This window comes from Cricetulus griseus, assembly GCF_003668045.3.
Source record: "Cricetulus griseus strain 17A/GY chromosome 1 unlocalized genomic scaffold, alternate assembly CriGri-PICRH-1.0 chr1_1, whole genome shotgun sequence".
NCBI lineage: Eukaryota > Metazoa > Chordata > Mammalia > Rodentia > Cricetidae > Cricetulus > Cricetulus griseus.
In genome coordinates, this window is record NW_023276807.1 from 50,801,796 (window position 1) to 50,873,884 (window position 72,089).

A 72,089-nucleotide genomic window follows, 5' to 3' on the forward strand; every position below is an offset into this window, starting at 1 on the left:
CTAACTAAATGACTGGTCAAAAATTACACAGTTAAGAGACAATGCGGGACTGGGAAGATGGCCCAGTGGTTAAGATCACTTGCTGATCTTACAGGGACCCAGGTTCAGTTCTTAGCAACATGTGGTGGCTCATAACAGTTTGTGACTACAGTTCCACTGGATGCATTGCCCTCTTCTGGTCTCTGAGGGTGCTGCATGAATGCAGACAAAACACCTATACATATAAAATTGATATATATTTAAGGGGAGAGAGAGAAAGGAGCTGGGACACTGCTGCACTGTGCTTCTCCCTGTTGTTGGACTTTCTTTTGACTGCCAGCTCCCAAAGAATGACATGGAGACTTATTAATTACAAAAGCTTGGCCTTAAGTTTAAGTTAGTTCCCAGCTAGCTTTAACTTTAACCTGATTCTATTAATCTACTTTCTGCTGTGTGGCTTTTTATCTCTTCTCCATTCTGTACATCAGACTTCTCTTGTAGACCAGGCTTTTGGCACCCGCACCACGAGTAAGTCTAATGTATCGGGCAAAAGCCTGGAGATTTAAATGAAAGACAAGACATCTGGTCGTTTGTGCTAAGAGAATGTGCGTGTGTCTCTCTCCATCTCTCTGTCTCTTTATTGCAGGGAGAGAGCAGCCTTATATACACTTACAGCACAGTGGAGAAACCCCATGTGTAAGAGCTGGTGTTTTCCTCCTACTAGATGTTGATGCCAGTGGGGCAAGGCAGGGCCTGTAAGACAGGACTAGAGAACAGGATGTGTACCTGTCAGTTCACAGAGACCCCGTGGGGGCTGGGCTCAACATCAGCTGGTCTCGAACGGAATTCTCAGCGTCTCCTCTGGCACCAGATAACCCTTAGTTCTCTCTCTCTCTCTCTCTCTCTCTCTCTCTCTCTCTCTCTCTCTCTCTCTCTCCCCCCTCTGTGTGTGTGTGTGTGTGTGCCCGAAAGTTCCACCTATTCTCTCCTGCCTAGCTATTAGCTGTTCGGCTCTTTATTAAACCAATCACAGTGACACATCTTCACATGGGTGTGAACAAACTTTCTGCAGCACCTCCCCCATCAGGGGACAGCAAATTACAGGAGGACTCTGAAGAGTAGCTGGCCTCATGGACTCCAGGCACAGCCTTGGGGCCATGTCTGGTTCTGCCTTACACAGGAGCTAACCCCTAGCCAACCTGCCAGCACCAGGAGTGAGAATGAGTGGAGCGGGATTGTCTCACACCTTGCTGCAGGAGAACTAAGGGGTGATCTTCCCTCACAAGGCTTTCTGGAGAGAGCCTGGGGGAGGGACTTATCTCAGACCCTCAGATAACCTTTGCCCTACTCTTGGCTCGCACCCAGCCCTGCCATTCTTTTGCTTCTCCCCCTTCCCTCCTCCAATAAACTTAGTAAGAAATCCAAGAAGGCATTTATTTACTTAGTAATCTTTAATTGCATTTTTAATAATCAACTGTCTGATTTAGTGACTGAAAATGTACAGCTCATTGTCACCAAATGTAGAAATATGAAAAGATCAGGTAAGCTGGGAAGCGCGCGCGCGCGCACACACACACACACACACACACACACACACACACACACACACACACACACACCTAATAACTTCTTTTTTAAAAGGAATCTTAGGCCAGGTGGTGGTGGCACATGCCTTTAATTCCAGCACTCGGGAGACAGAGACAGGCATATCACTGTGAGTTCCAGGTCAGCCTGGTCTGAAGTTCCAGGACAGCCAAGGTTATTATACAGAGAAACCATGTCTCAAAAAGTCAAACAAACAAAAAAGGAATTTTCAATAAGACATCAGTTTTCTCATTACTGTGTTATGGAATTGATGTGGTTTACACAGCAAAGGAGTAAGTCTGACTTCAGTCAATGTGGGTGTAGAGTAAGAGCCAAGACCCACAACAGGAGGCCCACCCCTCTAAATGCCTTTTCTGGAATCTTAGCCGGGTGTGGTGGCACACTCCTTTAATCTCAGCACTTGAGAGGCAGAGGCAGGAGGATCTCTGTGAGTCTGAGGTCAGCCTGGTCTACAGAGAGTTCCAGGACAGCCAGACATATGTGGAGAGACCCAGTCTCAAACAAAACAAAAACCAGCAAAACAAAACACAACATCATTCGAGAATCTTCACCTCTGTGTTTGACCCGAGGCAGAGTCTGGTTGAACTTCGACCTAATGCTGCTAGGCAGATGATTCAGACTCCACAGTAAATATCTGGATTTTTGTATGATAGTGAAAATACTCATTGTGTGGGCTGCAATAGTATTTGGAATCAGTTAAGTTGTCTCATTTCAAGCAAACTAAAGGTAACTGAGCAAGCCAGCTAGAAGACAGTTGGGGAAGCACTGGTAGTAGAATGTCTTAGGAGTGCATGGGGGAAGTCACAGACATAAAGGAAATGCTGAACACCAGGCCTTGGGAGGGATGGGGACACAGAAGCCAGGGCTTCTTCGAGGCTTTTGCACATTTTTTCTGGGGTGCTACTACCACATTTCAAACCCACTTATCTCTGTCTATGTCTTAATTTCTATGAGAAATATCAGTAAAGCTTGAGGAAAAGGAATCTCTACCTTGTAAGGGTACTATCTAAAAGGATTAGAAGGATTAAGAGGTGTGACCTATGGCTCTGGGGCTGGGCTTTGAGGGTTCAGAGTCTTTCTGCCTATGGATCAGGTTGTAGCTCTAATGCCACGTGTGCCACTATGCTCCCTGCTGTGATGATAATGGACCAAACCTCTGAAACTGTAAGCAAGCCCCCAATTAAGTGTTTTCTTTCATAGCAGTTGCCATGGTCATGGTGACTCTTCACAGCAATAGATCAGTGACTAAAACATTCCCCATTCTGGATGTGGAGTGAACCTTTTCAGAACTGTTCATACATCTATATAAAAGAGTAAAAAATTACCAGTAGCTCAAACACTGGCATCAACAATTAATAAATGGGACCTCCTGAAACTGAGAAGCTTCTGTAAAGCAAAGGACACACTCCGCAAGACAAAACGCCAGCCCACAGAAACCCCAACCCCAAATCTGACAGAGGGCTGATCACCAAAATATACAATGAACTCAAGAAGCTACCACCCAAAACACCAAACAATGCAATTAAAAGATGGAGTGCAGAACTAAAAGAGAATTCTCAACAGAGGAATCCAAAATGGCTGAAAGACACTTGAGAAAGTGCTCAACACCATTAGCCATCAGGGAAATGCAACTCAAAACCACCCTGAGATACCATCTTACTCCTGTCAGAATGGCTAAAATCAATAACACCAATCACAATCTATGCTGGAGAGGATGTGGAGAAAGAGGAACTCTCCTCCATTGCTGGTGGGAGTGCCAACTTGTACAATCACTTTGGAAAGCAGTATGGCGGTTTCTCAGGAAAATGGGAATCAGTCTACCTCAAGATCCAGCAATTCCTCTCTTGGGCATATACCCAAAGAATGCACACTCATACAATAAGGACATATGTTCAACTATGTTTATAGCAGCATTATTTCTAATAGCCAGAACCTGGAAACAACCTAGATGCCCCTCAACTGAAGAATGGATAGAGAAAATGTGGTATATTTGCACAATGGAATACTACTCAGTGGAAAAAAGAACAATGGAATCTTGAAATTCGCAGGCAAATGGATGGAACTAGAAGAAACCATCCTCAGTGAGGTAACCCAATCACAAAAAGATAAACATGGTATGTACTCACTCATTTTTTATTTTTAGACATAAAGCAAAGGATCACTAGCCTACAATCAACACTGCCAGAGGAGCTAGGAAACAAGGAGGACCCCAAGAGAAGATTTCATAGTCCCTCAAAGAAGGAGATGGAGACAAGAACCCCTGACCAAATTGGAGCCCCGGGGGCTGGGGGGCAGCAGGGAGAGGAAGGAGAGTCTTCATCTAGTTGCTGTTCGAAGCAGAAACAGACACCAATAGCTAAACACTGAACTACTGGAATTCAGTTGTGAAGAGGGAGGAGGGTTGAGTAAAGGAGCCAAGACAGGGATGGAGAGACCTGCAGAAACAGTGGACCTGACCTACTGATAGGATGGAGATCCTAGTCATAAAGCTGGGGAAACAGCATTGGACCAAACCAACCCCTCTGAATGTGGGTACCAGCTAGGAGTCCAAGACAGTCTGTGGGTCCTCTAACAACAGAGCCAGTCTTTATCCCTAGAACACAAATGGACTTTGAGAGCCCACTCCCTATGGAGGGATACTATTGCAGCTGAGATACAGCAAGGAGGGCCTAGGCCTTCCCTCAAACAATATGACAGACTTTGAAGGTCCTTGGTGGAGGGCCTCACTATCCCTGGGGAGGAGTTGGGGGGTGGGTTGGATAGGGAACATGGGAGGATAGGAGGGTGGGAGGGTGAGGGAATAGGGAGGATAGATATGTAAATATGAGTAATTAAAAATAAATAAATAAAAACAAAAAACAAAAAACACTTATTTTATGTTTTTTTAAAAAAAGTAAAAATTATGGCTAACCTCTAAAGATCACTAAACACTTGATTGACACCAGAAAGGACAAGGGTGCCATGTTAACGTCCAAAGGAAAAGATGAAACCCAATGAAGGGGCTGTGGGCACACACACTCTGATGGGGCCAGACATGTTCTGTTTTTGCCATTCTGCCTGGGAGGAGAGAGACTGTTAAAACAGTTTTAATCTGGATTCTCCTGGTGTCGGAAGATGTTGAGTACTTTTCATGATGCTTTCTTTAGAGAACTGTTTGTTCAGTTAATCGCCACTTCCTAATCGGATGATTTGGTTTGGGGATGTTCAGGTTTTATAGTTCTTTCTGTATTTTAGATATTACCCTTGTAACTGAAGTATAACCAACAGGGGTGTTCTCTCATTCTGTAGTCTGCCTCTTCACTTTGTAGGGAGTTTCCTTTGCTGTGTGGAAGCTTACCAATTTCACTAATTTCCCATTTGTCCATTCGTGGGGTCTTTTCCTGAGCTATTGGAGTCCTTTACGGAAAGTTCTTGCTTATGCCCATACCTTGAAGTGTTTCTACCTCTGTTTTCCTCTCATGCATTCAGCTCATCAGCTTTATACTAAATTTTAAAATATGTTTTGAATAGATTCTGGTGCAGGATGGGTCTAGTCTCATTCTTCTGCATGTGAACATTCTGTTTCCCCAGCACCACGTGTTGAAGAGGCTGCCCTTTTATTTCCCAGTGTTAAGTTTTTGACATCTTTGTCAAAGAATTGATGACTATAGCTATGGGGGTTTATTTCTGGGTCCTCTGTTATTTTTTCCCCCATTGGTCTTTTAGGTCTGTTGTTGTGACATTATTTTGCTATCTTTGTCTTTGTTAGGTCTCAAAGAAACCTGGGACAAATGGCTGAGGGGCCTATTTAACATTTCAAAGTGGACACTGGCCACCAGTCTCTCTCAGCATTGCCAAGAACTATTACAGAGTCCTGGCTCCTCTCAGCCCTTCTCACCCACCCCCTACACTGAACATCTCCAGCCCCTGAGCTTCCCTTCCCTCCCCCAGTTTCTCTGATTCCTATACAATCTCAGCCATTTTGGCTATGCAGTCTGTTGGTTTCTCAGTCCTTGGCTCCTCTCTTGCTTCTTTCTCTTTCCCTCCCAGTGGGCCCCTGCATGGCCTGGTTCAGTATGGAGCCTTCCAGATGCCTCTGACTGGAGAATGAGATTGTTTCTATTCTTGGTGTTCAAGCGTTCTTCTCATCATTCCATAAAAAGTTCAGTAAGTTAGCCACTTGCACTGTTGTGTGGAATTGTCTGGGGCAGATGCAAAAGTGTGTGTGAGTGTGTGTGTGTGTATTGTGTGTGTGTGTGTGTGTGTGTGTGTGTGTGTGTGTGTGTGTGTGTAGGCTGGCAACATCTCTCAGCAGCTCAGCAGTACATAAAAGCATTTTCCAAGCAAGCCTGAAGACTTAAATCTGAGCTCTGGATCCCACGATGAAAGAAGAAAACAGACTCCCAAAAGTTGTCTTCTGATCTCCAAACATGCACCCCCACACATACACACATACTTTTAAAAAATATATGTCAAGATTGATATGGCTGGGTGGTGGTGGCGCACATCTTTGATCTCAGCACTCAGGAGCATAGGCAGATGGATTCCTATGAGTTCGAGGCCAGCCTGGTCTACAGAGAGAGTTCCAGGACAGCTAGGGCTGCTACACAGAGGAACCCTTTCTCAAAAACAAAACAAGATTGATATGGATCTATGAACATCCTACTATATGCTTTTCAAAAGCTGCTTGCCCTGCACCTGTCCAAGCTTGCAATCCTGTTTTTGCTTTTGTTTATTTTTGAGGCAGGGTCTCACAGTGCAGTTTTGGCAGACCTGGAACTCAATGGGTAGACCAGGTTGACCTTGAACTCACAGAGATCTGTCTGCTTTTGCCTTTTTAGAGCTGGAATCAAAAATGGGCACCACCACACCTGGCCAAAGCTTGCAATCTTTGATCAGTATGTTAGGTACCCAAAGGGGAGATGATAACTTCTATTTAAATAGATTAATGAAATCTTGGGTCAAGGATAATCTGAAGTTAGATGTTGCCTAATTAGGATCTCTAAAGGGAAAACAAGCATGACAACCCTCTCTAGCTGTGGGTCCAAGTTCATCTAGCATTCGTCATGGACCAACATTGCAGTAGGCTCTAACTAGGCATTTTAAAAAAAGCATAACCCATTAAATTCAGAGCAAAAGAATTAAGGTTCTTCCTTTGTGTTATGCTGGGAAACATGGAAAAGGGAAGCTATTTTAGGACTAAGGAAGGGAGAAACTGCCTCCGTCATCCCATGTAGGGTAAATATTTCTGGATATGTCCTGGAGGCTCAAGGGTACGTTTGGAAAGTAGGGTTACCATAATAAACCACTCAGTTAATCCTTTGAAGAATGTGGTAAAAGTATTGGACACAAAAGTTTCATTTTCTCTATATTAGTTCATCTTACATGGTGACGGAATGAAAAATTGGGTAACGTGGTAGAGTGTCTCAGAAACCTGCCACCCACAAGGGGAGGATTCTCAGCACACAGTCCAATAGTTACTGTTCAGATCAGTTAAGGAAGAAAGTGCCTTGTGCACCCATGGAGAGGGTTTTCTATGTGCCGTCTTCCACTCTGGCTGTGCATGTCTCCTATCTTATACTCTCTGGTTTCATGGGATCAAGGATATTAGTTACCAAAGCACTTAGCACAGTGCGTTGCCTATGATGGGCCATTAATAAGAGGCTGTGTTGAGTGCAGAGACGAAGCTCTAGACCTTAAGTGTAGCAGATGCGGTTCTTTATCTCCAGCCAGCAATTCCTCCTTTCTCAGTGTCCTGCTCTCCATCCTGTGTCCCTTCCTTTCACGTGTAGTCCGTGTGCACTGGGGAAACCTGACCCACTCTTAGCTCCGGTGCTTTGATTGCATCCTGTTATCCTCTTACCCAGGGCAATTTGGTAAAAGACAAACCCTACCCCAGATCAGTGGAATGCAAGATACAGTGATATTTGCTGGAGATTCCAAAGAAAGAAAGAAACTTTCTTATTCTATGGGAGCTACCTAGAGTTAAACTCTCTTCACCCAGGGAATGAATGAAAAAAACCTACGTCTGTGAGAGATTTAGACAGTGGTACCTTGTAACCACAATGAAGGCAGACTTGTGGTACTGAGGCAATGCCAAAGACTAAGAAAGCCAAGGGAATAACCAACATTTCTAACATTCGGAGGCTGGGATCAAGGCTTCCCTGAAAACTACTGTTTATCTGCATAGCCTTTTCTGTTGTCTCAACCAGTGATTTTCCTCTAAAATGGTTGGAGAGGGATTAGTTTTGTTGTTTTTACTTATAATGAAAATACTCCTAACTAAGAGCCGGGCAGTGGTGGTGCACGCCTTTCGTCCCGGGAGGCAGAGGCAGGCAGATCTCTGTGAGTTTGAGACCAGCCTGGTCTGTAAGAGCTAGTTCCAGGACAGCCTCCAAAGCCACAGAGAAACCCTTTCTTGAAAAACCAAAAAAAGAAAAAAAATACTCCTAGCTAATATAATGAGCACTTAGACATGATAACTCCTTTCAGGTTAATATTTAATGATTCCATTAAGAACTCTACTAAGAGCAAAGCATTTTTATTATTGTCTTCGTGTTACTATTGCTGTGATGAGACACCATGGCCAAAGCAAGTTGGGGAGGAAAGAGTTTATTTGGCTCACATTTCCACACAGTGGTCATCATTGTAAAGGAAGTCAGGGCAGGAACTCAAGCAGGGCAAGAACCTAGAGGCAGGAGCTAATGCAGAGGCCATTGATGGGTGCTGCTTATTGGCTTGCTCCTCATGGCTTGCTCAGCCTCCTTTGTTTGTTTGTTTGTTTTAGGGTTTCTTTTTGGTTTTTCAAGACAGGGTTTCTCTGTGGCTTTGGAGCCTGTCCTGGAACTAGCTCTTGTTTGAGACCAGGCTGGTTCTCAAACTCACAGAGATCCGACTGCCTCTGCCTCCCAAGTGCTGGGATTAAAGGCATGAGCCACCACCACCAGGCTCAGCCTGCTTTCTTATAGAACCCAGAACCACCAGCCCAGGGAAGGCACCACCCACAATGGACTGGGCCCTCTCCCATCAACCATGAATTAAGAAAATTCCCTACGGGCTTGCCTACAGCCCCGTCTTATGGAAGCATTTTGTTAATTGAGGTTCCCTTCTCTCAGATGGCGTTAGCTTGTGCCAAGTTGACATAAACTATCCAGCAGTTATAAAGGTGAGAAGTCAGTAACTATTATACAGATTGGCAGCTGACCACATATCCAAATCTTGAGATATCAGAAAAGTTCCCCAGACCCGCAAACCACATTCCTGCCCTCAGTCTGACTGCAGACACCTGGCAGATCAGACTTCTCCACAGGACTCCAGCTTTGCTTGTTCCTGATATCTGAGGACCTCCAACTCAGAAGTTTCACTTGACCAACTTAGAAGAGTCTTACAAAAAGGAATATCTTATTTTTCCCGCACTCTGAATGGTGTCAAGCATTGAATAGGCACTCAACAAATATAAATAAATTGGTTGATTCAACAATTATTAAATAATGACTGTATGCCTGTTATTGAATTAGGTGCACAAGGTGACACCATTGTCATGTTTTGCCTGCATGTATGTCTGTGTGCTAAGTGCATGCCTGGTACCTGTAAAAGCCAGAAGAGTGCATCGAATCCTCTGAAACTGGAGCTATAGACAGTTGTGAGCCACCATGTGGGTGCTGGAAGTCAAACCCAGCTCTGCTGGAAGAGCAGCTGGTGCTTTTAACTGCTGGGCCATCTATATATTTTTTTTAAATTCCCATCCTTATGCCTCTACACCTCAAGTGCTGAAATCAGACATGGGTCACCAAATCTACTTTTATATGGTACTGGGGACTGAACTCAATGCATGCTAGGCAGACATAAAGATGTAAAGCAAATATAGAGTAATAAAGAAATACAAAATACCAAGCACTGCATGTTTGCATGATAACATGTGCCTTTCCTTTATTGCATTTGTCACATTTCAATTGTGATTTTGTACTTGTTTGTTCTTTGTTGCCGGGAGTTGAACCCAAGGCCTCATTCGTGCAAAGCATGTACCCTCTTGACACTCTCAGATATGATTTTGTTTGTTCTCCTAACTAGCCTATAATTTCTATGGGTCTATTTTTGTTTAACATTGAAAACTCAGAATGTATTTGAGTACCCAGTGCCAAGCAGACATTTGACATTTGTTTGTGAGATGAAATAATTGGATGTTGTGATGATATCTTGCTTGTACACATAAAGCCTGTCTGGGGGTCAGAGAATGGAGCTTGCCACTAGCTCACCATAGAGCTCTGAAAGTCTGTATAGACAGACAGGAAGTGAGATAGCTGGGCAGAAACAGGATATAAGCAGGGAGAAACAGGAACTCTCTCTTGTCTGCTGAAATGCTAAGGAGGTAAGGTGTGGCCATGGCTTGTTCCTTCTCTCTGATCTCTCAACACTTTCCTGTATATCTGACTCTGAGTTTTTAATATTTAGACCAATTAAGAAATCCATTTACCCCCCCCCAAAAAAAAGCCGGGTGTTGGTGGCACATGCCTTTAATCCCAGCACTCAGGAGGCAGAGGCAGGCGGATCTCTGTGAGTTCAAGACCAGCCTGGTCTATAAGAGCTAGTTCCAGGATAGCCTCCAAAACCCACAGAGAAACCCTGTCTCGAAAAACCAAAAAAAAAAAAAAATCCATTTACAGGATGTAAAAATAAAACCACACACCCAAGGCAGAGTAATTTGGACACCATAGAACACTCTGTGCTTCCAACCAGCCCTGCAACTTTCTGGTTGATTGCTTGTAATTTTCCAGGTGAGATCCTTAAAGGCTCCAAGTTTTCATTTTCTTGTCATTAAATTGGGAGAATGAGTCTCCCTGTAAGACTCCATTTTGAGGAAGGGAAGACAAGAGTGAAATGTCCAGTGCATCTTCACTGTTCGGTCGGTGATGTTAATCTCTATTCCAAATGGTTTTTAATGCAGTTTGGCTGCAAAAAGAAAATATTAAAAAATTGGGCTGGAGAGATGGCTCAGAGGTTAAGAGCATTGGCTGCTCTTCCAGAGGTCCTGAGTTCAATTCCCAGCAACCATATGGTGGCTCACAACCATCCATTATAAGATCTGGTGCCCTCTTCTGGTGTGCAGATATACATGGAAGCAGAATGTTGTATACATAATAAATAAATAAGATCTTAAAAAATATTAAAAACTTATTACCTGGCAGGCAATGGTGGTACATGCCTAAAATCTCAGCATTTGTGAGATTGGGTCAGGAGGGTCGGAAGATGAAGGCTAGTCTAGGCTATATGAGGAGCTTGAGGCCAACCTGGACAGCATGAGACCTTTTCAAAAGGAAAGAAGGGGGAAAAGGAAAGGAGGGAGGGAGGAAGGAGGGAGGGCCGGATGGAGGGAGGTATTGAGGGAGGTCGGGAGGGAGGAGAGAAAAAGAAGGATGGGTGAGTCAACAAGATGTCTCCGAAGGTAAAAGTTCTTTGTTGCCAAGGCCTGATGAGTTTTATCCCAGGAGCCCACAGTGGAAGGACAGTACCAGAAATTGTTTTCATCTAATATCCACACTTGTGCTGTGAGATGTGCGCCATGTGCTCAAACACACACACACACACACACACACACACACACACACACACACACACACCACGGTGATAAATATTTATATTTAAGGAAGGAAAAAATACAGCTTTACTCACGACTTCTAAAAGAAGAAAGAATGTGTGTATATCTTGTGTGCACAGGTGTCTGTCCTTCACACTCATTCCACTCCATGACCCCCACCCCTGGGCCACTGAGCCAGCACTTCCACGTTCATGCTGGAAAGCTAGCTGGCCTGGCTGGTTAATGTTCCTCCAGACCACATTGTTGCAAGGACTGCAAAACACCAAGCTCCCATGCAGCAGAAGCAGGGACACCGGGGCTATCTCTATCACCGAGCTCTCAGGGACAGTAAAGCCACTGCTTTCCTGGCTCTGCAGAAGCCACAGCATGTCTGCAGAGTGGTCTGGTCCAGACTCTTCTTCCTGTGAAATATGGGAGGATGCCCTTCCATCAGGGAGCTGTGATCAGTGGTTAGCATGAACGCCTTGAATTCTCACCCCACTGTAGCATGTCACACTTCCTGTTAAACAAACTTTGAGTTCCTTTCCTTTTTTTTTAATGTGTAAATGTCTTAGTTAGGTTTCTATTGCTGTGATAGAAGCAAATTACAAAATTAAGTGTTACAATGGGCTTAGACTTTCAAAGGGTCAGAATCCATAATGGCAGAATGAAGTCACGGTACAGGGTGTTGCAACAGCAGCTGAAAGCTCAGATCTCAAGCAGAAGGCAGAGAAGACATACTGGGACTAACTTGAATCTTTTGAAACCTCACAGCCTGCCCCCAGTGACACACCTCCTCCAACGAGGCCATGTGTCCTAATCCTTGGTCAACAGTTTCACCATCTGAGGACCAAGTAGTCATAAGCATATGGGGCCATTCTCATTCAAACCACCACGATGGCTGATAAAATTGTCTGCACTTACAGTGTGCAGCATAAATACTTTGAAATATGTATGTATCATGGAATGGCTGAGTTAAGCTAATTTATATGTACAAATCTCACATACCATTACAAAATCTACTGTCTTAGTAATTTTTGAGTATGCACTATACCACGATTAACTATATTCAGCATTTTGCATAAGAGCTCTCTTGTAGACACTGAATGAAAATGAAATAAGGGAAAAATTAAATGTGTTACTTCTCTAAGAACCCAATAATTTTCTTAGCTTCATAAAATCCTTTAGTGCATTTAAATGCAGGTTCACTCAACTATAGACTGAAAAACCTAGGAAATTAGAAAAGAGTGTGCAGGGCATTAACATCTTGTTAGATGTTACAGGTATGTAGAAGGGTGTGATAGTTTGAATATAATTGACCCCCATAAGATAGTAGGGAGTGGCACTATTAGGAGGTGCTTTGCTGCAGTAGGTTTGGCCTTGTTGGAGGAAGCATGTCACTGTGATGACAGGCTTTGAGGTTTCCTATGCTCAAGATACCACCCAGTGTCTGAAACCATGCTCTGTTTTCCGAAAGATGTAGAACTCCTTCTCCAGCACCATGTCTGCCTGCCATGATGAGAATGGCTAAACCTCTGAAACTATAAGCCAGACCCAATTAAATGTTTTCCTTTATACAAGTTGCCATGGTCATGGTGTCTCTTCATGGCAATAGAAACCCTCCCTAAGACAAAGGGTATAGTGAGAATACATCCAAATGTAGGTAGTAGATGTGTAGGTAATATGCAAATACTACACCATTTTAAACGAAGCACTTGAATGTCTCTTGATTTTGCTGCCCTGACACCAGTGCCCCTTGGATACTGAAGGGCGATTGCATTCTAGAGAAAAGAAGAGAAATGAAATGCACAACTTTGAATAGTTGTGGGCCAAAGAAAATAGAGTTGATCTGTGGACTGCTGTAAGCAAGTACCATAAAGTAGATGGCTCAAATGACAGAAATGTATGGTGTCACAGAAGTCCAAAATCAAGGTGACAGTGGGGTTTGTTCCAACTGAAGATTAAAGAAAAATGGTCCCATGTCTCTTTCTATACTGGGGTAGCCTCAAGCTCTCCTTGGATTAGAGATAGCAGACATAGTACCCGTATCTCACAACCTTTCTCTTTGCCTCCATATTTACATTCTCTCACATTCTTTTCTTTTTCTTTTTTTTTTTTTTTTTTTTTGGTTTTTCAAGACAGGTTTCTCTGTGTAGCTTTGGAGCCTATCCTGGCACTCCCTCTGGAGACCAGGCTGGCCTCGAACTCACAGAGATCCGCCTGCCTCTGCCTCCCGAGTGCCACCAACGCCTGGCTCTCACATTCTTAAGAACTCTAGCCATCACAGATTAGAGTCTACTCTATTGATTTCATTTTAACGTGATGATCTGCAAAGACCTGACTTCCAAACAGGGTCAAATTTGAGCCAAAACTTAAAAGCATCTTTTGGCCGGGCCTTTAATCCCAGCACTCAGGAGGCAGAGGCAGATGGATCTCTGTGAGTTCGAGGCCAGCCTGGTCTCCAGAGCAAGTGCCAGGATAGGCTCCAAAGCTACACAGAGAAACACTGTCTCGCAAAACCAAAAAAAAAAGGGCTGAAGAGATGGCTCAGAGGATAAGAGCCCTGACTGCTCTTCCAGAGGTCCTGAGTTCGGTTCCCAGCAACCATATGGTGGCTCACAAGCATCCGTTATGAGATCTGGTGCCCTCTTCTGATGTGCAGATATACATGGAAGCAGAATGTTGTATACATAGTAAATAAATAAAAATCTAAAAAAAAAAAAAAAGTATCTTTTGAGGGCTTAAGGATTCTTACAAGATAGTGTCTGTTAGCTATGACAGATACTGTACCCATAGTTGCTCGAAGAAAATGAACATAATGACAACACACACCAATTGACATGCCAACATGGACAGGACAAATTTCACAAGATTCCACCCTAAAATGAAGAGCTATACGCAATCAATTGCTATGGAGGGTGAATCAGTTTTCTACAGGGACCAGCTCCCATATAGGCTATCCAATCCCCAGGGGTCAGCCCTAAGAGTGTGTGTGTGTGTGTGTGTGTGTGTGTGTGTGTGTGTGTGTGTGTGTGCAACCCTAAGCTTCCCCAGTTGTGTGTTTGTATGCACAAATAGTTACACAGTTACCTATGTATGTATGTAATAATAATAATTAAAGAAGAAATGCTCATAAATTTGAGAAGTTGTCAGGGGACACAGGAGGAGTTAGAGGGATAGAAAAGGGTTAAAAATGATGTAAATACAGTATTCATGCATGAAATCCCCAAAAATAAAAATTGTAATTAAAAGGCATTACTGTGAATATGGCATTTGAGCAAAATCCTTACCACAGGGCAAGAGCCTTCTAGCAAAGGGGGAAAAAAGTAAGGTCCATTCTTGCACCTTCACAACATAGTGATGACTTTAAGATGGCCTGGGTAGGAGGAATAATTTGTAATTTGTAATATCCTATAGGATGGGAGTATAACTATATAAGACAGCAATCCTGTAGGAGATAACACAGTCATGACCTGGCAGCCAGCCTGATGCTAAATAAGCATAGCACACCATGCTCCTGAAGTCAGAAACACTGAATCCTGAAGTAGCTTGAATAACCAGTAGTTGGCCTGCAGACTGCCATGTCTCCTTTAGTGTGCCAGCTCCACATAGAGATCCTGGTATGTTAACTGTATACTGGCCATTATACAAAAGGAAGGAAGGAAGATGAAAAAGAAAAGAGACCGTAAAATAATCCCAGCACTGAACTTCTTACCAGGGACTCAAACACGATTGAGGATTCCAGTCCTACTTGAGGAGGGGCCATTACGGAGAGCATTCTACCCCCAGCTCCCACCCTTGAGAAATTCAATTAAAGCTGAATCTTTTTATATTCTGACTGAGAACTAATGTCCAATAAAAAAAAAAAAGGGTGACAGTCATATGTAGTTAAGCACACAAACTTAAAAACCTACCTGCCATTGGAAATAAGAGAAATCCAAAAATCAAAACCAAAAAAAAGTCCCAGTAAACTGGCTATGGTGGCTTATACCTTTAATTCCAGTACTCGGGGAGCAGAGGCAGGTGGATCCCTGTGAGGTCAAGATTAAATCTGACCCTGTCTCAACAATAGTAAACAAGTAAAATAATTAATTTCTGTAATTCTATTTATTTATTTATTGGTTTGTTTTTTTTTTTTTTGGTTTTGTTTTTTGTTTTTTGGGTTTTTTTTTTGAGACAGTGTTTCTCTGTATTGCTTTGGAGGCTGTCCTGGAATTCGTTCTGTAGACCATGCTGGCTTTGGACTCACAGAGATCTGCCTGTCTCTGCCTCTCGAGTGCTGGGATTAAAGGCGTGCACCACCACCACCCAGCTCTGTAATTCAATTTTAACGTTTGAATTTAGAGGAGCTGAGGCAGAGAGGCCTTGTCTCAAGGGATGGGGCAGCAAAGAACTAGGCATGGTAGCCCACACCTTTAACCCCAGCATTTGAGAGGAGGAGGATCTCTGTGAGCTCGAGAATGGCCCAGTCTACATTCAGTTCTAGGACAGCCAGGGCTTTATATTGAGACCTTGTCTCAAAACCAAAACAGACAAAATAAACTTCTATATGGATAGGACTAGGAGTGTAGGCCATGGTCCATCACACATGTGTACAAGACCCTGAGTTCATCTAAGTACCACATAAGTGGGGTGGGTGGGGGCAAGGGTTTGGGGAGCGGGAGCTGCTCTCTGTGCTTTATTTTAACTGACACTAGGATTAAAGTCACAGACTCCCTCTGAATCTTGCCTGGCCTTTCTGATTCAACTTATCTGCCAACTGGAATGTGCTCTGGGCCATCAGCCGTCACCCACACCAAACACCTCCCTCCACGTACTCCACCCGGCTGACCTCAGATAACAGCCCTTCCACACTGGCTTTGGTCCCACCGTGTTTGGACTACTTCAGAGTAAACACTGGAGTCCCTTCGTTACATTCCATTCACCTGACACATTCCACACCTTGCTCTTAGCTGCTGGGGCCTGTTGTTTGCGCTCACAACTCAACAAATTCTGCTGGCTTTGTTCCAGGCTTGTTGGGAGACTATGCCCTCCATTCCTAGCCTGGATGTCTCTTGCTATGCCAAGTCTGCAACAATCCCTTCCTCACCTGTGAAAGGCCTGTATCTTATCCAAATCCTCCAGTAAGACTTGAGGAAGTGACTCTGGACTTCCCCTTCAGTGTGGAGTTGAGGCCCCGGGGTGGTGGACAGATCTCCAAGGGCAGGTAGATAGGGAGAACAGTCACAGATAGATAAGCAAGACTGCCAACTCCTGGCTTCTTCCTCATACTCCTAACATAAAGGGCAGCTGGCTTTTGCCCTGCCCCCCACCAGTAAGGCTCACAAACAGTTAACCATCTGACAGGTTCAAGACTGGATCTGGCACATGTTTACCCCCAAAGGTGTGGGCCTGCCAGCCTCCTTGTCTTTGTGCAAACTGAACCTAAATTAGAGGCTGAAGGTTCCCTAAAGACCCTTTAAGGTCCCAGCCCTCAAGGAGGGACCAGTTTTAGGTTCCCAAGTCCCCTCTCTTGTTCTGCAGAGGGTCTTTCTGTGTGCTTGCTTGTGTGTGTTTCCTTATCTCTAACCATGCCAGTCATCACCCCTCCACCCGCCATTCTGTCTGCTCCGGCTGAGATGTTCCCCCTGTGGCTGGAATTTTCCCAGTTTTTTTTTAATTCTTTAAGTGGCAGAGAAAATAAACCCGGCCAAGACCCCTCTGTGGTAAAAGGAGCAGACATACAAGCACGAGAAATGGCTGGGAGAGAAGAGCAAAATACAGGCAACTCCAGAGCCTTGCCCTTATGGAGATTCTCAGGTGCTAACAAGGTTTCCTTAATGACTCCCATTTTCTTCTCCAAAATGGAGGTGACGGGTGGTGGGGGTAGGGGATGGACTGTCCTGGTCCTGCATGCTTCTCTTCACAAGATGAGAAAGGAAAAAGGAAGAGCCCGGAAAAGAGTGTAAGAACTCTGGAGTGGGAGTTCCAGGGGATTGGCTACATGAGTGACCATACTCTGGGCCTCTGCACGCACTGCACAGTCTCTCAACCACTAAGCCAGTATTTCTCAACCCTTGGGATTGCGTATCAGACTGTCTTAGTTAAGGTTTCTATTGCTGGGAAGAGACACCATAACAGCTGTTATGATAAAGCATGAGGGAAACCGTGGAATCTGGCAGGCGAGGGTGCTGAGGCAGAGGACAAACATGCCAGGCAGACAGAGCTTAGTTTTATTACAAAGGGGAAAGGAGGGAAGGAAAGAGAAAAGAGGTAAAGAGACACAGAGACAGGACAGAAGAGAAGAGGGGGACAGGAAAAGTTCTGCCTGGCCCAGGTAAACAGCAGGAAAGAGAGCGTAAGCGGGCAGGAGTCTTTTTTAAAAGGGGTCCTATGCACCTGGGCTAACCAGGCTACTGCCTGAGTGCATTCTGCCAGGTGGCAGGGGCAGGCCAGCATAATGCCTGAATCGTTACAACAACTCTTACAGAGGAAAATATTTCATTGGGGCTGGCTTACAGTTCAGAGATTCAGTCCATTATCTTCATGATGGGTGGCATGCAGGCAAACAGGTGCTGGAGAGGTAGCTGAGAGTTTTACATCTTTATCTGTAGGCAGCAGATGGAGACTAGGCATAGCTTGAGGGTATGACATCTCAAAGTCAGCCTCCACTCTGACACACTCCTCCAACAAGATGACACACACCAATAGTGCCACTCCCTGTGGGCCAAACATTCAAACTCATGGGTCTACGGGGGCCATACCTATTCAAATCACCACACAGATATTTATATTACTATTTATAATAGTAGTGTATTTATAGTTATGAAGTCTCAAGAAAATACTTAACATGGTTGGGGGGGGGGTCACCACAACATGAGGAGCTGTATTAAAGTGTTCCAGCATTAGCAAAGTTGAGAACCACAACTCTAAACCATCTCTCCAGGCCCTCCGTAGCTTTTTTTTAATGGCTTGATTTTGTTGTTGATAATTCCTTTAAAATAGGACCTCAATCTGTAGCCCAGGGTGGCCTCACACTCATTATCTTTCTACCACCACCCAAAGGCTGGGATCATAGGTCACCACGCCCAGCAATTCATTTCTTTCTATTACTGAATAATACCCTGTTGTTAGTAAGTACTGAAGATGACTTCTCCATGCACAACTTGCCAACTTGAAAGGACACCAGGTGTCACTTCCAGGTTTTGTAAACGAGGAGCGAAGCTGCAGTGACTATCCATGTGCAATTTTCTGAATGAACAAAAGTTTGCCTCTCATTTGAGTGAACACAAGAGTACTGCAATTGGTACCTCTCTGATGCAGTGATTAACACCCAGGACCAAAAGCAGCTTCTGGAAGAAAGCCCTTAGTGGAGAGGAAGGCATGGCAACAAGCAGCAAGCTTAGAGACAGGAGCAGGAAGCAGAGAGGTCATGTCTTTAAGGACAAACACTAAGCAGAGAGAGTAAACTAGAAGTGGGTTAAGGTTATAACTCTGAAATCCTGCCCCTCCCCCACCCACCCAAGGCATCCTCCAGCTATGCCTCCCTAGAACTTCTCCAACAGTGCCAACTAGGGACCAAGTGTTCAAATACATGAGCCCACGGGGACATTCTCATTCAACCACAACAAGCACAATTGCTAGATCACATGATAAGGGTTAATTGTGTGAGAGACCGATATGCTGTCTTCCAAGGCACCCATGCCATTGTCATCCCCTCTAGCAATAAATGAGAATGTGTTACTCCATACCATAACCAGCATTGCTGCTGTCAATTCTAGTAGACCTGTGTTAGTGCTATCAATTGTTATTTGTCTTTTCCTGTTCAAACATGATAAATGACATGGGACATCTTTTTACTTACTTATTTTCCCTTTGTTGTAACTTGGGGAGGTACTTGGTTCATTTTAGCTGTCATCTTAGTTGGATTAAGGAACACCTGCCAGGAGGTAGGGGTAGTGTAAAGAGATGGCTCAGGGGTTAAGAGCACTGGCTGCTCTTCCAGGGGCTCTGGGTTCAGTTCCCAGCACCCACACCTTGACTCATAACCATCTGTAACTCCAGTTCCAGGGGATCTGATGTCCCCTTGCATCTGAGAGCATCAGGCATGAATGTGGTATGCAGATGTACATGCAGACAAAATGCCTACACACATAAAGTAAAATGTTAATAGTTTTTTTTAATTAAAAAAAAAGTACCTGGAGGGCATTGGTGGTGCACGCCTTTAATCCCAGCAATCGGGAGGCAGAGGCAGGCAGATCTCTGTGAGTTCGAGGCCAGCCTGGTCTCCAGAACAAGTGCCAGGATAGGCTCCAAAGCTACACAGAGAAACCCTGTCTTGAAAAACCAAAAAGGAAAAAAGAAAAAAAAAGTACCTGGAACATTAATAAGGCCCAACTTTGGGGAAATCTGAGAGTATATTTCCAGAGGCATGTCACTGAACAAGAGTCCCCTCCTTAGATGCAAGCTATACCATCCTGCAGGGTGGGTTCCAGATAGAATGAAAAAAGAAAATCGAGAAAGCTAAAAGAGCACTACTATTCTGCCTCATCAAAAATATGACTTTTTATTGGCCTAGCAATGGTGGTGCATGCCTTTAATTCCAGCACTTGGGAGGCAGAGGCAGGAGGATCTCTGTGAGTTAGAGGCCAGCCTGGTCTATAGAGTGAGTTCCAGAACAGGCTCCAAAGCTACAGAGAGAAACCCTGTCTCAGAAGGAAGGAAGGAAAAAATAAAGGAAGGAAGGAAGCAAGCAAGGAAGGAAGGAAGGAAAGAAGACTTTTTTCTGGATGAAAACAAGGTTAGTGGGTAAAGGTGCTTACGTCATAATTTTGGGAACTCACTTAAAAGTGGAAAGAGAGAACTGACTTCATAAAGTTGTCTTTTAACCTCAAATATGTGTTATGGCATCCTCCCCCAAACACATGGTACACATTTGTACTCACACATTAATAATCAACTAATATATTTGAAAGGAATTTATTCACACACACACTTTTTCATAGACACAGGTTCTTTTAAATCCATAAGCTCAAATACTTTTTTTGGGTTTTTGAGACAGGGTTTCTCTGTATTGCTTTGGAGCCTGTCCTGGAACTCGATCTGGTAGACCAGGCTGGCCTCGAACTCACAGAGATCCACCTGTCTCTGCCTCCTGAGTGCTGGGATTAAAGGCATGCTTCACCAATGCCGGGCACTCTATACTTCTTAATCAACTCAATTCAGACCAATTTGTGATGATTCAGTGTATCACTGCTGGAAGATGGCATTTGTGTGTGCTAGGGTATGGTCAAATGTCATGCAGGACACAAGAAGGAAACAGGGAGGGAACGCAACAGCTAGCAGCCACTGTCACTGAGGGAGGTGGCAGAAGTGGAAAGTTCAGCTGAGAGTAAGAGAGAGATTGGGTGACAGGGCCAACAATGCTCCCTGTGTCCTAACTCATGGCTGTTGGCACAGCTAGAAGGAGGAAGTCACGGTGGAAGGAAATTTGAGTGCTTTTTGGGAGTGAGAGCAAGAGCAAAGGGAAAGGCAAGGTTCAGAGCTGGTTTGTGCTACATACCAGGGCCAAAACTACTCCCACAGGCCGAGCATCCAGCAGGTCTGCCGGACGGAGCCCACAGTCACTCTCAGAGTTACCCACTTCTCTGCCCCTTGGCTGTCCCACCCATTGCCCTCAAGTTGTGTTTAACTTCCTGCTCAAGCTGCTGCCCTGTCCTTTGAAAGTGAGTCATGGTGAGTCTTACAGGCTCTCCTCAGTAGCTGGCTGAGAATTGTTGCAATGATGACCTTGGTGTGTGCCTGGCCACAGACCAAGAATTCCCCTGTCTTTTAATCAATGCTTTTTGAATGAGGAAATGAGTGCAGAGGTGGGGGTAAAAATAAGTGGATGAAGAAGAAGCAATGAGTCTATATAGAATGGCTGGCCTTTGTGTGTCTGTTAGAAGAGTTGAAAGCCAAGATGAAGCTTTATTTTTGATAGTTGCAGCACTTGCTGATAAATTTGCAGAAGTCAACCAACAAGAAAACCAACTCCCTTAACAATACACAGGACAGAGACAAGGTTACTAAGGAACCGGTGAAGGACAGAAGTTAACCAGCCCCATCATTTAAGGAGCAATGTATGCCATTAACAATGTTAAGCCAATTTTATTAATCCTCTTAATGATTAATTTCCTAGTTAATAATTGACACATCGATGGGCTGTGGTGGCACATGCCTTTAGGCCCAGCACTCAGGAGGCTGAAGCAGGCGGATCTCTGTCAGTTCGAGACCAGCCTGGTCTACCAGAGCTAGTTCCAGGACAGCCTCCAAAGCCACAGAGAAACCCTGCCTTGAAAAACCAAAATAAATAAATAAATAATTGACACATCATAAGGGACAACCTGAAAACTAAAATGTCCTGTTAATTTACTATTCCTTATTTAATTTCACAGCCAGACAGGACATGAAGGATCATCAGTGTTCTAGAATACAGGATAACTGGATTTCTCTGTACTTAATGCAGAAAAAACAAAGCAAAAATCCCTAGAGTTCCTGCCAGGAATCAGAGCTCCCCAGTTATCTGTGGGGTAAGTTTCCCATGAAGCTTGAATCCTACATCAAGACTCAACATGGTGTACTCTTGTGAGTTAAATATGGAAGAATAAGCTTATTCTCTGAATGTCAGTCTCCAAGGGAAGGGCTATCAGGGTTTGTGGAGACTCTGGAGAGTCATATCATTGAAGGTCCTACCTGGTCCCCAGGCCTCCCTTCTAGTCCTATGAAGTGAGCTGCTACCTCCTCCATGAGCTCCTACCACCATGACACCCTGCCCAAGTGTGTGGCACTATTCAGTCATGGGCTGAGCCTGCTGAACTGTGAGCCAAAACAGATCTTTAAGGTATTCTCAGATATTCTGGTTGAAGAAATGAAAAGCCAAACAACTTAATTACCCAGACATTCAGAGCATACAGTATGCCCTCTTAATTTCCCTCGGGTAACCAAAGAGATATTATCCACATTTATCTTATTTGAATTTATTTAAATATTTTGGAAAATTAAAAATATTGCATTTGAGGAGCCCAGCCAAGTGGAACTCCGGATACCGATGACTTCTGTATGGCTTCTGATATTTAGTCCAAACACCAAGAAGGATCACACATCGAAGAACTGGTTTTGCTAAATGGAACTGAGTGAAGTATGGGCGCACAGAGTACAACCTGACCAGCCTCAGGGTTCTGTATACCACTGTATAAGGACACAGAAAATTAAAGCGCCATTCTATCATCTCATGGGCCAGGAAGTTTTGAGAACTTACAACACTTATTTTTGCTGTGTAGAATCCCCTCAATTCAGGCAATGGTGTTTTGCAGGCAGGTGGCCTGCTCTGGTGGGTCCCATGTGGACTGCTGCCCATGAGCACACTCATGTGGCTCAAGATAGTCAGGCTTCTTGCCCATTGGCTTAGGGCTTTCAGAAAAGGTACCCCACGAGACCAATGTGATTGCTACAAGGTTTCTTATGTTCTCCCCTCAGACATGCCCAGTGACACCCGAATAGCATCATTCTGGTCAAGCAGGTAACTAAAACCAGAGCTCTCCAACAAGGACATTGGCCGCCACATCCGGAGAAGTAGCAGGGATCCGTGGCCGTCTTTAACCTACAACGGTGGAAAATAGAAGGAGGATTTACCAAACCGAAATGGACTGCCAACTGCTCACATGTTCTTTCCTTTCTCTGACTCATGCCCCCAGGGGCTGGGGGAGGTACACGTGCATTTTGAACCCATCCTCTCAACTCCCTCACAGACACCGAAAGATGCAGAAACACCCGTAGCCTCCCAGTGAACAGCTTTATTGTTGTCAAACCTCTCATGCATATCCCTCTCCCTAAGTTTCTTTCTGAAAATTTTTTTTGCCAACTTTACATTTATTTACTTAATATGTACATGTTTGCATGTTGTGTGCATGTGTGTGTATGTGTGTATATGTGGGTGTGCATAAGTGCCATGGAGCCTGAGTGGTCTGGGAACAACTTTTGGAGAGTCTCTCTTCCACCAGTGGGACCCAAGGATTGAACTCAGGTGGTCAGGCTTGCTGGCAAGTGCTTTTGCCCACTCCACCAGCCCCTCTCCCTAAATTTCTAATCCATCTAGAAAAACTGAAGATGCTCTTCCTGATGTGACATCTTCAGCTGGGCAAGTAAACAAAAGCACATGCCCCAAACCTACAGTTAAGGTACATGTGTGGATAGTCATTTTCTTTCTTTTTTCTTTCTTTTTTTACTTTTTCTTTCTTTCTTTCTTTCTTTTTTTTTTTTTTTTTTTTTTTTTTTTCTCAAGACAGGGTTTCTCTGTATTGCTTTGGAGGTTGTCCTGGAACTCACTCTGTAGACCAGGCTGGCTTTGAACTCACAGAGATCCGTCTGCCTCTGCCTCCTGAGTGCTGGGACTAAAGGCGTGTACCACCAGCGCCTGGCTGCATAGTCATTTTCTGTTACTCTAACAAAATTCATGAGGCTGAGTCCAGGTTTGGGGGCTTCGAAGCGCACACCTTTAACTCCAGCCCTCAGAGGCAGAGGCAGATGGACCTCTATGACTCAAAGGCAACTTGTCTAGCAAGTTCCAAGCACCCAAGGCCACATAGTAAGACCCTGTCTCAAAAAAACAAAAACAAAACAAATCAAAAAAACAACAACAGCCAAAGAATGAAACCTGAGGAATCATATACATACCCCTCCCTCCCTCCCCCACACATACCACAAAATAAGTAAAATTAAGAATGAAAATTGGCTGGGTGTGATGGTGCACACCTGTAACTTCAGCATTTGGGTGAAGCAGGAGAAGCAGGAGAATTGCCAAATGTTCAAGAGCAGTATGCTGATTTGAATCAGAATGGCCCCCGTGAGTTCATATATTTGAATGGTTCATTTTCAGGAAGAGGTGCTACTTGGAAAAAATTAGGTGTAGACTTTGTTGGAGGAAGTGTGTTACTGGGGGTGGAGTTTGAGGTTTCAAGGGCCCAAGTCATGTCTGGTCACTCTCGCTTCCTGCTATTTGAGGATCCAGATGTAGAACTCTCAGCTGCCCTTCAGCACCATGTCTGCCTGTGTGTCACCGTGATCCCCACCATGATGATAATGAACTAAACCTCTGAAATTATAAGCCTATCCCAGATAAACAGTTTTGTAAGACTTGCCATAGTTGTGGGATCTCTTCACAGCAATAGAATACTGACTAAGACAACCAGCTCAGGCTATGATGCAACTATCTCAAACACACCACACACACGCACACACACACACAGGCATGCACACACACTCAAGCAAAAAATTATTTGACTCAGAGGTCTGGATGCTGGGAAATTCAAAGCACAGTGCCTGTTTCTGGGGTACATTATGAAAAGTTCTTTCTGATTTATGTCACAGCGAAAGTATTATGTAGTAGTACAGAGATTCAGAGAGAGAGAGAGGAAAGAAAGAAGGGAGGGAGGAAGGAAGGAAGGAAAGAAGGAAGGAAGGCAACCCAGCTGTTGGCAGCGGTGGCAGTGGGGCACACCTTTGATCCCAGCCCTTGGGAAGCAGAGGTAGGTGGATCTCTGTGAGTTCAAGACCAGCCTGGTCTACAGAGAAAGTCCCAGGGGCTGTTACACAGAGAATCCCTGTCTCAAAAAAACAAAACAAACCTCCTCTGCAGAAGACTCAAGATGCACTTCTAGGTACTTCCAGACAGGTTTTCAAGGGGAGGTTGTGTTTTTTCTGACACTCCCCCCTCACAGTTAAATGTCTGGGGCTGAGAGTAGGAGCCTGGGAAGGGGACACTTGGATGGGACCTCAAGCAAAGTGGAGGCCTGGCTTTTCCAGTTCAACTGTAGCGTCTCAGGGCCCTGTGTCTTATTTGGCACTTTTGAAAAGTCTCTGGAGCAAAAAGCATTACGGTGACACCATTCATAACAGTGGAAACATGGAATGGGACCTAATGCCCAAAATTGGGAAAAGGTTGTACACGCTGTGGCTGTTGGAGACAATGGAATGTTATGTTGCTATTAACAGAAATTGCGTTTAAAGATTGTGCTGATATCCTGAAGTGCACGTGCAAGCTCATGTTGAGAGAAAAAGAGAAGCATGCAACTTGAAAATGCAGACCCTGCTGCAAATATAAATCACCCTGCACATTCGCTGATAAGAATCGGAACTAGGAAGAGTGCTGCAGAGTGCTGCTATTCTAAATTTATAGTGTTGTTTTCCCCCCTTTTAAAGTCCACAGTATCATCAAAACACTAAATTTTGGTTTGGAGCTAGAATGGTTTAAGAAAAAAAAATCCATCATCCCTTACTCCTGCTGAGGAGAGGGGATTTCCCAGTCCATAGGATCAACGGACATTTTGCAACACTGTCAGTCTATAACAATGGTTCTCAACCTTCCTAACCCTGTGACCCTTTAATACAGTTCCTCATGTTGTGGTGACTCTCAACCATAAAAGTGTTTTGTTGCTACTTCAAAACTGTATGCAGGATATCTGATATGTGACTTCCAAAGGAGTCTCAACCCACAGGTTGAGAACCGCTGGTCTATAAGGACAGCCAGCTCTGGCTGGAGAGATGGCTCAAAGGTTACTAAAGGGCCCATATTTAGTAACCAGCACCCACTTTGGGCAGCTCACAACCTCTTGTGACTCCAGCTCTGCGAGACATCCGATGCCCTCTTCTGGCCTCCCCAGGCACTGCATGAACACACACATATTCACATAATTTAAAATAAATAAAAAAGGCCAGGTGGTGGTGGTGTACACCTTTAATTCCAACACTTGGTAAGCAGAGGCAGGCAGAATCTGTGAGTTGGAGGCCACCCTGAGCTACAGAGTGAGTGCCAGGGCAGCCAGGACTGCTATATAGAGAAATTATCTCAGAAAAGCAAAACCAACAAATAAAAGAATCACTAGTTCTGTGCTCATGTCTCTTAAAACAGCACAAAGAGCAGCGGGGAGATGCATGGTCCCACTTACTGGGCTGTACCTCAATAATTACACATGTAATTCGGGCTCTCTGTGCTATGGAGAGACCCTGTCTCAAAAAACCAAAACAGTAATAGTAATAATAATAAATACACATGTGAACTATGTAAAGAGACCTTGTCTCAAAAACAGGAAAATAATAATAGTATTACCCAGATGCATGTAAAAACCCTAATTAGTTATATAAATAAATCCCAGCTCCCAGCGCTTGGGAGGCAGAGGTAGGTGGATCTCTGTGAGTTCAAGGCCAGCCTGGTCTTCAAAGAGAGTTCCAGGACAACCTCCAAAAACATACAGAGAAACCCTATCTCAAAAAACAAAACAAACCAAAAATCTCAGCACTCTAAAGGCAGAGGCAGGCAGATCTCCGTGAGTTCAAGGCCAGGCTGATTCACAGAACTCCCAGCAAGGGTACCTCTCTCTTCTCACAGGCAAGTCTGTGGAATGAGTCATCTGAGGTTCCTCACCCACTGAATACACTGGTGCATTGTATTTGGTGAGACCAAAAAAAAATAAAAAAACAATAAAATAAAAAATTGAGATTTGTGCTTTTCTCAAAGGAGTTTAAAAGTATGGCCAATAAAATGCTAAAACAAAACTCAGGCCAGGTGTGGTGGTGTACTCCACATAAATCCCAGCACTCCAAGACAGTCAGATCTCTGAATTCAAGGCTAGCTTTGTCAACAGCCAGGACTGCCCCACCACCACCAAACAGACAAACAAAACCAAAACAAACAGACAAAAGCCTCACAAATCTAACTGTTGAATTTCAGAGCTACAACTTACTGAATAATTCATTTATTAATGAACTATTGATTGAAATTTACTACCAACCAATTAAGCCCCGTGTGCTAAGCATTGGGGATGCAGTAAGGAGGAGGCAGGTGAAGGCAACAAAAGGTGCTGAGTTTGTGGACAGAGTTCACCCATAAGAAAACAAGTATCAGATTACACATCATGATCCAGGGGTGTGACAGAGGAGGATGGGAATAGAGCAGGGTGCTTCAGATAAGGTCCTTGAGCAGAAATGATATCTATCCCAAGAGTTGAAGTCACGGGAGAGATTGTCACATAGATGAGGCAAATGGCACATTCCCAAGCACAGAGCAAAACACCTCAAGCCTCCTAAATCAAAGGACAAACTTAAACTCATCTCTCAGATGTCCTTGAAGCCACCTGTATTTGTAATGCCCTCATCAGAGCCTCGTGCATTATTTTAGGCAGACATCTGACTTCAAGAACAGTGATATACACTTCCTTCAGGGTAGCATCCTCTGCATATAAGCTTCTTGCAACCTGGACGGATGTTGCACAGGTAAGGATGCTCCACGGCTAGAGACAGGCTGCCCGCTGGTCCCGCTAATGCTGAGCCCTTTTGTGTGAGCAGAGTTACTGTTGTCCACACCAGAAACAGCCAAAACACTGGATCTGTTCGAAAGTTGCCTGAACTCCCAGCAAGGGCACCTGTCTCTTCTCACAGGCAAGTCTGTGGGATGAGTCATCCGAGGTTCCTCGCCCACTGAACACACTGGTGCAGGGCAGGGTGGGTGGATTTACGATGCACTATCATCTGGGGATCACATTCTGCTCATTAGGTCTGGCTAAGTGCAGTCAGGAATCCCATCAAGCAAGAGCTTTGCTGCAGAGGGAGGCAGGTAAGTAAGTGGTGATGGCCTCTAAGTGAATCCAGATGGAGTGTCAGGTAATAGTGGCAACACCACTGGGTCTGCAAACTCACTTAACCCTCCCAAGCTTGGAATTAAAAATGTTGCTCTCTGCCTTTTAGTTTCACTTTTTGTTTGTTTGTTTTGTTCTTTTTTTTTTTTAATATGTACTTAGATGATAAGAAAGCTTGAAGAGAAATCCCCCAGGATTCACACATCAGATAGAAAATAGGAACTTTAAATCACCTTTGAAGTCCATTTTGTCTCACGTTCTAGGGTCTTGGGGAAAGACCAAGAAACACCACAGCTCTGGAGGGATAGCAAACATTCATCTCCCTTCTGAAAATTCTGTGAAAATAGGCAGGAAGGAAAGTCCCTTGAGTTTGTTTACAAAGAGATAAGCCTGAAGTCAGTTAAAAAAAAAAAAATTCTCATTAAAGCAATAATTGGTAAATATAGGGAAAATGTCTTTCTCGTGGAAAAGGAACTACAGATGAATACTTTTAACAGAAAAACTGTCACTTTATTATTTTTCTTAAGTTTTAGGTTTATTTGTTTTACTTTATTTCATATGTGTGAGTGTTTTGCCTGTATGTATGTATGCCCACCACTTGCATGCCTGGTGCCCAGAGAGGCTGAAGGATGACATCGGATCCCCTAGAACTGGAGTTACAAACAGTTTTTGAGGCACCACAAGGGTGCTGGGAACTGAACCCATGTCCTCTGCAAGAGCAGCCAGTGCTCTTAACCATTCAGCCATTCCCCAGCGCCCAGCACTTTCAATAACTTCAAACCTATGTGGCATGTGTGGCATTTGGCTATATAAATATAATCCAAGTCATTGTCGATAATCGTTTGCAAATTTAAAACAGGTAGCAACCAAGTGTGTCAAAGTTCAAGTGGGGGAAGAAGGGTGTGATGCAGGAAATACTTGTCTGATTTTAATCTCCAGCAAAGCCCCAAGATTGATGAGTAACGGATGATAATAGGAAAGGAAAAGATATGACCAAACTAACTTCGGCAGTTATTTATTAAAAGATTTTTTTAATGATTGATTAAAGCAAAGAACAAAAAACAGAAGACACACATGGACCAGGATTTGTGACATCATTTAAGATCTCCTGTGGCCTCTCACCTTTGGAAAGAGCCCAGCCAGTGTAGATGGTTGGCCCATTATGAGCCCACGGGTTGAACCTCTGCCCTGAGTCCTGGCATTGCAGTGGCTTTGTCAATTTCCCAAACGGAAATATGGAAAAGTGGTTTTGTAGTGTGCAACTGGCCCTCCAATGTAAGGGACCACTGAAGTTTAGGAAATGCCACACACACATCCACTCACCTCTCCACCTACTGTAGGATGGGCTCTGAGTTTCAGTTTGTTTCCCCAGGTCTTAGTAATGGAAACTACTCTAGAGAGCCTTTGTGAGCTTTTAGCTGTGCGACAGAAATGAAATAGCCCAGAGACAGTGCAGTGAGGTTGATTTCTTCTAATTTCAGAAAGTGAGAGCTTTCATAGAAAAGAAAAGGAAATGAAAGAAAACCAGTGCTCAGGCAGGAGCAATAGCTCAGTGATTAAGAGCACAGCTGGTCTTGCAAAGGACCTACATTTGGTTCCCAGACCCCACGTGGCGGCTCACAACTGTCCATAACTCCAGTTCCAGGAGACCCAACACCTTCTGTCCTCAGGCACCAGGCATGAACACAATACATATATATTAAATGTATTAAACATGTATATACATTAAATAAAAATAAATCTAAAAAGAAAGCCAGTATTCAGTATCACCTCAGTAGATGATAGATTAAAAATCCAAGGCAAGTTAACTTTCAACAAATTGTAACGTTATTGTAACATAAAGAGTACAAACATGGAGGCTAGAGACATGGCTCAGCGGTTTAGAACACTGACTGCTCTTCCAGAGGACCCTGGTTCAATCCCCAGAACCTACATCACAGCTCACAACTGTCTGTAACTACAGTTCCAGGAGACCCAACATCCTCAAGGCAGATACAAACATAGACAAAACACCAATGCACATAAAATAAAATAAATCTTTTTAAAAAATACAAATAATAGTAGGGAAGAGATAATATCAACTTTGAATTACAAAAACACAACAGAAAAAAAAAACCCTTTGGAAAAGTTTTTATGGGCTACAGAGTCAGCATAAACAGGTTGCTATATAAAAGACACATAAAGGCCTGAGGATATAGCTCAGTGGTAGAATGTTTGCCTGCATGAGGCCTGGGTTCCACTCCATCTTACACACACACACACACACACACTGTACAAATCAATGCTAATGATATGGAATAGAATAGAGATTGTTAGATATTACAACTAGGAAAAATTGCTTAATAAAATGATATATTACCAAAGGTGCAGTGCTTTAATCCCAGCACTTGGGAAACACAGGCCTACAAGGCAAATCCAGAGCAGCCAGAGCTACATAGTAGCTGGTGCATATTCATAAGGTCCTTGTGTTCCCTGCTTCTGTCTTATCTGGGTATCTGGGTCTTCACTCCTGGGCTGTCTATGGGCTCTGGTCTTCCAGAAAAGAGGAGTGTTTGGGCGGTGGCTGGGTGCAGGCTCACAGGCAAGGCTTGCCAACGAAGTCCCTCCCACAATCGGGAACTAATCTGACATCTTTTGCACTTGTCTGTGTGATCCTGTTTCCCACCAACATCAGGACTCAGAATTTAAATAGATTCAAAGAGCAAGACTCAGTCTAGTCTCTATGTCTCAGCTTGCACACTAAGCCAGGCTGGATGACAGCAAGTGCACAGTTAATGTGCTGTGTGCTTGAGTTCTATATTTTAGGGTTTATTTTTTATTTATGTGCACTGGTGTTTTGCCATGTGTGTCGAGTCCTCTGGAACTGGAGTTACAGACAGTTGTGAGCTGCCATGTGGGTGCTGGGAGTTGAACCATGGTCCTCTGAAAGAGCAGTCAGTGCTCTTAACTGCTGAGCCATCTCTAGTCATCCCTCCAGCCCTGCTTGAGTCCTATATTTGACACTGCTGTAATCATCATCAGTTCAAGCTGTTCTGTATTCACTGGGTGATAAAAAAAAAAAAAAAAAAAAACATGGTTCATGGTGAAGTAAGTACTCTCTGACTTGCATTTTACAATTTAAGTGTTTTACTCCCTCTCCATTAACCAAAAGTATAGTAAAACGTGTGTGGTGATGTATAATTGCAAAGTCACAACACTCAGGAGGCCGAGGCAGGAGGATTGCCACAAATTCAAGGCCAGCTTGGGCTACACAGTAAATATCAAACTAGCTAGAATTAATAGTAAGACCTTATTTTACTCAAAATATATCTATGTGAATATTCATAATATATAAGAAAGATTTTTAACACTTGTATCAGGAAATGATATGTATCACTATATCTATGCAGAAAAATGTTTCAAAAATATTCACAAAATCACCTTTCTTTAAATAAGGCCTAACTTCTGATCTAGGATCACATACAGCACATGGCAAAGTTATTAAAGTGAGCTATCTTTAAGTTAAGTGTGGAATGCACCTGCTCTTTATTCTTACCAAGAGGGGAATCATTTTCACCGGGTCTAAAACAATCAGAAGGAACCAAATGGACTTTTAGGGGGTTTTCTGAAAGCAAAATAAAGAGGGAACTGAGCTGACGTTAAATCTGGTGGGGACTGAGTGCCCGAACTAGTTTTGTCCAAAGATATAGAACATTAGTTTAGCAAAAAATACAAGCAAAGGAAGGTGGGTTCGAGAGTTCCCACATAGAAGTCCCGAGCAGCAAGGGCTATATAGTGAGGCCCTGTCTCAAGAACAAAATCAAACAAACAAAAAACTCTAACAACAAAAATCAAAATACAGTAAGTTTCATGGGTTCAGAAGAGTTACCAAAAACAGATGAGTGGTGTACTTGTTATGACGTAATTTATGCAGCTATGCTCACATAGATACTTGCGTGAGGCCAGCATGGAGGTGTATTAAGTGTGAAACCCTGAGGCATATTGTGGTTTTCTGTTGTTGGAAGCCATCAGCAGTGGCTTTGGTGTCTTGGTGCTGCTTCTGTTAGCTTTATGCTAAAAAGAACTGCCCAGTTAAGGGAATATTTGAAATACTTAGTTTGTTTTAAATGTGAGACACCTTGAATGAATTAAACCCTGTTTAATGCTGCTGACCATAATGTTGCCAGGGACTTGTGGGACTGGGGGGCTGTCAGGACTTGGGGGCTGTCAGGTCTGGAGGGCCTATCAGGACTGGGGGTCTGTCTGTCGGGACTGGGGGTGCTTGCAGGGTTGGAGGAACTGTAGTGAGATTCAGGAAGGGAGGAAGACCTCCCCACATACCACTCCCAAATAACTGTTTTCAGAGGTGGCTGCTCTCCACACTGGCTCCCTCCCATCTGATTTCTTACTGTGGAATTTTTGTTGTTGAGTTTTGGGGTTTGATTTTGAAACCAGGTCTCACTATAAAGCCCTGGCTGCCTGCAACTCTCTATGTAGATCAGGCTGGCCTCAAATTCACAGAGATCTACCTGCCTCTGCTTATATTTTGATTTTTGTGGAACTAATAATGTCTAGTAACTGCTCTAAACCTGTATGCCTGCCTACTAATCTGTTCTGCCCTCAGAAGTTTGTTTACCTGGGGTTTTTTGCTGATGCCCCACAAATCTACTGCCTTCATTCCCTGCACACTCCCACCCCCAAGTTAGTCCTCTGATTTAAAGTGTTGATGTTAAATTTAACATGTGTCCTCTGAACTGTTTAAGAGTTCTGCTTGCAAAATACCTACCCAGAGGAGTAAGAGAGGGGTGCAGCCAAGCGCAGGGCATCAGGCTCACTCTGAGTATGAGCACATCCAAGGGCTAATTTGATTTGTCAAAGGGCTATTTCTCAAAAGGACACATACAATCACTACTGGGTTTTTAAAAAAAAAAAAAAAAAAAACAAAAGCTACTTTATTCTATGGATATTATACCTGTATAAAATCAGTATGAGAACAACTTCAAACTGCCCACCTCTGTCCCATTGTACTTAGAAGCCACACATTTTGCTGGAGTCCAGTTTCAAATGTGCAAATCTGCCTAGGCTCCATGGTGGGTCTCTCTATTTTCAAAAACACTTTGATTGTTTTTATATAAATAAAAAGGATAGATATTCTTTCTCAAAAAGGAAAGATGGGGGATGAGGAAGGGAGGGGGAGGGAGGAGGAGGGAGGGAGGGAAAGAACCATAAGACTCATGCTATCTAGAAATAAAGCCAAGGACACAGGAAGACACCCGCACTTTTTTGTCTTTTATAGAGATGGGATCTCTGTACATCATTCAGGCTCAGCTCAAACTTCTGAGTTCAAATACTCTTCCTGCCTCAGGCTTCCAAGTACCTGGGACTGCAATACTGCCTGGCCTAGCTTAGAAAAATTGGATGAAAGGCCAGAGAGAAGCAGGAGTCCGTGTCGGCTCCATGATACTAACACAGACAACTGCAGAGAAGAATAGAGTCTCGTGAAAGATGGTTTATTACTTACAGTGTCTGTGGCTGAAACAGGTGCAGGGCAGACTGAGAAGGGAGAAGCAAAAAAGATGGATGTTACAGGCAAGGATGGCAAAGTCAGTGTGCGGACTCCTGCCCTGGAGAATGAGGGATCCTGGCAGTTATGACAGAAACAGAGATATATCTATCTGGCAAGTGGGTTAGTGGGTGAGAGTGGAGATAGAGATGAGGAAAGACCTACACAGAAGTGATGCCCAGGACCTCCAGGGATTAGGGGAGTGTACAGAGGCATTGTCATAGTTAGCTTCATCTGTTAACAACACAAACCTAGAGTCACCTGGGAGGAGGGAAAGTCAACTAAAGAATTGCCCCAAATTAGACTGGCTTTGCTCATGCCTGTGAGACATTTTTTTTTTAAAATTGATAACTGATGTAAGAGTGCCCAGTGCACTGTGGGCAGTGCTATTCCCCATGCCACCCTCAAGTGGGCCTGGGCTTGTTTTATGAAGCCAGGGAAGGGAAGCCAGTAAACAGCACTCTTCCTTGGCCTCTGCTTCAGTTCCTGCCTCCAGTCTTCTGTCCTGACTTCTCTCAGTGATGAACTGTAATAACCCCCTTCTTCCCTAAGTTGCTTTAGGGCATGGTGTTTATCACAGCAACAGAAAGCCAAGGAGGACAGGTATCAGCCTGGAGGCCAACCTTCTTGAGTTCCACAGTGTGAATCCTTTCAGTGCCTTCGTTGCTATGGAGTTGGTTATTCAGGAGGATCTTCGATGTCTGCCTTTTGCACCATTTTTTTTTTTTTTATTTTGGCTTAGGCACTCCCAACTGATAGAGATGTATCCATTTCACCTTGCATACTACACTGTTCAGTAACACCGGAAAGTGGGATGTCACTGTGCAAAACAGTCTTATCCAAGCATGAGTTGGCATGACCTGGGCTTTAGCATGAGAAGTTCTGGCTCCAGGACTCAAAGCAGGGCATTGTGGCAGAGTGGAGAAGCAGGGCTCACAGTAATACTGGCTTCAAGGTCAACAGCACAGTGTAGATGCCAGGATGTGGTGGGACCCAGGTGAAGGTAAGCAGAGACAAACAGACCAACTTACAGTGGAGGGACAGGGATTTCATGAACACGAAGAATCGTGTAACACGAGGTACCTCTCCCCAGCCTCCTCCTTGCACTTACACTATCTCATCCACAAGGAAGCTGACACAGCATCTTCATTTCTTAGTTTTGCAGGCTTGGGAGCATGCCTCAGGACATGGACCTCCCTGTGTGGCTTAGCCTGTTCCATGATAGCACACTGACAATTTACAGTGAATGGATATGTATTGGCTTACAGTTCTGGAGGCTGGGGAGCCCATGAGTGGATATCTATTCAGGGCACTTTTTTTTTCTTTCTGTAACATAACAGAGTTATGTTACAAAAGGGTGAGACATGGTAATAGGGGTGGCATCAGGTTCAGTCCACTCACCAAGACCTCCTAAAGGTGACTCATCTCAGGAACATGACAGTGGTGACTACATTTCAACTCCAAGTCAATCAATTTCAGTTTGGGAAGCAACAGACATGGAAACCATCACACTACATATAACTTGGTGTCGTCTCTTACTGTCTGCAAATAACCAAATAGAAAGCAACTAAAAGACCAGGATAAATCAGCACCCACCCCTGGAGCTCAGTGCTAGAACAGACCCCAGAGGGAACAACCCAGACTTCCTGAAACCTGGATTTGGAAAGAAAAAAAAATTTTTTTCCCAGACAGGGTCTTACTGTGTAGCTCTGACTGTTCTAGAACTCACTATGTAAATCAGGCTGGCCTTGAATTCACAGGGTCTGTCAGCCTCTGCTTTCTGAGTGCTGGGGTTAAGGACCCACCATACCCAACTACCTGGGTCTGAATTTAAGGGGTTTCTACTAGATACTCCCAATTCAAGACTTGGTTTATTACAGTGCAAGAGGTTCACCCTCACTTAACTTGTTTCTCATTTCCTCAGGAAACCTCCCCATCCACTCCTTCCTGTCTACTCCCCTACCCCTCCACATACATATCCCCATCCCCTCCCCTAAGCCCCCAGTCTACCGCTATTCATGTTCCCTCACCTGTCTCAGCCCGGAACCCTCTGCCCTCCTTACACTCATTTGCATCTTTTGCTTTTGCATTAGATTCTCTGCGATTTTTGCTGCAGACAGGCCCCACATTACGTGTCCTCAAAATAGATGTGGCCACCCTAGTATCTGTCTACCTCCTTTGGACAGGCCTGTTGATTGCACACTTCTGCCACACCCCCACGTCTTCCACCATGAAATGCTGTAGGATGAAGCAGCTGTAGTTGTGACTAGCATACACGTTGTACTGTCAGCAAGCAACACAGTATAAAATACTCACGAGAACACTGCCCACCTTTGGGTGGATATGCAGCTTTGGGTTATAGTCCCCTCTTACTGAATAAAACTAGAACCAGTTGTGTTTCCAGGTAAGGCTTCACTTTGCCAAGCATACTGGCGGAGAAAAATGTCATTGCAATACAATTCTGTAGTTCTACTCTGTAAAAACAGTCACTATTGTGCTCCCAAAGCACCAGGGAATTGTAACTTCCTGCCATTGCTACCAACAGACGGGAAAAAAGAAAGAAAACCCAGAATTTTTTTTTTAATTTTTTTCTTCTGGTTTTTTGAACAGGGTTTCTCTGTGTAGCCCTGGCTATCCTAGAACTCAATCTATAGACCAGGTTGGCCTTGAACTCAGAGATCCACCTGCCTCTGCCTCCCGAGCCCTGGGATTAAAGGTGTGCATCACCACTGCTGGGCAAACTAGTGTAAACTGTCACTATGCGCATGTTAAGTCCTGGGAAGTATGGTGGCTTCCTGGAGCTACAGCAGCATGGAAGTGTGATAGATACCTGGACCACAGATCATCCAATTCGGCTGGACCAATAAGCCTGTGATGTGGGATTACACTCTTGTTCACTGTAAAGATTTGTCACTCGTATTGGTTTAGCAAAATTCTGATTGGTCAGTAGCCAGGCAGGAAGCATAGGTGGGGCTACCAGACTAGGGGAATTCTGGGAAGAGGAAAGGTAGAGATGGAGTCTCGAGTCAGATGCAGAGGAAACAAGATGAGAATGCCACAGTGAGGGAAGGTACCAAGCCACGTGGCTAAACATAGATAAGAATTATGGATTAATTTAAGTTGTAAGAGTTTATTAGTAATAAGCCTGAGCAATAGGCCAAGCAGTTTATAAATAACATAAGCTTCTGTGTTTTTGTTTGGGACTGAACGGCTGCAGGACCAGGCTGGATAGAAACTTCCCACTACAAGCCTGTGTACACCTGGGAGCAAGGTGGGGTATCTGCAGTGCTGAGGAGTGCTGGGGAAGGAGGGAATTCAAGTTGAGATGGCCCCTCTGTTGTTCAATTAAATATTTACTGGGTGTCTCTGAGGACTGAACTGGGTGCTACACTAACCACTAAAGACAAATCGACATGAGGCTGTGGCTCCTTCGAGGCCTGAGAGGGGGACGATGCCTACGAAGCAAGTGATCAGAAAACACGTAACTACTCACATAACTCGGTCAGATTGGGAGGGAAGAAGAAAGGCCGATGAGGCAACGAGGAGGAGTGGGAGACTGGTGGATGGAAGAGATGTAAACAAGCCCTGCCCCCAAAAAGGAAAAAAAAAAGTGGAGCGGATATTTCAGGAAAAGGAAACAGTGCAAAGCCCTTGCGTTAAGACTAAGTAAGCATGATATCCGAAAAGTTATAAATGGGACTGGAGAGATGCCTTGGTGGGAAAGGCACTTAACATGTAGCATTAGTCAGCATTCTCTAGAGGGACAAAACTTATAGAATGAATGAAAGGTTCAGGCTTTAATGCTGATTGGCTCTACCTCTTTAAGAGACATTCCCCCATCCCCCTGACAACAGTCAGGGCAGGCACAGGAAAATGTGCGACATCATCACCACGTCACCTGGCCTGCGTGAGGACTCTGGGCATGCATGGAACCTCAGTGCCCATGCACAGTCTTCCCTTTAAAAGTTCCAACTCTCTTTGCTTCTTTCTCTCTCTGTTTCTTCTTCGCCCTCTGCCTCTTCTCCTCTCTCTGCTTCTTACCTCTGCTATTCTCTTCTCCCACCTACGTGCTTTCTCTGCCTCTCTATGGCGACCGGCCATGGCAGTCAGCCATTTACCCTGTTTCTCTTCTCTCTAGTCTCCCTACTCTGCCGGGCCTATAATAATAAACTAGCTAATATGTCTCATCTTGTGCCTTCCTCTTTTTCTTTATATCTAATTTAAACAAAAACATAACAATGAATATACATTAAAAGACTTGCGGGCTGGAGAGATGGCTCAGCAGTTAAGTGCCATGTCCAACAAGGCTTCAGGGATTTACCCGACTAGGGCATTGAGGGAATGAGAACAACAGACACATGGACTGAAAAGCTGGAATGGGTGGACTGGGCTTTCTGTTAAAGAAGCCGCAGCACCCTAACTTAGTATGGTTTATTATATACAGATGAACAGAGAGACTATGTTATTGCCCACAGCTGAACAAAGAGGCAGGATTTGTGCTACACAGCTGAATCAAGGCAGCAGGTTTAGTTAATCTTGGTAGGAGCAGTCTTTGAAGGGAGCAGTTTTCAGGCCAGAAATATCAAAGCTGTGCTAGATATTTTCTGCCCACACTAACAACCTTCACACTTGGACAGCAATGGAAGGCTTGGTCATTTTTCTACAGGTCTGAGGCATTGTCCCTTGATATGGCCATATCCATGTCAAACAATACACAGTCACTCAGGACTTCACACAGTCAGGGTTTCCTCTGCTTTCCATAGTTGCAGAGAACCAAGCTCAGTTCCCAGCACCCACATGGTGGCTCACAACCACCTGCAATTCCAGCTCTAGAGGGCCTGATGCCTTCTTCTGCATGCACTGCATACAACACCAACTTTTTTTTTTTAAGTAGATTTAATGGTTGACTTAAAAGATACATTTTAGATGACCTCACAGTCGCTGTCTCACATTGAAGAAGCTAAGAATGCCATGGAATGTCATGAGCCTGGATTTCTCAGAAGTACCAATCTTGTGTTGAAGGCCTGGTGGATTCCTGGGGAACTGCTGGTCTTCAGACTATGTTGAAAGCCCCAAAGAGTTACTGAGGCTGCCGGATGTAACAATCATCTAATTTGTTCTAGTGTAATAAAAACTCAGGAGTCAGAAATTTAGATAAAGACCTGAAAAATTCAAGGAAAGCAGAGCAATTGGCTGACCTTCTCTCCATATTTTTTCTCCAACCACCACCAGCAGCAGAAATTACCCCCTAATGCCTCCCTCCTCTCTTCCTGTCCTCTCTAGCCTCCCAGCAAAGTCCTCCAAGAACTTTACGGTTAATCCCGGTCAGCTAATCGATGTCTCCATCCTTTGATTCAAGATTACATTATTGGCACAGTGGATTGGCTGTACAGACAATTCTCCTACAACAAGCTATTTTTAATATCAGTGAAGGAATGAAGCAGTGACAGCCACAGGATAAATGAATTCGCCAGCAAGAGTGAAGGCAAACAGGCAAAAAGCAAAGTTTTCTTCTCCCATCTTCCTTTTATCTGGGCTTCCATCCACACTTAGGGTGGATCTTCCTACTTCAAATTATCTGACCAAGAAAAAATCCCTCACAGTTATGCCGGTGGCTTGCCTTTTAGTTGATCCCAGATGCAGTCAAGTGGACAACTAAGATTAGCCAGGAAACCTGACAGACTGAGTTTGGAGCCCCAGACTCCTTGTAAAAGCCACAGTGCACTCCTACGAGGTGATGACAGAGAGAGACACTCCAGAAGCTCTTGAGCCTGCTAGCCTGGATCACACAGCCACAGAAGATACCCTTTCTTACACAGGGGAGAAAGGCAAGGACTGACACCTTAAGGTTGTCTTCTGACCTTACACGCATGCCCAAACCACACACAATCAGACACACACACACAAACACACACACACACACACACAGTTTTAAAAATGGCTCCCAACAGGCAGAACAAAAATGATAGACAAAAGGCAGAACTAGAGGCAGATCACTAAGCATCACCTGATTTGGGTCATGGTGTCAAGAACCATCGTAACTATTTCTGCGATGGGAAGACTAATAGAAGTGACTTAAAGAAAGAAAGCTTCTTTGGCTCACAGCCTCAGAGGACTCAAAGGGGTGGGTATGAACTTCCCATCATGGTGGACTGGAGAGAGTGGTTACCAGTATATAGCCAACTTTCCCTTTCTTTCCCTTTCTATCCCTTTCTATCCCAGCAGAGCTCCTGGCCCACAATGTGGGCTACCCGTATTCATGGCATGTCCTTCCCATTCTGTTACTCTGCCCTGAAAGGCCCCAGGTATCCCTTCATCTCATGGGTGACTCTAAACACACTCAAGCTGAACATTAGCCATAGGAAGCTACGGGGGCGGGGGAGGGGGGATGAAAGATGATGAGATTCAGATTAATTATGGAAGGCCTTTTCATGGATTCTTGTGTTTGCTCAGTATGAACTGAACTTCTCTCCATTCTTCTCCCCCCTCTGGGAGGGAAAGCTGAGGAGTCACCTCTCCATCCTCTTGGCAGTAGCTAAGCTGGCCTGGGTGGGTGAGTGAATATGCTGTCTGCTGCAGGCAGATGTCAGACACATCTGGCCACCTACTGGATTGGGTCAACACTCTCTATCAATAAAGCTAGTGTCTTGGCCATCAGATTTACTTTTTGTCTAGATGGGGCTGAAGGGATGGCTCAGCAGTTAAGAGCACTTGCTGCATTCCACTTGCTGCTTTTACAGAGGACCCAGGTTCAGTTTCCACATGAAGACTTACAACCACCTGTAACTCCAGTTCCAGGAGCTCTTATGCCTCTTCTGGCCTTCTCAGTACACATACAGATATGCAGGCACATGCATATGTATATATACACATACATACATACATACATACATACACACACACACACACACACACACATATATATACATATATATATATATATATATATATATAATATAAGAATAAAAATAAATACATTTTTAAAAAGGAAAAAGAAAAGAAACCATGGAAGCAAATTTAAATAATCTTGGACTCAGCAATGATTTTTTTTTTACACACAATACTAAAACCATAGGTAATAAGATAAAAACTGGCAAGTTGTACTTCAAAACTAAACATTTATACACAAATAATATTAGCAATAGAATAAAAAGATACTCAGAAATTCAGGGAAAATATTTGTAAAACATCTGATAATGATTCAATATCCTGCCAGGTGGTGGTGGCATACGCCTTTAGTCCCCCAGCACTCAGGAGGCAGAGGCAGACAGATCTCAGTGAGTTTGAGGCTAGTGTGGTCTACAGAAAGGGTGCCAGGACAGGTTCCAAAAAGAGAAACCCTGTCTTGAAAAACCCAAAATAATAACAGTAATAATAATACCTACAACATTACAACAAAAAGACATAAATTCTAATTTTAAAATGAGCAAACAGAGGGTGTGGCTCAATGGTAAAACTTGGGCAAAAAGCTGAGTTTGGTGGCACATACCTACAATCCTACCCTTCAGGAGGCTGAGGAAAAAGATTACAAAGTTGGGGTCAGCCTGGGCTACATAGCAAGTTTCAGACTAATCTGAGCTACATATAATCTTGCTTCAAAGAGACAGAGACAGAGAGACAGACAGACAGAGACAGATTTTTACTTGAATCTGGAGAGATGGCTCAGCAGGAAAAGGAACTTGACAACCTGAGTTCAATCCCTGGAACCCACATGAAGGAGAGGTGCCATTTGTGTGCATAGGCAACCCCCCCCCACACACACACACAATTAATGTAACTTAACATTTTTGAAGTATCACCATGAGTCACTGGGGAAGTGGAAACCTAAACCTCAGGAGTAACTTCACCCCTAATAGCAATGCATCATTCAAAGGACAGAAGATAACAGCTCTCAGTTAGGATGTGGAGAAACTAGAATGTTTGTATATTGCTGATAGGAATGAGAAATAGTAAAGCCACTGTGGGAAAACAGTCTGGCAATGCCTCAGAAAGTTAAACATGAAATTATCCTATGATCTACCAGTACCACTCTGCTAACTTGTAATAAAATACCAGAATCCAGAAAGCTTAAACAAACTTCTCACAGCCAGAAGGTTTGGAAGTACCTCCAAAGTGCCAGCTGATTTGTTGTGGGTAAAGACTGCTTCCAGGCCCAGAGCCAATTTCTTACTATGTCCTCACATGGCAAAGAAGAAGCCAGATCTCTTGGGACTGGAAAAGACGCTAATCAACTAATGATAGTTTTGCCCTCGGCTATTCATAATCACCTCCTAAAGACTATTTCTTTCATTTATTTATTTTTATTTTATGTGTATGAGTGTTTGGCCTGCATGTGTGTCTGTGTGCCACTTGTGTACCTGGTGCCCATGGAGGCCAGAAGAGGATCCCCAGAATTATAGTTACAGATGGTTGTGAACTGCTCTGTTGTGCTAGGAATGGAACTCTGAAAGAGCAACCAGTGTTCTTATCCACTGAGCCATCTCTTCTGCCCCAAGACTCTAATCTATCTATCTACCTACCTACCTATCTATCTGCTTATCTATCGATCGATCTATCAACATGGTTTCCCTGTGTATTCCTGGCTATCCTGGAAATCACTCTGTAGGCCAGGCTGTTCTCGAACTCACAGGGATCCATCTGCCTCTGCCTCCAAAGTGCTGGGATTAAAGGCATACACCACCACCACCTGGAAAGACTCTATTTTTAATACCATCACATTATGGGATATGATTTCAACATATGGACTTTAAGAAGGACAAAGCATTCTGTTCATAACACACACATTGGTATATGTCCAATGTAATTGAAAACAGAAACCCTCATTATTCACAAAAGCCAAAAGGTGAAAATGTCCACCAACAGTTGAACAGACCAAAATTGTATGTGTGTATATATTCTCATATCCCATTCTCTCTATGTATGGATTATTATTTCTTAAGAGGGAACGAAGGTCAGGCACATCTTAAACATGAACACAGCTTGATTCCATTCTGCTTAATAAAATGAACCAAATATAGGAGAACAAAACTTGTATGATTTCCCTTGTATGAGGTCCCTAGACTAGTTTAGTTCACAGAAACAGAAGAATTGAGACTACTAAGGGTTTAGGCATGCCAGAATAGGAAGTTATTGCTTAATGGGTATAGAATTTTGTTGGAAATAATGAAATATCTCAAAAATAGATAATGATGGTTGCACAACATGGCACAGGATTTTATACTGAAGTGCTTGAAACAGCAAATATCTCACCACAAAAACACCTAGGAGAGTTCCTTTCACTATTTGTCAGTTAGCCAGGAACATAATCAAGCTATACTTGGATGCCTTCTACATACATAGTTTCATCATCTATATTAGCTTGCCTCTCCTCATAGAATCCTTATAAGGGAGGTGTATTGTTATCCACATATAACAACACATAAGGATGCTAAATTTTTCATAAGGTAAGTGACTTTCCCAGGGTCATACTGCTATCTTATGAAGCTAGCTAGTGGAAAGGCAAAATGATTTCATATTACTTAGTTGAAAATTAAAAGAAAAATTTGTCTTTTAGTTGAAGCCAAAAAAATCTGAAAAAGCTGGGCGTTGGTGGCACACACCTTTAATCCCAGTACTCGGGAGGCAGAGGCAGGCGGATCTCTGTGAGTTCGAGGCCAGCCTGGTCTACAGAGCAAGTTCTAGGACAGCCTCCAAAGCCACAGAGAAACCCTGTTTCACCCCCCCCCAAAAAAAGAGGACATAGTATCCCCTGGAACTAGTTATAGATGGCTGTGAGCCACCATGTGGGTGCTGGGAACCTAACCAGGTCCACTGGAAGAACAGCCAGTGCTCTTAGCTGAGCCAGATGAAAATGATATTTTTATATATAATGTATCGTTTTATTTTTTTAAGGTTTACTTATGAGAGGATGGTGGTGGCACAAGCCTTTAATCCCAGCACTTGAGGCAGAAACAGGGAAATCTCTGAGTTCAAGGCTAGTCTACAGATCGAGTTCCAGGACAGCCAGAGCTATACAGAGAAACCCTGTCTCAAAAAAACAAGAAAAACGAAGATTTACGTGTGTGTGTGTGTGTGTGTGTGTGTGTGTGTGTGTGTGTGTGTGTCTGTGTGTGTGTGTGTGTCTGTGTCTGTGTGTCTGTGTGTCTGTGTGTGTGTGTGTGTGTGTGTGTGTGTGTGTGTGTGTCTGTGAGTACACACACAAGGAGAGAGAACACAGAGGCCAGAAGAAGGCAGTGAGTGTCATCCTCTATCATTCTCCTCTATTCCTTTGAGGCAAGTCTCTCCCTGAGCCTGGACACTAGTGATCTTCCTTTCTCTGCCTCTCTCAGAGCTGGGGTTACAGGTATGAGTGGGTGATGTGGGATGTCTTTATGTATCCTGTGAATATGTTTTATTACCATTGGTTAATAAAGAAGCTGATTTGGCTAATAGCCAGGAAGGAAATCTATGCAGAGATACGGGGAGAATGGAGGAATCAGGGAGATGCCAGCAGTCACCGAGGAAGCAAGATGTGAGGTAACAAGCCACAAGCCTCATGGTAAAATATAGACTAATAGAAATGGGTTGATTTAGTTTTAAGAGCTAGTTAATAAGCCTGAGCTAATAGGTCAAACAGTTTGTAATTAAGACTCTCAGTGGGCCAGGCAGTGGTGGCTCACACCTTTAATCCCAGCACTCAGGAGGCAGAGGCAGGCAGATCTCTGCAAGTTCAAAACTAGCCTGGTCTACAAGAGCTAGTTCCAGGACAGTCTCTAAAGCCACAGAGAAATCCTGTCTCAAAACTCCCCCACACACAATAAAAGGACTCTCAGTGGTTATTTGGGGACTGGTGGACAGGAGAGAAATGTCCCCTTACAGGTAGGACACACGTCTTATTACCTGGGTGCTGGGCTACCAACTCCAGTCCTCATGACTATGCAGCAAGTGTTCTTAACTGCTGGGCCATCCCTCCAGCAATAGAACACCATGTAGTAATTTTTCTTGTATTCAAGAAGAGAGATGGCAGGGCTGGAGACAGGGCTCAGTGGTTAAGAGCATGAAGAGCACTTATTACCCATGAAGAGGACTCTGGTTTGATTCCCAGCCCCCACATGGTCCTAGCTCCCACTTGGTGGCTCATGACCATACATAACCCCAGTTCCAGGGGATGTGACACCCTCTTCTGGCCTTTATGGGTACTGCATACACATGGTGTACATACATGCATGTAAAACACCCATACACATTAAACAAAAAATAATATAAAATAAAATGCTACAAAAATATTCACATAAATGTACCCAAACTAAATACTCGCCACTTCATTGATCATTCAGTTATATTAAGACACATTCCAAAATCAGTTCTGGGAAAGCAACGTATTGATGATGAGCAATAGTGCAGGTTTCTCTAAGTTGCCAGAGACCTCCACCTGCCCCCATACACACACACACACAAAGACTCAGAAATGATCAAAAGATCATAAAGAGTGGAAAACAAAGTAGCTCTGAGAAGACAAGCTTCATTAATGTCGGAGGTGTTTCAAAGTTGTTTGTAGGGGCTCATGCACTTCAGGTGACCCTGGACAAACCTGCCTGAAGGCTGGAAAGGGGCCCAGGTCAGTGAAGGTGGGATGTTCCTAACATTGGGTGAACCCTGTTTCTAAAATGATTCCATTAATCTATGTTTGAACTGCAGAACATTTTATTTTTACTCCAGGCTCTGTCCTATGTCAAAATTTGCCAAGTATTTCTGTGAATACCATGCTAATTTGACATCTGTCCAGATAGTGCCTCTTGCTTTTTTAATATCCCTATTTAGCTATTAGATTTTGATGCGTGGGTTTTAATTTTTAATATAGAGCACATTCTACATTTTAGGCCAGGGAGCACGAAGCCATTTCACAGTTAATGAACTTCCTCATTATAAACCATGAAGTAAGCAGTGGTTTCTTTAAACTTGGTCAAACATTAACAATACATACACAGAACTTTGAGGCGGGGAATCCTTTTCACTCAATGGCGTGTGGTAAAATTTAATGTTAGATGCAAAGTGAAAGACAGGAAGGGAGGAAGGGAGGGAAGAACGAAGGAAGGAAGGATGAATAAGAAGAAAAGCTGGGAATCCGAGGAGAAGATAGTGCCAATCCAGGAAAGGGCAAAATTGCGGGGTGAGGCAGGTGGGTACCCACAGGCAACCACGAGGAAGTCCTAAACAGCCCTCCAAGGGTCCACATGCCTTCACTAAAGAGCAACCGGTGTCTGAGGTCTTGCCATTCCAATTTTCCCTGCAGTCTCCAAGACTAATGATGTTTATGGCTCTGCCTTGAAGATTACAAAGCACTTCTGGGAATACTTGTCAGCTAATCCCTCAGGGCAGGGGCTCTAACCAGTTGATCAGGATTGGCTGGTCTGTCTAAAGAGGCAGTAGGAATGTTAAGAACTTGGCCTTTATCACTTTCAGGAAGGGGAGGGGGCGCGTTTATCTTCTGGAAGCCTCAATCTCTTTGATAAAATAAGGATAATGCTATTTACCTTGAAGGGTGGTTGTAAGGTTGAAAGGGCACCGAGCATCTTAACCACAATAGATGGTATCTATCCTGACAGGCAAACCAGTGGGAAGGCTGCCCCTTGGCTCCTGAAGTGTTTCTCCTCCAGCTGGGGAGCTGGGAGAATGTTTCCCAGGGTGGCACCCCGTTTCTCTGTCAATAGCGAGGGGCAGGGAGCTCCCAAGGCCTGGTCAGCAACCCCGACAACACCCAGCTCCACCCATAAACCAATATTCTCTTGAGTTTGCTCCTCTGGGTTTCAAGTTAGGCTTGGGGAATGGGAGAAATGGGGAAGGTTCTCAGCAGAACCTGGAGAATATGGCCCATCATCTATCTCCAGAAGTGATAGGGTCATGGAGTGTTGGGGCTTGGACAGTTTCCTCTTTATTTTGGGGGGGGGGGTGGTTGGGATGGGGTTTCTCTGTGTAGTTTTGGAGCCTGTCCTGGAACTAGCTCTATAGACCAGGCTGGCCTCAAACTCACAGAGATCTGCTTGCCTCAGTCTTCCAAGTGCTGTGTTTAAAGGTGTGTGCCATCACTGGCTGGCTGACAGTTTCTGCCTTGCACTGTGGATGTGGAGTGGTGTGTGTGTGTGTGTGTGTGTGTGTGTGTGTGTGTGTGTGTGTAGGTAGGTAGGGGCTGGGGGTGCCAATAACAGCATAGTAGGTTAGAGAAGCAAAGATGTGGGGTGTTACAATAAATCTTTCCGCCAAAAGCTGCCGAGCCCTACCGCCACGTGTGTGCTTTACGCCAGCTGCCCACCCAAGTTCTGCCCGCCCCCTGGATGGACAAAATAATACACAGACTTCTATTAGGTACAAAGCTGCTTGGCCAATGACTAGGATTCCTCATCTGTTAGCTCAGTCTTAATTATCATAAATCTATATATTTTATAAGACTTATCTTATAGAGGATGCCTTTCGCTGGCACCCTCTCTTGCTGGTGGCTCACATGGCGCCACTGGAGGAGGAAGGGGAAAAAGGGGACTCTTCTATTTCTCCTTGCTTAAATATGAGTCTCCTTGCTATGTCACTTCCTGCCTGGATCACCGCTTATCTACTACACTTCCCAGAATCCTCTTTGACTCCTAGTCCTGTCTAACTGCTGTCTCAATGGCCAAACAGAACTTTATTTAACAATCAATAAGATAAACATACACAGAAGTACTTTCCCCATCAGTGGGGCTAGGACCCATTCTGAGGAAGCTAGGCTGCTGATGGAGACCTGTAGATCAGGTAGATCCTGAGTCAGGTCTGTGACTTTAATTTGCACATAGAAACATCCCCCTCAGTTCCGTGGCCTCTCATGAATTAACACTACCTCTTATTCAGAATGGCTTTTAGCATTAAGGCCCCAACCTGTTGTACTTTAACATCTGTGGAGATGTGTTCATTTTATGAAAGTAAGGAATACCCAGGAACCAACTCCTCAGAGTGGATGATTTGGGAAGTATGGCAGGCTAAGAGACAGGTCACCTGAATTCCAGGTCTCAGTTCACTGTTTATATGTGAGGGTTGGTTGGTTTGTTTTAGATAAAGTCTTACAATGTAGCTCTGGGTGGCCTAGAACTTGCTATATAGACAAGGTTGGACTTGAACTCACAGAGATCCACCTGATGGTGCCTCCTGAGTGCTGGGATTAAGAAATGTGTGCCACCATGTTTTGCTTGCTTCGTTTTTTTGTTTTATCGGTAGATTAGCAGTACTGGGGATCAAATTGTTGGACAAGCACTGTAGCCCCAGGCCAACTCCTTGTACATATGTTACTTTACTTACCTTTTCTGTCCTTTCTTCACCTGTACATTTAGGATAATAGTGCCCTACACACACAGTTGCTGGTAAGCCAGGATTGCTGTAGTTAAGAGAAGGAGGTTTGGAGGAGTGTGTGTGTGGCATGCCTTTAATATTCCAGCACTGGGGAGACAGAGGCAGGCAGGTCTCTGAGTTTGAGGCCAGCCTGGTCTACAGAGCTAGTTCCAGGACAGCCGGAGCTACACAGAGCACAGAGAAACCCTGTCTCAAATAACCAAAGAAAGGGGGAGAACGGGAGAGGGAGAGGGGGAAGGGGGGCTATTATCTCATATAAGGAGGCTGTAAAGCATGGTACAAGCCAGGCAGGGAATAAATCACTTAGCTACAAAGCTATTCCCAAGTGGCTTCCGATCATGGGTCTTGAAAATAATTTTAAAAGTAAGAAAGAAAGGGAGATACAAAGACATCAAAGAATAATTTTTGGCAAGTACTTAATCACTAAGGAGAAAGATAAGGCTTAGAAGGCATTTACTCTTTGATCCCTGCTTATATGGATACATTTACAAAACACTGGGCCATGTTCAAGGTAAACCATTTATGTCACGAAGGAAAAAGTCAAGAGTGGAAGGAAAATCTGAACTTAAAGCATTCCACATGAAAAATCAAAAGTAAATTAATTGTCATTCCAGGTCTAGTTGCTCACACTTGTAATCCTAGCACTCAGGGAACTAAGGCAGAAGGTTGGCCATGAGCTTGAGGCTAGCCTGTGCTTCATATGGAATTTCATGACCACAGTGTGAGACTTGACTCAAAAGCAACAAGTCAAAAATAAGCCAGAAATGGTGGCACATGTCTTCAGTGTCAGCACTCTGGAGGCAGAGGCAGGCACACACCTGTGTGATGGAAGCCAGCCTGATCTACATAGCAAGTTCCAGGTCAGACAGGACTACACAATGACCCCCTGTCTGGAAATAAAATTAAATTCAAATTTTGTCACCAGAACCATTTAAAGATGCTAGAGTCGAAAATTAAATGGAATCTGGACTTTTTTTTTTTTTAATAAATCAAAGACTTCCAGCTGGGCTGTGGTGGAACATGCCTTTAATCACAGCACTGGGGAGGCAGAGGCAGGCAGATCTCTGTGAGTTCGAGACCAGCCTAGTCTACAAGAGCTAGTTTCAGGATAGCCTCAAAAGCCACAGAGAAACCCTGTCTTGAAACACACACACACCCCAAAAAAACCCAAAGAATTCATTCAACTTTGATAAAGGCTCTTTTAGAGGTAGCATCTGTGCATTCAAATGGACCAGCAACATGGATGGATGTTGACAACATTCAAAAGAGAATTTCCATGCCCTTGGCTGCTTAGAATCTCATCAGAATTTCCAAGGCTATCAGGCCTTAAAGATTCTCATTCCTTTCCTTCCTTCCTCCTCCATCCATCACTCTCTTTCTTCCCTCTTTCTCTTTCTCTTTGCCTAGTTGTTAGCTGTGATGTTTCTTTGGAGCTTGCCTGGCAAGGAAGAGGACAGAAGAGAAGAGAGTGACAAGCCAGCAGTGGCAGTGTTTGCTCTGGGCACCAAGGGAAAGAAACACACCTATACTCTGCCAGCACCAAGTCAACTGTAACAATCAGGGTGCCAGCTCTGGACTCAGCACCTGCCCAGGGTCAGAGCCCGCACTGAGGCAGGAAAATTAGGGAAATTTGTGAGAGGAAAAGGGGACCCTTCCCCAGTGTCTGATTGGAACCTCTCACCAACTGAGAGTAAAGAATTTTAGCACCCCGGGGGAGGGCCAAGGCCCTGCTCCAAATGATATGACAGACTTTTAAGACCCCCCCCCCATGGAAGGCCTCATCCTCCCTAGGGAGCAGAAAGGGGTGGGATAGAGGGTTAATGGGGGGCAGGGGAGGAGGGGAGGGAGAGGGAACTGGGATTGACATGTAAAACAAGTTTGTTTCTAATTTAAATTGAAAAAAAATTAACACAACTAGCAAAAGTCTTTGCAAAGATCACCTATATATGGCCAGGCATTGGTGGCACACGTTTAATTCCAGTACTCGGGAGGCAGAGGCAGGTGGGTCTCTACAGAGATAGTTCTAGGATAGTCAAGGCTACACAAAGAAATCCCATCTCAAAAAACAAAAATAGACAAAAAAGAATGCCCATATACAGACAATATTCATACTTATGTAGATATTTCAAACAAGAATATAAAGATAACAATGAGCCTTATATAAGGCCAGTGTATTACGATCTTTTGAGTTTCACTATATTCCCTTCCGGGCTATGAACCTGTAACTTCCCGAGAATCTCAAAAACAAGTTTATCAAGCTTTGTTTACAGTCAACACATTTTACCCTACCCTCCGTGTGACCTGGTTACAGTGAGAATTACTTTAACCCTTTGCCCTGTGCTTTTTCATATTGACCTGTAATCCTACCCAGTGCACCACAGAAATCACTTAGTAGACTCATTTACTAAATGGAAAAACAAACCAAGAAAAACTTAGAAGCCCTTTGAATGATCTAATGTCAGAAAACACCAATACCCTACATATGGTTATCTTTTAGAAATTCAGTTGCTCTGGATGTATATTGGCCTTCTCTCCTAAGGTTATGTCAGTCTGCCTGCCTGCCTGCCTGCCTGCCTGCCTGCCTGTTTTAAACCTGTACATATCCCTGTTTAAATCTGTATTAAACCTTTGTGTGTATGTATGTGTTATCTACATGTATGTGTGCCTGTGTCTGTACACACACATGTAGGTCAGAGGACTTCAAATGTCTTGTTTATTTCTCTCTACCTTTATAATTAAAGGTTTGCACCACCACTGTCTGGACCATCTTACTTTTTTGAGTCAAGGTCTCTCACTGAACCTGGAGCTTGCCATTTTGGCTAGGCTGGCTGGTCAATGAGCTCCCTGGGATCTGCCTGTCTCTGCCCAGCAACCCAGTGGTTAGAGGCACATGCAGCTATACCCTTTTCTTACAAGGATGCTGGAGATTTGAACTCAGGTCCTCTTGCTTTTACAGCAGAGCTCTTATTGAGTCCTCTCCCCAGCTGTTTAAACTTCTCAGTAAACTCCAGCTATGGTCCACACATGCTGTTCTGAAATTCTTTCCCTGAAGAAAACAGAAGTATCCTTGATTGACTGGAGCAGAGATTCTCTCTCTCTCTCTCTCTCTCTCTCTCTCTCTCTCTCTCTCTCTCTCTCTCTCTCACACACACACACACACACACACACACACACACACTCACACACACACTCCCCAGAACACCACTACAAAGGACAAGGACACATACCACAGGGAGCAGATATCTGCCTCAGGCCTGGTGAGAGGCCCACAGGAGGCCCAGGGGACACATCCAGAGTAGTGTCAAGCTCTGCACACTCTTCAGAAGCAGCCAGCCAAAGGCTGCCTTTTCCTAGGCCCCAGTCAGTTCTCTGGGGTTTCCACTGAGGCTTGGAACTAGAAGAAAGGCTGATGATGGGAAAGAGGGAGAATATAAGATTTCTTTGTATTATGAAGCAGAATTTTATCAGACAGCTCCTCCTCCTCACCCATGCCCCTGGTAATACAGTCTCACCACCTAGCCCTGGCTGACCTGGCTGGGCTTGAACTCACAGAGCTCCACTAACCTCTGCTTCCCAAGTACTGGGATTAAAGGTGTACACCACAATGCCCAGCTATAAATAATTTTTCTTCATTGCTGAGTTCATAAGAACTCTTGGTGTCTGTTTTTTTTTTTTTCTGTTTGTTTGTTTGTTTTGTTGAGACAGGGTCTCATTATGTAAACCAGGCTGGCCTTGAACTCACAGAGATCCTCCTGCCTCTGCCTCCCAAATGCTGGGATTAAAGATGTGAGACACTATGCCTGGCTTTCTAATATTCTTTATGTTTTGTTTTGGTTTTGGATTTTCAAGACAGAGTCTCTCTGTGTATCCCTGGTTATCTTGGAACTCACTCTGTAGACCAGGTTGGCCTTGAACTCACTCTGATACTCTTTTTGTTTTTTTTTTTTGGTACTGTCTCTGAGTTAGATACCAGAGTGATGCTGATTCTGTGACATGGAGGAGTAGTCTTTTCTGTTTTCTGGAAGAGACTGTGTGAAGCTCGTGTTGATTTTCTTTAGCTATTTCATGTAATTCTCAAACTATCTAAGCCTGTAGAACACCCCCCCTTTTATTTTCAGGAGGGTAGTCAGTGAATTTTTAGAACAGTTTATAATACAGGAAAATTGAAAATGGTAGAGAATTTTCTTATACCCCTTCTCTCTAATATCTGTGTGTTAGAGGATGCTACAGAAACACATTATCACTAAATCAAGGCCTAACTTTCAGATCCTCATGTTTGTCTAGATCTTAAGCAGGACACCACTTCACAGTTCCTGTGAACCCCGAGGTTCATGGCTCTGAATGTTTCTCAGACTTTGTTTTTAAGGAGTAATGATCAGGAATTTTACAGGCGTCTCTCCCTCTGGAGTTTGTCTGATCTTTTTCTCATGATAAGGATGAAGTTGTGGGTTTGGAGGAGAAAGGCCACAGATGTTATCTGTCAACACGATTCACTGCCTTCTTTGTGTTCTGCTTTTGACTTCTCTCATTTCTGGAAGTGGAACTTTGGTTCCTGGTGCACCACTCTCCTAATTTCATTTCTTTGTCTTTCCTTTTTTTTTTTTTTTTTTTGGTTTTTCAAGACAGGGTTTCTCTGTGGTTTTGGAGGCTGTCCTGGAACTAGCTCTTGTAGACCAGGGTGGCCTCAAACTCACAGAGATCCTCCTGCCTCTGCCTCCCGAGTGCTGGGATTAAAGGCGTGCACCACCAATGCCCAGCTTGTCTTTCCATTCTTAGCACACTTATTTACTTATTTATTTCAAGCATACCACCCCCCTGCGTGGAGGTCAGAGGACAGCTCTTGGGAGCTGGTTCCTTCTTTCCTATGTGTGGACCTTGGGATGGAACTTGGGGCGTCAGACTTGGCAGCAGATGTCTGGAGCCACATGACCATCTAACTCTGCTCACTTTTGACTTGTGCATTTAGTGGTATAAGTTTGTCTCTCAGCATGGCATCAGCTGCATCCCACTTATTGTGATATGTTATTTGCCCCTTACATTCAGTCTTATGTACTTTAGCTTCTTTGAATTTTCCTTTTTGGAGACAGGGTCCAACCAAGACTATAGAGTGTAAACATGTCTCGATAAATAAAAGGGAGCTGATTTGGGGAGGTGTCCTCTCAGCTCCCTGCCCTGGCTGCCTGCTGCCATGCCTCCCTCACCACTATGGACTTCCTTTAGGAGTCTATTTAAGCCAAAACAAACCCTTCCATAAGTCACTTGGTCACGGTGTTTTATTACAGCAACAAAGAGTAACTAATACAGTGGCTTTGTTCTTAGTCTTCCTCATTGTCCCTTAGCAATATCTCCTGGCCACGCATGCATCTTCCTTTCTGTCTACATTAATACCTCTCTTATTAAGGCCATCGTGCACTGAGGTCATCGACCCAGTACTGGGGCTTCCTGTGCCTGTGCACCTGTGGCTCTGACAATGCAGTGCTGTTGTTGGCAGCAGGAAGAAGTGATGGAAAGCAGCTCCGCAAGTGTCTCAAATATCTTTTAGAGTGGATTCCATTGGAGTATTCATGGGTGTTTTACCTGCATGTATATCTATACACCATGTGCATACCTAGGGCCTACATAGGTAGGAAGGGGGTGTCAAATCCCCTAGAACTAGAGTTACAGATGATTGTGAGCCACTATGTAGATGCCAGGAGCCAAACCTAGGTTCTTTTTTTTTTTTTAAGATTTTATTTATTTATTACATTTACAACATTCTGCTTCCATGTATATGTGCACACCAGAAGAGGGCACCAGATCTCATAATAGATGGTTGTGAGCCACCATGTGGTTGCTGGGAATTGAACTCAGGATCTCTGGAAGAGCAGTCAGTGCTCTTAACCTCTGAGCCATCTCTCCAGCCCCCAAACCTAGGTTCTTGTTCCTCTGCGAGGCAGCAAGTGCTCTTATCTGTTGAGACAATTTTCCAGCCCCTCTGCTACCCCCCTTTTTGGGGGGTGGAAAATCTTCCTATGTAACCCAGGTTGGCCTTGAAGCCCAGGGTGGTCTCTAACTTGCAATCCTCCTGCTTTAGCTTCTACAACATTAGGATTACAGATACATACAGCATGCCCGGGAAAAAATGTTTTTAGTACCGTGTCTTACTCGCTGTTCTATTGCTATGAAGAGAAAGCATGACCAAGGTAATCTTTTTTTTTTTTTTTTAGATTTATTTATTTATTATGTATACAATGTTCTGCCTGCATACCAGAAGAGGGCACCAGATCTCATTATAGATGGTTGTGAACCACCATGTGGTTGCTGGGAATTGAACTCATGACCTTTGAAAGAGCAGGCAGTGCTCTTAACCGCTGAGCCATCTCTCCAGCCCCCACAGCAATAAAAAGCATTTAATTCGGGACTGGCTTAGTTTCACAGGTTTAGTCCATGACCATCATGGTGGGGAGCATGGTGGCAGGCATGGCAGGCTTGGTGCTAGAGCAGTCCTTAAGAGCTACGTCCTGATTCACAGGCACAGAGAAAGCCTGGGCCTGGGTTAGTCTTATGAAACCTCAAAGCCCACTCCCAGTGACATACTTCCTCCAATAAGGCCACATCCCCTAATCCTCCCTTCAAATAGTGCCACCCCTGGTGACTAAGCATTCAAACATATGAGCCTCTGGGGGACATTCTTATTCAAACTACCAAACACCATAAAGTATCTATTTGATGTTCCAATTCTGTAGGTGATCTGTTTGACCTTATTACCTGCTCAAGTCAGAATCTATGTAAAAGCTGTTTTGACTCTGCCTGCAACTATTCTTCATTCTCTCAGCCAGCTTTGTTGAAAACCCTTGAGCACACACACACACACACACACACACACACACACACACACACACACACACACACACACACACGCACACACACACACACCTGTTTGCTGGATTTCTAATAGTGTGTTTGTGTGTGTTACATGCAAGGGCTGGATCAGAGCTGGGATCGAGTTTCTAACAGGAATGCTCCCTAAATGTCAATGTCTCATTCTGTCCCCAAGAACAGGATGTTTGACTGTTTCCCATTTGCCTTCTGTGTTGATTTTGAGGCAGTCTTCCTCTCCTCCTTTGGCCCAGGCTAGCCTCAAACTTGTAGTAAACCCCCTGCTTCAGCTACACCTCAAGTGCTGGGGTCAATCCTAACAGAGGGTTTCTGGTTCGTGCATCAAGGCAGTCAGTGATCATGAGAGCTACCGTTTAGTGTATTTCACTGGCAATTGTGCTACATGTTGTCTTTCCATACATTAGTTGGATAGTTTTCTGAGAGCTTTTCCACATCAATAATTAGGTGTCCTGAGATGCAGGGTGTATAGGAGGGGAGTGCCAGGATTTAACTTTTCTACCAAGTATAAAATGGAAACGATTGCTTTTAATAGTCTAGGGCTGCATTTACTGATGGGGTTTCCCTATGCTGCATATATGACCTTGGCTTCTGCGCTTTCCTCCATCAAATATCTCCTGCTTTGAGAATGGTTTACAGAGTCTGGACACTCAATTTTTTCTTTCTTCTGTCTATAGATCAAGTCCTAGGACAGCCAGAGCTGCACAGAGAAGCCCTGTCTCAAAACAAAACAAACAAAAAACTATGTGAGCCACCATGCCTGTCTGGACACCATTCTTGGTTGCAAACATCTCCCAGTCTGTGGCATTCAGCTTACAGCCTCTGAGGGTTTCCCTTGTTTTGCTATAGTATTTTGTTCACTCTGCCCTGGAAGGTCCATAGATACACTCCGCACTGGCAACCTGTAGTGTAAACAGAATGTGTCACTCTTCCCTTCTCTGGGTAAGTGGACTTGGGCAAGATGCAGTAAAGTTCATTGAAAATTTAAACCAGAACAATAGGAGCTTCCTGGTCAATACAACTAGCTTTTTCTCCTAGACTCCAGCCACTGGCAAAGCAGTTCTGCTGTTGAGCTAACAGCCCTGCTGAGGCAGCTTCTTGCTAAGCAGAGGAAGGGGAGAGTAAATGAGCCCCAGAGCTCTCTGCATTCTCTCTCCATATATCTGAGGTGGTTCATAAGTGGTTATTTTTTTTTTTCAGGCTATCTAGCTGCCATTTTCCCAGAAATGGAAGTCCTCCGATGCCAGAACGCTTGCAATTAGACTGTGCATAAAATGCTATAGACCAAGCCACATGTCCTCCTAGCCGTGTCTCCTTGTCCATGGTGTTTGTGCTGTGAAGATTTCACCATGTTTGCATAGTAGTTCCTGAATGCTCGAGTCCTCTGCTAAACATTCAAGGCCCTCTGCAGCGCTGTCCCCATTTGTACTTCAACCTTATTTTCACAGTTTCCACCCATCCACATTGAAAGCATCAATGCCCATTAAGGCTCAGAGAATTTCCTGCCTTTCCTCTTCCCTCCCAGCCAGAAGCATCCACTAAGTCAAAAACTGTTCTTTCTCAAGCGTCAGCTGCAAATTCCTGTCCTTTGTGAACAATGTGATGCTCAAGTAGAAATATTTTTTCTGCCTGCCTCTGCCTTCACCTCCTGAGTGCTGGGATTAAAGGCATGCACCACCACTGCCCTGAAACTTTCCCTCTTTTTAAGTTGACTATGTCAAGTGTTTTCTCAAAGTAGGGGAAAACTGATCAGTACACTGCTCTTTAACATACTACCGACCTATGATGGTGGTACATTCAAGAAGTGGGGAAAACAAAGCAAAAGCAACAAAAACACATTCTCTTTTCTCTCTTGCCAGGACTCCCCTCCACTTCCCCAACCACCCTACCTAAGAGTAAGCTGCTTGCACCCCAGGAATTGCAAATGAATAAATGATGGTGTTGGCAATAATTTAGAAGCAATAAAGATTCCCTTACCTTGGGGCTTGCTATGTAGTTTAGGCTGGCCTCCAACTCCAAAATCTTCCTGCCTCATTCTCTGAGTGCTAAGATTGTAGGCATGTACCACAACCACCACCCAAAGATTTTAGTATGTCTGCTGCCAATTCGGAGCATCTACCTTGTTTTTTGAAACAAGGGCTCTCACTGACCTGATCACCAAGACAGGCTGGCCAGTGAGCCACAAGGATCCACCTACCCCTGCCTCCTCCTTGACTCTAGGATTACACACTGTAACGCCATGCCTGGCTTTTTTTGTTGTTGTTGTTGTTGTTTTGTTTTGTTTTGTTTTGGTTTGGTTTGGTTTTCGAGACAGGGTTTCTCTGTGTAGCTTTGGAGCCTATCCTGGCACTCGCTCTGGAGACCAGGCTGGCCTTGAACTCACAGAGATCTGCCTGCCTCTGCTTCCCGAGTGCTGGTATTAAAGGCATGCACCACCAACTCCCAGCAAGTGTTTTTTTTTTTTTAATATAATTTAATTTAATGTGTATGAGTATTTTCTTCATGTATGTCTGTATAACACCAGTACATGGGTGACTGACTTTTTCTAGGACCTGGGTAAAAACCCAGAGGGGAATGGCAAAGTCATAGGAGTTGTTTGAACAAGTGGTCATGCTGTTTTCAAGACAGTGTAAGAAAGTTTCCTGTTGTTCACACCTAACCAGTGTAGCATCTAGCTAGAGAAGGACACTTTCACAGGGCTAGCCAAAGACCATTGGAAAACACAGATAGCAAAATTACAGTTATGAAGTAGCAATGAAAATAATGTTATGGCTGGGGTCACCATACCATGAAGAACTGTGTTAAAGGGTCACAGCATTGGAAAGGTTGAGAACCACTGCTCTAGGGCTTAATGGTATAGTCATTTGACAGGTATATAGTGTGATCTCCTTCTGGTTATAATTTGGTTTCCCATTGAATATCTAGGTCAGGTATTTTTAAATTGTGATTTATTTGGGACATATTAAAGTTAATTTTAACTAACAGTTAGTTAGTTTGTTTGTTAGTTGAAAGAAAATGACCCTCAAAGGGAGTGGTATTATTAGGAGGTGTTACCTTGTTGGAGGAAGTGTGTCACTGTAGAGGCGGGCTTTGAGGTCTCAAATATGTTCAAGTCATGCCCAGTGAGACAGACCACAACCTGTTACCTGCATATCAAGATGTAAATCTCTCAGCTCCTTCTCCAGCACTATGTTGCCTGCACCATGCCATGTTCCTCCCCATGATGATAATGGACTGAACCTCTGAAACTATAAGCCAGCCTCAATTAAATGTTTTCCTTTATAAGAGTTGCTCTTGCGGGGCTGTGGCGGCGCACGCCTTTAGTCCCAGCACTCAGAAGGCAGAGGCAGGAGGATCTCTGTGAGTTCGAGACCAGCCTGGTCTACAAGAGCTAGTTCCAGGACAGCCCCCAAAGCCACAGAGAAACCCTGTCTCAAAAAAACAAAACAAAACAAAACAAAACAAAAACAAAAAGAGTTGCTGTGGTCATGGTGTCTCGTCATAGACACTGTTGTTTCACACTGGTTTTTTTGTTGTTTTTATTTTTTGTTTTTGTTTTTGTTTTTGTTTTGAGACAGGATCTTCTGGAACTCACTGTGTAGATGAGGCTGACCTTAGACTCACAGAGATCTGCCCACCTCTGCTTCCCAAGAGCTGGGAAGAAAGGCTTGTACCACCATATACAGTTTACATTGTTTGTTTTTTTTTTTAATAAAAAAAAACGTTTTTCCCTGGTTACAAATGTAGTATAGACACTCCCTTTGAACACACACAAAATTGGGTACCACATAAAGATTAATGAAAGTGGGAATAAAATTTGGCAAATTTATCCTGTGTTGGGCCCCAAAGAAACCTGGGACATGTCTCCCTCAGTACCTGTGGCTCCTCCCAGCACTTCTCACCCCGCCCTCTACCTTAAACCTCTCCAGCCCAGGGGCGGGGCTTCTCTCCCCACAGCTCCTGATCCCATGTAACTCAGTCATTTTGGCTACTTGCCCTCTTGTTTCTTTTGGTTCCCACGTGCTCTCTCGGTTCTTGGTCTCCTCTTGTCTTCTTTTCTCTCACTCTCTTCACCTCTGTCACGTGGCTTGGTTCAGTTTGGACCCTTCCGGATTCATCTAACTGGTCTCTCCCTCCTATCTATAATAAAACATTCCCCTCAGTGACATCCAGAAGCGGCCACATCCTCATTGTCATTCACCCCAATTCTTGTCACTCACCCTCATTCACCCTGTTTGTTGTCTAAAAACAAAAGAATAGGCACTTCTGAAACCAAGAGCTTCAACAGTGGTCATTGACTGTCCATACAGCCTCTGACTCCATCTGGGTCCTGGCCCAACACCCAACTCCACCCGATCCTACCTTCCACAGGACCAGAATGTAACCTACTAGTGTCTCCTGTCTTGTTAGTCACACCCCCTAGATGCCTTCTCTTCCCCAGTCTCAAGCGCCCCTTTCAAATGGAAAGAGGTAAGTAAGGGATTCTGAGATCTTGAGCCTCCTCCCAGAGGGATTTGATTTCTAGCAGTCTCTCTTATCCCTCCTTCCCCACCTGGCTGCATAGGACTAACACAGGAACAGAATGAGCTAGCTTCCTCTCCCTCCCCACAAATAGGTAGTCATTTATCAATGCTTCAAGGAATACCCCAGTGTTACCCACCCTGCCTCCTATATAGAAGGGTTCCACACTGGTGGACCTACAGGATGTAAGGGGTAGACACAGAGCCACCAAGGACCAAGCCTCTGCCCTAAGACAGGTAGAAATGATGGTATATCTCTCTCTCTTAACTTATATTGGGCTGTGAAATTCAATTTTTATTTTGTTTTCTCATGCAAATGAGTCCTCTGTTCTTTTTTTTTAATGTGGTCTTTTTTAAAGATTTTATTTATTTATTTATTTATTTATTTATTATGTATACAAAATTCTGCTCCCATGTATATCTGCACACCAGAAGAGGGCACCAGATCTCATAAGGGATGGTTGTGAGCCACCATGTGGTTGCTGGGAATTGAACTCAGGGCCTCTGGAAGAGCAGTCAGTGCTCTTAACCTCTGAGCCATCTCTCTAGCCCCGAGTCCTCTGTTCTTTTAATAAAACTTGTTTAATACCACATACATGTTTTTCACAATGAAAGGCCTCTTGTGGAACTCTACAAATATCTTATGTTCTTTCTCAAATACTACACATGCACCCACCACAGCAGTTCTCAACCTGTGGGTCACAATGTTTTGGTAAACCTTTATGTCCAAAAGTATTTACATTATGATTCATAACAGCAGCAAAATTACAGTTATGAAGTAGCAATGAAATAATTCTATGGTGGGGGTGTCACCACAACATGAGGAACTGTATTAAAGAGTCGATGCTTTAGAAAGGTTGACAACCACTGACCCATTGCATTGCTCTGTCTGCTAGGATGGTGTTTAACACAGAACACACCCAGTGCTGCAATCTTGGTATCTAAAAACTATTCCCTTTGGTCTTTGGGAAATGGCTGGTTCCAGGACTAGGGATGGAAGGTTCAAGATGAGTCTACAGCATCTTATCACACCAGATGACAAGGAAATTCTATAAACCGACGGGCTATGTCAAAAGGATGCAGGAGGCAGCATAGCTAAGCTTTCCACTGGCTAAATCTGGAACAATTTGAACATTCAAATCAATGATGATAATTCATTCAATTCCACTGAATAAAGCATGAAGCCACAGTGATATGAATAGGAAAGTGAGGGGGCTGGAGAGATAGTTCAGTGGTTAAGGGCATGAACTGTTCTTGCAAAGGTATCAAGTTCAGTTCCCATCACCCACATTGGGCAGCTCACAATGGCCTGTAAATCCAGCCCAGGGGATCGGACTCCTCTGGCTTCCTTAGGCACTCATGAGCACATACTCACACAGAGACACATGCATAATTAAAAGTAATCAAATCTTTAAAATAAATTATAAGAAAAGTGAGTAGATACACAATAAGAATTCTTTTTTCTTTGTTGGTGTTGAGAACAGAACACAGGGTCTACCACTGATCCACATCCTCAGACTACAAGCTCCTCTTTAAAGTCAAGTGGCCAACTATTGAGCATAAACTGCTTGGTGGCATTAGAAAACTGCTGCATTTCGATTGTGATAGTAATAATCCAGGCATGAAACATGCTCAAACTAGTAAGCAATAGTTGGAAGGGAAACAGGATATTTGCATGGCCCCAAAGGTCCTCCTACAAAGCAGTTTTTAATTTCCAAGGGGGGAAAGTGTTGCTTTGGCAGCAGACAGTGTTAGCATAATTTTAGGGCAAACTGACTGCATGGACTGCCTGTAGGGGTTGTACTAAGAAGAGCTGAGCGCCACTTTGCTGTCAGTCCCACCAAAAGAAAAAAAAAAAAAATGCACAGTCTCCTCATGAGGAGGAACATGAGACAAGTCCAGCTGAAGGATGATATACGAAGTCACTATGAGACTATTCTGGGGCTGGAGAAGTGGCTAAGCGGTTAAGAGCACTGGCTACTCTTCTGGAGGACCAGGGTTCAATTCCCAGCACCCACATGACAGCTCACAACTGTCTGTAACTCCAAGATCTGACATCCTCACACAGACAGACATGCAGGCAAAACACCGATGCAAATAAAATAAAAATAAATTATAAAAAAAAGAAAGAAAGAAAGCATTCTGGGTTGAAGAGAAGCAAAGAAACAGAACAAGCTAGTGCATGTGTGACCCTGGACCAGGGTCTTTCACTTTGAGAAATGACTGAGACCTTGCCAGACTTCAGCATGTCTGCTAGAAGAGTTCATGGGAGTTCCCTGTACTACACTGGAAACTTTTTATTCTCCTTGTAACTTTCAAATTATTTCCAATGGAAACTAAGAGGAACCAAATCCCAAGCAGAAGAAACCCAGAGGAGAGAGTGAGAGGAGTGTGCAATTTGTAACCAGATGAGGTAATAGGACCCAACATTTCATGGCAAATTGGTAACAGAAAAACTTTTAAGTTAAAGGAGAAAAAAAACAAGCTGGGTTATGTAGCACTGGTTTTTCCTGGCCCAGTCTCTGACTGAAAATAGCATCCTTAATAAATAGCCAGGTCTGATGGTGCCTCCACCTGTAATTCCAATATTTGGTACAAGGCAGGAGGATTATTGTGAGTTCAAGGCTAGCCTGGCCTATAAAACATGACTATCTCAAACAAAACAAAACATGATAGAGGCTAGAGAGATAGTTTGGTGGTTAAGAACGCTTAGTGCTGGGAACCTCTGGAACCTAGAACTCCATGATCCAAGGTATCCAACACTTTCTTCTGGCCTCTACAGGCACCTAGGCACACCTGACACATGCTGTGGAATGTTAGTTTAAAATGTGTTACAATTGTTTATGCTGTGGAACATTTGTTTAATGATGCAAAGATGTGTAGCATTCTTTTTTTTTTTTTTTTTTTTTTTTTGGGTTTTTCGAGACAGGGTTTCTCTGTGTAGCTTTGGAGCCTATCCTGGCACTTGCTCTGGAGACCAGGCTGGCCTCGAACTCACAGAGATCTGCCTGCCTTTGCCTCCCGAGTGCTGGGATTAAAAGCATGTGCCACCAACACCCCGGCTATATTGCATTCTTTTATGTTGCATTTGTTAAACTCTGTGAAGCTGTGTTACTTTGTCTAAAACACCTGATTGGTCTAGTAAAGAGTTGAATGGCCAATAGGTAGGCAAGAGAGAGAAATATGCTGGGCTTCCAGGCAGAAAGAATAAATAGGAGGAGAAATCTAGGTTTGAGAGACACAAAGATCGAGAAAAAGAGAAGGAAAGGAGGATGTCAGGGCCAGCCATCCAGTCACACAGTCCGCTATGGAGTAAGAAGGAAAGAAAGATATATAGAATAAAGAAAGATTAAAAAGCCCAAGAGAAAAATATAGTTAAACAGAAATGGGATAATTTAAATTAGAAAAGCTGGCTAGAAACAAGCCAAGCTAAGTATCAGCATTCATAAGTAAGAATAAGTCTTCGTGTATTTATTTGGGAGCTAAGTGGGTGGCCACCTAAGAGTAAAAAAAAAAAAAAATCAACAAATACAACTACAGACACACATATACAACAATTGTCATTATTATTATTGTTATCATCATCACTATCATCACTACCATCATCATTGTTGTAGTTTTAATGTAATTGGCCCCCATAAGCTTATAGGCAGTGGCATTTCTTAGGAGGTGTGGCTTTGTTGGAGTAGGTTTTACCTTGAAGGAAGAAGTGTATCACTGAGGAAGAGGGCTTTGAGGCTCAAATCATGCCCAGTGTCTCGGTTCCTGTCACCTGTGTATTAAATGTAGCTTCTTCTCCACTCTCAGCTCCTTCTCCAGCACTATGTCTGCCTACCAGCCACTATGTCCCACCATAATGATAATGGCCTGAACCTCTGAAACTATAAACCACCCAATTAAATGTTTTCTAAGGGTTGCCATGATCATGGTGTCTCTTCACAGCAACAGAAACCCTAAGACAGTCATCATCTTTAAAAAACAAAATAAGTACATTTTTCATGAATTATCCAAATATAACAGAAATATGTCAGTTGGGAGACAGACCTACTAAAGTCCATATCACTGCGGCTACTTGTACAAAAACAATTATTTAGTGAAAAGTGAAAATCAAGAGATTCAAGTGACTACCGTGACACCCAGTTCAAAATCCAGTATGAAAAGCAGTTTGAAGGCCTAGAGCCAGGGAATACTCTCAAAATGAGTCTTTGTTCTTAAATTTAATCTATCTGGAAGGTTTTTAAAGAGAGAATCATCCTTTGTAGCCTTTTCAAGTAAAGTGCATCCCTTTCTGTTGAAAGTCTGTACTCCACCACTAAGAAGGTACGCCATGCCCTTGACTGACCTGCTCCCCAGAGGAATGGACTCTATTTTAGCACTACATGGTGCCCAGTAGAGACATCGCTTATGGAAAATTTATTTTACATGGCTGGTCATGTGCAAACATATCAATCAAGGGGTTTATGAACTGGCAACTTACCTACTCACTAAGTTTGTACTTCTGTTAAAATAAGTATGTGTTGGTCAGGCATAGGAGAGCATGCCTACAGTCCTAGCTGTTTGGGAGGCTGGAACAGGAGGCTCACCAGAACCCAGGCAGGATAGCATAAGCCTGTCAGTAACTAATAGGAACAGTGCTGCACAGGCTCTTGGGTAGTCTAGCTAGCAGCTCTGATCTAGAGGTTAACAGTAATCACTAGCCCCATCCCCAACAAATGCCACTGCAAAGTAAATACTGCTGGAATGCAATGGAGACGTCACCTACTTCTAAATCCAGTGCAATTTCGTGACACCAGGTTTATTTGAAAGTACCACAAATAACTGATCTCAACCCATTTGTTCATTTTGGGTCCATAGTTCAATCTCTCTGTCTCTGTCTCTGTCTCTGTCTCTGTCTCTGTCTCTGTCTCTCTCTCTCTCTCTCTCTCTCTCTCTCTCTGTGTGTGTGTGTGTGTGTGTGTGTGTGTGTGTGTGTGTGTGTGTCTGTGAGTTTGAGGCTAGCCTGGTCTACAGAGTGTTTTCCAGGACAGCCAGGGCTACAAAAAGAAACCCTGTCTAAACAAACAAACAAAAGAAACAAAAGACTGCTCTTAAGATGCAGAAGCCACACCAGCTTCCAATCTAGGACCAGGGACAAGAAGTCCAATTTTAGTCTGGGCCCTCCAGAAACCAAGTTCAGCAGTGAAAATAAGTTCTAGACAGCTGTAGAAAATAATGTTTTTTGAAAAAGATTTTCTAGAATACTTAACTGATGTTCCATCAAATTTGAAAGACAAGTCAGTGGGTTTGCATCATATTTATAAAAAGAGACATCTACTCTGCCTGTGATGGTTTTCATGTGTTTGGAATATGGTGTGAGTACATGTAAGTGTCAGAAAGAGGCTGTGTCATCATTTGGTCTTTAAATGCTATGGACATTTCAGCAAAATTTGCATGTTTGCTTTTTCTTTTATTTCTAAGAAAAGATGTTGAAATAAAGTCTAGGGCTTTACTCATCTTACAAATATTTATTGATGGCATGCCAGACACAATTTAAGAGTGTGTGTCATTTTTCTCATCATAGAAATTAAGTAACTACATTTTGTGTTTTGAGACAGTGTTTCACTATTTTCTGGGCTGGCCTGAAACTCTGGTCTCTAGCAATTCTCCTGCTTCAGCCTCCATAGTATCTGGGTCTGCAGAGAAGTACATTTGAACATAATTGAGCTATCAGAGTCAGAACTGTAGCAATCTTAGGACCAGGAGGGAGAGAGATCACATGGTCATGAGGGTAGCCACACTTTCTTTCTTTCTTTCTTTCTTTCTTTCTTTCTTTCTTTCTTTCTTTCTTTCTTTCTTTGCAGATTTTTTTTATTTGAATTAGAAACAAGATTGTTTCACATGACAATCCCAGTTCCCTTCTCCCTCCGGTCCTCCCCTACCACCCCTCCCCAACTAAAACCCTACCTATCGCATATCCTTTCTGCTCCCGCTGGATGGTAATTGCCAAACTTTCAAAGGAGCAGCATGAAAAGAAACAATGAAGCAACACACCCGCCATACTGCTCAACATGTGAGACATTTACAGTTTCCTTTTGCAGGTCCCTATTGTGTCACTGTCAAATCCTCTGGAACAGCTTATGTTTTGAGCACTGTTCCCAGCTGGCGACACTATTTTGGAGCCTGTGGACAGTGGAGGAGGTGGGACCCAGCTGGCAGAAACAGGTCACTGGGGGGTGGGGGGAGGGGGGCAGAAGTCCTTGGGAACATAATATCACTGCCTACTCCCTATCTCATTCTGACCTGCTATGATGTGGAGAGTCTCTACTGTGTGCCGCCACCACGATGAACTCGTCACCCCATCATACCTCCCCCAAGAAGACATACCCTCACCCTCTAAACAAACAAAAAAATCTTTCCTCCCTTGGGTTGTTTCCATTAGGCATTTTGTCGCAATAAGGACAAAGTAGCTAATGCATACCTTCTGTGTTGTTACAGCTGAAACTCTTTATTGAATCCTCCCTTAGTAAGTACAGGCAACCTCCTACAACTTGCTCACTTACTAATCGGCCTCTCTTTTTCTCTAAGCTCATTTCTCACCAACTTTCATTTTTTATTTTATTTTATTTTTTTTTTTTGCTCTCTAGTGGTTTCAGTTCACCATCCAAAAGCCTTTCATCATCTGATTAGACTAGCTCCTGGTAGGTACTGTCTTTGTTCCTCCCTTAACTGACTACATCTGCCTACCCATCCTTCTGCACTTCGTTGACGTCACTTCCTCTAGAAGTCACTGCCCACCCATCCCTCTGTACGCAACGCAATATCACTTCTTCTGGAAGCTGCTGCGGCCCTCTTCCCAGAGTGTGTGTTTGCCATATTTTTGAACTCTCAAGAATTTTGGACTTCTACAATGGTTGCACACATTTCTTCATGTACCTGTTTAAAAATCTGGCTGGCCATCACGAGTCAGCATCTGCCTTGTTGCCTACTGGTTTTATTTATTATGTATACAACATTCTGCTTCCATGTACATCTACACACCAGAAGAGGGTACCAGATCTCATAACGGATGGTTGTGAGCCACCATGTGGTTGCTGGGAATTGAACTCAGGACCTCTGAAAGAGCAGTCAGTGCTCTTAACCTCTGAGCCATCTCTCCAGCCCTTGGCTACTAAGCCCTTGGCTTCTAAGGCATTACCACAGTGATTACTAGCCATCTGTGGGACATAAGAGTGAACCATAAATTAGCAGGAACAGAATAATCTCAAGGAGGCAGTGTGGTAGTGCACATCTACAGTGGTAGCACTCAGGAGGCTGCGGCAGGAGGATTGTGAGTTTGTAACACAGTCCAAGTTAATACATCAATACGCTGTCTCAAAAAGTTTTTACAACATTAAGAAAATATGTACGCAATTATTATGTGTGATGATATTTTGTTTATGATCTAACAAATAAAGCTCGCCTGAAGATCAGAGTGCAAAGTTAGCCACAGTCATAGAGGCCAGGCAATCGTGGTGCACGCCTTTAATCCCAGCACTTGGGAGGCAGGGGCAGATGGATCTCTGTGAGTTCAAGGCCACCCTGAGCTACACGAAGTTGATCCAGTCTGAAAGAGAAACAGAACTCACTCGAAGGTGATCTCAGTACTTGGGATCCCGCACTTTTAATCCCAGCACTCGGGAGGAATAGAAGGCATGAGGAAATAGGAGCTCACTGCAATTTGAGTGAGTCTGAGGAGCAGTGCAGTTGGGAGCAGACGACACGATCGCCCCTTTGGTCTGAGCATTGGCAGAGGTGAGACCTCTCTAGTGGTGGCTGCTTTGCTTCTGTGATCTTCAGCTTTACCCCAATATCTGTCTCTGGGTTTTTATTATCCTTGCTACAATTATGAATATTCACACAGATTGAATTTTCTGATTTAATTTCATTTTTTGAGACGGTACCACTCTATGTAGCCTTGGCTTTCCTGGAACTTGCTGTATAGAACAGGCTGGCTACAAACTCAGAGATCCTCCTGCTTCTGCCTCCCAAGAGCTAAGACTGAAGGCATGTGCCGCCATGCTGAGATCTATTAATTAATTTATTATTTTATGTATATGGGGGTGTGGAGTGATCAATCAGCAGTCAATTGGGCCAAGGTTTTTTTATTCGGTTACACCAGGCACGCGCAGGCCAAAGCGTGCCAGGGTAACAAGGCAGCCAGGCCAGAGCGAGGAGGAGGGAGCAGGGAGAAGGGCAAGAAAGGAAGGTCCACGTGTCCGCAGTCCCTTAAGAAGCCTTCCTTAGACTTCCCCTCACCACGCCCTCACGGGGTTAGGCGTGTTCCATCACACCTGTCCCAGCCACTAGGAGGCGGAGCTACAGTGTCTCCCTACATGGGTGTTTTGCTTACATGTATTCCTGTTGTGGAATATTACTTTCTAACTATGTGAAGATGTGTTATCTTGCCTGCCTAAGGCACCTGATTGTTCTAATAAAATGCTGAATGGTCAGCAGCTAGGCAGTAGAGGAATAGGCAGGACTGGAAGGCAGAGAGAACAAATAGGAGGAGGAATCTAGGCTCAAGGAGAAAGAACAGTTGAGAAGGAGAGAATGAGGGGAAAAGAGAGGGAGACACCCAGAGCCAGCCAGACTCAGAGTAGGACATACAGAATGAAAGAAATGAAAAAAGCCCCAAGGCAAAATGCAGATGAAGAGAAACAGGTTAAATTAAGTTAGAAGAGCTAGTGGGACAAGCATAATATAAGACTGAGCATTCAAGGAATTAGGAAACAAGAAGGACTCTAAGAGAAAAATGCATGGACCCTGGAGAAAGGGAAGGGCCAGGATCTCCTGAGCTAATTGGGAGCATGAGTGTAGGGGAGAGGGAGCTGGCAGAATGAGAGGAGAAGAATAGGGGAGAGGAGGAAATGGAGGAGCAGAAAGGTTGAGTCGGGGGAAGAATAGAGGAGAGCAGGATGAGAGATACCATAACAGAGGGAGCCATTATAGGTCGGAGGATCGATCTGGCACTAGGGCGATTTCCAGAGATCTACTAGGATGACACCAACTGACAATCTAGGCAATGGTGGAGAGGCTACCCTAAATGCCCTTCCCCTATAATGAGACTGATGACTACTTTATATGCCATCCTAGAGCCCTCATCCAGTGGTTGATGGAAACAGAGGCAGACACCCACAGCTATACACTGAACTGAACTCTGGAACCCAGTTGCAGAGAGGGAGGAATGAAGATCGAAGGGGTTGGGACAAGGTTGGTGAATCCCACAGAAACAGCTGGCCTGAATGAGGGGGAGAACATGGATCCCAGACTGCTGTCTGGGAGGCCATCACAGGACTGATCTAGACTCCTGAACGTGGATGTCAATAAGGAGTATTCAGCACTCTATGGGGCCTCTGATAGTGGATCAGTATTTTTCCCTGGTGTAAGAAGGGAGTTTGAGAGCCCATCCCACGTGAAGGGATGCACTCTTGGCCTGGACACATGGGGGAGGGCCTAGTCCTGGCCCAGGATGATGTTGTGGAATTTGGGGAACCCCCGTAATTGCCCCACCCTCCATGGGGAGTGGAGGGGGGTAGGAGGGAGGGGACTGGCAGGGGGTTGGGGAGGAGGGGAGGGAGAGGGAGATTGACATGTGAAGCAAGCTTGTTCCTAATTTGAACTAATAGAAAAATTATTTTAAAAAAGACTGAGCATTCAAAATTAATGATAAGTCTCTGTGTCTTTATTTGGGAGCTGGTTGGTGGCCCAAATGAAAGCCTGCTACATATGCCTGTGCACCATCTGCATGCAGTGCCTGAGTAGGCCTAAAAGGGGCATCGTATCCCCTAGAACTGGAGTTACAGCTACCAAAATAAATAAGCAAACCATGCTTGGTTTTCTTCCCTTCCTCCCTGTCTTCCATCTGACTGAGATGCTATCTTGGTCAAGGAGAAAAGGCTCATAGTCCAAGGTCAGCAGGTTTCATTGCTTTGGGCCTGAGGGAATACAGACTATTTGGCAGGGAGAACATGTGGAACAGGCCAGAGAGCAGAAAGAGGCCAGGGAGCAATAGCCCCAGCAACTTCCTCCCTCCCATCAGGCTCCGCGTTGAAATTGGAATCCATCAGTGAATCAGGCCACTGATTACATCAGACCTTTCCTGATGACATCACTTCTCAGTAACTGCAACCCCCAGCCAGGTCCAAGCCTTCAACACATGACTTTTTAAGGGTTTATATTCAAACCATAACAGATGGCTATCCTGTAGGTGCTCTATCTGATGTTTGCAGTTTGTCTCTTAGAAATGGCTTTCCTTTCCACTTGCTTTAGTCAAGGTTCTCTAGGTGAGCAGAACCAAAAGAAAGGGTTCAGGGCTTGCTAACAGGTGTATTTGTAACAGGAACACCACTAGATTATAGGCAGATTGGAGAAATTGGAAGCCTTATAAAAAGGGCAACCAGTAATGCAACCCACAGCCCAACCGTACTTCACTGAAGGCCTCTACATTCTTGGAGAGTTCGAATTCTAAGGCTGGAGAAGCAGCAACATAACTTGCATACGCTAAAGGAGCCAAGCATGGGCCGGTGAGTTGCTTTCTGCCCAGTCATGCATTTGGCCTGAGTTCAAACCCTGGAACTCGTCACATGAGGGTAGAAGGACAGAGAACTGACGCCACACTTTTTTTTTTTTTAAGTAAAATATATATTAACTGACACATACAAGTCAAAGTGTATTTATGCACTGTCATGTGATGTTTTGATACATGCAGATATCATAACCACAAAGCTTTTACTTCTTTGTTTTCTTTCTTTTCTTCTTATTTTATTTTTTATGTGCTTTGGTGTTTACCTGCATTTATGCCTGTGTGGGGATTTTGGATCCTGAATTGGAGTTACAGACAATTGTGAGTGGGCCATGTGGGTGCTGGGAACTGAAGCTGAGTCCTCTGGAAGAGCAGCCAGTGCTCTTAACCACAGAGCCAACTCTCCAGCCCCATGATGCTTTGATGCATGCAGATATAATAACCACAACCTTTGTGCTTCTATATCCCATGATTCCCCTGCCTCCGTTTTGTTTTGAAAGTTGCTGGATGGCTTCCTCTCTACTCCTATTCCATGGAGGCCTAGCCTTATCCGATGGTGTTGCCTACACTCAGGGTGGATCTTTCCTCCTTCAGTTCTCAGGAAATGGCTTCACCCTCACACTCAGAAGTGTGCTTACCAACCTTCTCGGCATCTGTCAATCTGTTGAGAAGATGAACTATCACACTATCTCTCTATCACTTCTCATCCACGGATCACACAGTGCCCCTGTTTTCATCACACCATCTCTCCACCAGTTCTCATCCGTGGACCACACAGTGCCTGTTTCCAGCTCCTTCCTGTCTCCCTTCAATCCACCTTGAGATGGATACTGAATTGGTCTCTGAAGGGCAGTACTTTATGACTAAATGAATTAAATCTTCAGTCTTGTCTCCTAACACTTGTGGATTCTTTGTAGATGTTCCAATTTTGTAAATTTGCCACTTGACTCTGATTCCTCGGAAACAATTACTATGTATTCCTTTCCTGGGGCTCAAATTAAACTCACAGGTGGTATTTTAAAGGAAAAGTCACTTAATCATGGCATTGCTTGCTGGCCACACAGCAGCTACACCTAGACCTGCTTTTGTTTGTTTGTTTGTTTATTTAAACTTATTATCAATTATCATACATTTGGGAATTTCTGTTAAGGCTCTGAAAAGATTGTGTGCATCTCTCTCTCTCTTTCTCTCTCTCTCTCTCTCTCTCTCTCTCTCTCTCTCTCTCTCTCTCTCTCTCTGCTGTCCTTCAGAGGAAACTTTATGCCATAAACAGTATTTGTTGTTTTTTATAGATCTCATTCTTCTTACTGTCAGGCTTAGGTGCCAGAAAATGCCCAGTGATTTCTGATTTCCAGGGCCTTGCTTTATTATTTCTGTCTCCTGTTGCTACATAAATAATTGCCTCAAAGCCTAGTGGCTTTAAACAATAAGTTGTTTGTTCATAAAGGCATATGCAATTTAGACAGGAATTTGAGTGGTCACTTTATCTCTGTGTCTTGGTGTCTCAGCTGGGTAGTGCTTCCAAGATGGTGGTTTGACAAAGTGGGCCAGTTGATGAAGGCCTGGGGACAAGGATGGGGTTTGATATGGTAGAATTTAAGGTGTGTGACTTTGAGCTGGGTGTTGGTGGCGCACACCTTTAGTCCCAGCACTCAGGAGGCAGAGGCAGGCGGATCTCTGAATGTTCGAGACCAGCCTGGTCTACAAGAGCAGGACAGCCCCCAAAGCCACAGAGAAACCCTGTCTTGAAAAACAAAACAAAACAAAACAAAAGGTGTGTGACTTTTGTTTATGCTGCATTTGCTTACCTCTGTGAAGCTGTGTTACTGTACCTGTCTAAAATACTTGGTGGTCCTAATAAAGAGCTGAACGAACAATAGCAAGGCAGGAGCAAGGCTAGGTAGGGCTGGCAGGCAGAGGTGATAAATAAAAGAGGGAACAAGGGGAGGAGGATGTCAGGTAGATGGGTTAGTTTAAGATAAGAAAAACTGGCTACAAACAAGCCAAGCTAAGGCCAGGCACTCATAATTAAGAATTAGCCTCCATGTGTGATTTACTTGGGGACTGGGTGGCGGGCCCCCCAAAAGAGCCAAAAGAGTAAGAGCAAAAACATCGAACTAAAAAAGTTTTAATTTCCTGCATGCAGACCACTCCAGGTGACTGCCTGGGCTCTCCATTATGGAGAAACTCAGTTCCAAGAAGAAGGAAACAGAAGCTGTCAGGATTTTAGAATGCCCTTTCTCTACATTCTTTTGGGTAAAGTACTTACAGGCCCAGCTCAGCTTCAAGGAAAAAATTCGTAAGTTCAACTTTTCTTTCTTTTTTTAAATAATTTATGTTTATTTTATGTGCATTAGTGTTTTTGCTTTCATGTATGTCTGTGTGAGGGTGTTAGATCCCTTGCAACTGGAGCTACAGACTGTGTGAGCTGCCATGTGGGTGCTGAGAATTGAACCCAGGTCCTTTGGAAGAG

At 43.9% G+C, this 72,089-nt stretch overlaps 1 long non-coding RNA gene across 1 annotated transcript; it reads right to left on the reverse strand.

Annotated features, from left to right (window-relative positions):
• Window positions 1–10,179: 10,179 nt before the first annotated feature.
• LOC107980069 lies at window positions 10,180–17,993 on the reverse strand. The gene is made up of 3 exons (XR_003480267.2): window positions 17,636–17,993; window positions 10,742–10,866; window positions 10,180–10,512 (listed from the first exon to the last, which is right to left on the reverse strand). It is a non-coding gene; the product is annotated as an uncharacterized LOC107980069 (long non-coding RNA).
• Window positions 17,994–72,089: the final 54,096 nt, after the last annotated feature.